The sequence below is a fragment of the Gossypium hirsutum genome, chromosome A05, assembly GCF_007990345.1.
Source record: "Gossypium hirsutum isolate 1008001.06 chromosome A05, Gossypium_hirsutum_v2.1, whole genome shotgun sequence".
Lineage (NCBI taxonomy): Eukaryota > Viridiplantae > Streptophyta > Magnoliopsida > Malvales > Malvaceae > Gossypium > Gossypium hirsutum.
In genome coordinates this window covers 17642567-17714206 of record NC_053428.1, presented here as the reverse complement: position 1 = coordinate 17714206, position 71640 = coordinate 17642567, and the positions used below count along the sequence as shown (strand labels likewise).

Here is a 71640-nt window from a genome sequence, read left to right as displayed (position 1 = left end):
CTTAGAAAGTCGGTGACTTTTCGTCAACTTCTTAATTTGTTTTTGTTTTGAGAGTATTTTAGAATAATAAATGATTTCACCTGTCGATTTAGATTCGTGTTGTCTAAAGTTTTATATTTTTTTTGCTTTTCCATGGTTTAATAAGTTTTCAGTTTTAGAAGTTTTTGTCTGCTCTTGTAGCATGTTTTTTAGTCTTGCTTATGCATGTAATAGTAGCTTTACAAGTGATTTTAGGGATGATTTTATTGCCGTCCTCTCTAGTTTGGTAAATGCTCAATTCTTTTGTCAATTTTTGCTCACCATTTTAGACCATTCGAGCCTAATTTCCTTATCGTATTAAGTGCTTGTAATCACATTAGATATGTCGTACTTAAGTTATGATAAAGCTATTTGTCAATGTGTCATAATGTTCTATTGATGCTGAGGCTAAAACCTTTGTTATGTTGATGGAGCTTGTCCTTCACCATCTACGATGAATGTTTGCTGTTTTTTTCTTTGAATTATATTGTTTTATTCATTAAATGAATTAATTTACCTTTCAAAAAAAAGTTACTTGTAAAATAATTATTATTTTATTTAAATAAATAATAAATATGTAATAATAATATTTGTAATTTGAGATAAGTCAAGTTGGAACCCTAAATGCTTTAATTATATAAATAATAATTAGCAAGTGATAAAGACTTTGACTTGCGAAGTTTATGTCACTTGTCACACGTATGAAAGGTCATCCCCAATGATCAGGATCTCCTGTATGCATGCATGTAACACCAACTCAACAAACAAAGCCAAAGGGTTTTGGGGCAAAGGGCTTCCATTACCGTTGATTTATTGCTTGATGGCACTGTTTTGGATTTTGAATCTTTTAATTTATTTCATTACTTTTTCAACCTTGCCACATGGCTTTTCTGACTCAGCATATCCTCGTCTTTTTCTTCTTTTCGTCTTTACCTTCTTTTTCTTCTTTTCGGCAATGCCATTTCAATCTTAACTTTTTTTTCTTTTAATCATTTACTACCATTTATATAAGTGCCCCCCATTCCCCCTCTACTTCCTCAAAAGCAAAAGTATATTAAAAAAATGCAGGTCCTGATTGATTTGAGGTATACATTCCCTCCACTGCTGAATCTGATATGGTTTTTTCTATTTGTAGCATCCGAAAATGAACCTTCATTTGATCTACTTGCTGGTGCCCTCATTGGCCATCAGGTTTCAACCATGATGCTTGGGTTCTTATCCTTGTTTGTTGCCATTATATTAATGGTAATCTTCCTCTTCTTCTCTGTTGAATTCCCTCTCACTCCCCATTCTATTAGCTTGAAAGCTCGAGGTTTCTCCATTGCCTTGTTCATTTCACTCCTTGCCTCCATCTTTTTCCCCCCTTTAAGCTTCTGGGTTACCTATTTATTCATCATTCTCACAGTTCCTTGGCACAACCGACTGTTCCATCAATTTATACGCTTTATACGATACTTTTCTCTCACAATTCAATCCATTCCCACCATTGTTATCAACACTACGCAGAATAACGTCCATGAAAACACTACAGGAAAATAGGGCTTTAGCGGCGTTTTTAGCGGCGTTTTATCAAAAAACACCGTAAAAATTGTAAAACACATAGCAATAGCGGCGTTTTACCAAAAACGCCACTAAAAATATAGCAATAGCAGCGTTTTTACCAAAAACGCCGTGAAAAATAGAGCATTAGCGATGCTTTTGGAAAAACGCCGCCAAAAACCAGAGCATTAGTGGCGCTTTTGGCAAAGCGCCGCTAAAAACCAGAGCATTAGCGGCGCTTTTCGTAAAGCGCCGCTAAAAACCAGAGCATTAGCGGCGCTTTTGGCAAAACGCCGCTAAAAACCAGAGCATTAGTGGCGCTTTTGGAAAAACGCCGCTAAAAGTCATATAACCCTTAAACCCAAAAAAATCATAAACACTAATCTATAACCCCTAAAACAATAATTATTAAAATTTATGGTTATACAATATATGAAATATTTTCTTATATAATCGTAAAAGAGATAGTATTGAATTTAAAATATCGAATTAATTATCATTATAGTTTATGGTTTATGGTTTAATATATATGGTTTAGGGTTTATGGTTTATGAGTTAACTATGGTTTAAGATATATGGTTTAGGGTTTAAGGTTTAGGAGTTAACTAGTATTTGAAGGTTTATGATGAATTGTGGGTTTAGGGATTATGATTTAAGGTTTAGGGGTTAGGGGTTAGGGTTGGAGTTTAAGGTGTAAGGGTTTGGGGTTAAGGGTTAAGGGTTTAGGGTTTAGTGTTTATGGGATAGGAGTTAAGAGGTTTAGGGTTTAGATTAATTAGTATTTTTTAATTTATATATTAAATGATTTCTTATATAATTGTAAAAGAGATAATCTTAATTTAAATATATTAAACAATTGAGAAGTGGACAAATGTACACATTCAAGTGAACATGAAACAATAAAGGAAAACAAAATTGAAGTGCAAAAAAAATGAATATATAGAAATACCATTGTAAGATTAATACAGTGAAACAAGGAATAAATTATGTGCAATATTTTTGTATATTTTAGTACCATCATTATTTTTGTATAAGATATATTTTTTTATTCTAATAATATCTTAAAAACACAAATCTTGTATTATGTATAATTTATTGCACCTATCCTTTACACTTATTAAATTTTAAAAATTTATACAACAATTCTAAAATTTTAGCTTTAGCGATTTAATATTCATAATATTGTAGCTCAAATTATGTATGTGCCCGTATATCAATTGTGAATCCTTCTATACTATTGTACTAATAATATATATTAATGTATTATGTGCCTGTATATTAATGTTAATGTATTACTGTAATATGTAGCTCAAATTGTCAATCCGTCTATATTATTGTACTAATAATATATATTAATGTAATATTGAAGAGTTAATTGATTAAAAATAATAAATGCAAGTACAAAAAAGAGCAAGGTACGGAGGGGTACAAAAAAGATTCAAAATTGCTAACAACGAGATTTGAACCCAGGTACTAAGGTAAAGAGCAAGCAAACTTAACCAACTAAGCTAAATTAACTCATTATTATATTATAGGAGTATTATTATTATCTTAATTATATTACGTTACGCTCTAATGATTTATCGGACCTATTCCATACACATGTCAAATTAAAAAAAATAATACAATAATTCTGTAAAAAAAATCCGATGTTTACTTCAAATAAGTAAGGAAAATAATGATTTGAATGTTTTAAAATTGAATTTTAAACCGAAAATATCAAAATTTAGAGGGGAAAAAAATCTTTTTTGACAAAAAGTGCGGCAAACCACCTTTGGCAGTTTGTCAGCGCGTAGATCTCGAAAAGTTATTCGAAATCAAGAAAAAAATCATCTCAATCGGACAATCGAGCGAAAAGTTATGGCCTTTCAAAGTTTTCGAAGCTAAAATACATAAACTGTTGATGAATTACTAATTCAAAACTCACCGTTTCAATTGTTCCTACCACGCACCGTTTCAATTGTTTCCACCACGCACCGTTTCAATTGATTTTACAGATCCCGCCTCTAATCCTCCCAAAATTTGACATCCCTCCAACTCTACACAACGATTCAAAATGTTTTCCTTTTTCTTTTATTTTTCATTCTTTTCTGTTTATCAATTTCCTTTGTAGGATTTTATGTTACCTTATTTCTGCTATTTCATTCCTTTAAGCTGTTTCTATATGAGATTTTCTTAAGATTCATAAGTGTTTCTATACGTAAAGTCAGTGGCTTGCCCTTTTCCCAAGTTTTCCCCCAAAATAAAACTCTTGCTCTCTTGCTCTTTCTCCACCGTCCGAAAGCGCTTAAGGTTAGTCTTTCTTCTTCTTTTTTAAATTTATTTGTTTGCTTCGTCAATGTTCTTGTTTCGGTCTGTAATGATGCTCGAATCTCTTTTGAAATTTAAGCAACCGTCCACTGAAAGAAGGTTTCACACTGTCGCTTCCGACTTGAAAATGGCGGTTGATTTATCTATATTTCTGCTCCATTACATGATCGGGAACTTAAGGGTTCCTGCTTTAGGGTTTTTCTATCGTTTAATTTTGGGATAATTGATGAGTATGTTTAAGGGATGAGAGAAAAGAATTTGAAAGAAACAAGGAAGATCAATATCTATTTAATATATTTAATTCTAAGCTGTCCGACTAAGAATGTTTTATGGTCTTTTTTCTTCTTAATTTTAGTTTCCCATGATCTCTGATTTTAATTTTTCAGGAAAGAAAGTAATGTTCTTTTTTTATTCCATTGTTCATAGATTTAGGGTTAATTTCCGTACAGCTGGAAAGATTTACAGTTTTAATTGAGAATTAGAAGTCTGGGCTTGTAAGTGATATTTCTTTACACCTTCATACTTTAGATCGTAGGTAGAAATAATGTGCTTGATGAAGATGAGTTAAATTTAAGGTCTATTGAGAACTGCTTTGATTTGGAATGGATAGATGCTACTCGGAACTGGCGGTCTGGTTAAATATATCTGCAGTATCTTACTAGATACTATCACTGCGTACTGTTCACTGTTATCGTACTGCGGAGGGTCTTATGACTCTTTTTCCTATTTTTTTCTGCAGAGCCGGTATTATAGATCTCCTGAAGTTCTTCTTGGATATCAGCATCCTTTTGACATGAATTTGTAGCCTTCTTTTTTATTTATTGGTTTTGCTTACTGCCTTTGTCTTTTGGTGGATCATGCTGGTATGGACTTGAACTTCAGTGGAATAACTTCAGCAGAACATTGTTTGATCAATTGAATCCTGAGGTTTAAAATGACCTTTGAAGTTTATTCCACAGAAGTTCTAGTCCAGCACTCTATATTAGTCACATCTTCTGTGGATTAAACCTTGAAAGGTTTATCTTTGTATTTCTATATGAAGATCTTTTTGGAGCAATGACGTAGAAGATTCATATTGCTTTTCTTTTTAGCATGCTGCTACTACCTAAATTAGTCATGTTTCAAGCCTTTGGCAGTAATAATTAGAAAATGCCTATTTAAAATATTCAGTTCTTGTGATTCATTATTGTCTTTGATGATTATATTCCCTAATTCTGATTTTTGTCTTTAGTCTTGATCGTTAGTTCTAGTTTGAACCTTGACCACTTGATTAGATATACAATAGCTATTGACATGTGGTCCTTTGGCTGCATAGTTGCTGAACTCTTTCTTGGGCTGCCATTATTCCCAGGTGCTTCAGAATTTGATCTTCTAAGGCGAATGGTTGAAATTCTTGGGTATGCCTCTTGCTTTGATGGTCATACATATCTCTGGCTAACAATTTGTCAATATTTCTAGGCATCATTTTCTTGCGACTGATTTTATGTATAGCTTTTCTTTGGTTGATCTTATAACCGAGCAGATCTTATTGTGTCCAAATAGGAGAATTTCACTTATCATTAAATAAGTGCATGCAATTATCAAATTTCATACTCACTCTGTCTCTTATTTTTTTGTCTATCTTAGAAATTCCAGGATTCAAGGCAGTGTGTATCTAATGCTTTGACAAGTTTGTAGGCATTCATACTAAAAATTTCCCTTATGCTAAACAAAAATGTATAAGGAAAGAGAAACAAAAATTTGCATTGATTTTTCAGATCACTAATGTTTTTTCAACATCACAAATTGAAAGTTCAGTCTACCTCTCTCTCTTCAGTTTCTTTTGTTCTACATAAAAGTATCATTATGACAAGTCAGATCCTCTAAGATGATTCCTCTATTGAATTGGCAAGATAGGCATTAATACTTATGAACGAGATCTGTGCCTTATAAGGGGTGAGTTAATGCTGCATTTTAGGATCAACGTGAATAATTTATTTCTTGTATATAAGAACCTTGAAGGATGTGCTAGAATTTTCAATGTCCTTAAGGCTCTGCTTGGTATGGAGGATGGAAAAGAGTGAGGAATGCTTAAGGTACAAAGTAAGAATATGGTTATGAATCTTAACCAATGAAATTTATGAAAACAAAATAAAATTTTGTCCAAAATAAAATTTTCATGCTTACGAAAACAAGTAAATAGAGAAAATTCCAATGAAATATGCTTTTTACTGAAATTGCATTAGAACTTCTACTAATATGTGCTCATCTAGCTGAGTTAATTCATAAAAGTTCAAAATATCTTTAAGACCCTTCCTACTTGATTTTCTTGAACTATGTTTGATCAGTTGCTGTTTCTTAGTTGTTCTGCTATTTTCTTGCATTCAATATAAATATTATGCTGCTTATTATTTTCTTATTCTTCATGCGTACTTCTTTTTGAAGGGTTTTGTACAAACTTTCATTTCCATCTTGTTTTAACTTATCCTAAACCAACCTGGTTACATTTAGATATAATTAAAATTTGTTTTTAGCACTCATTAGTCATTTCTCATTCAGTTAGTCATATCTTTGCACTTGTTACGAACAGCCTTTTATATGTGGTTTTCATGTAGAGAGCAGCCCCCTGATTATGTTCTAAAGGAGGCAAAGGCAAAAAACACAAGTAAGTTCTTCAAGTGCGTCGGGAGAATCCTATAGGGAATAGTGAAGTTTGTGGCAGAAGTGCTTACCAAGTATTAATAGAAGAAGAATATGAAGCCGTAAGAAATTTCTAGTGACTAGTTCTTGTTCATTTACATGTTGCATCTCTTGTCAAGTTTTTCATCTGATATAATTGTTGCTTGTTTCTGTTCAGAGGGAGTTAAAAAAACCGTTGATTGGAAAAGAGTATTTCAATCATAAGAATCTTGAAGCAGTAGTTACATGCTATCCTTACCTGAAAAACTTGCCTAAAGAAGATATCATTAAAGGTTAGCATCTAACTTCAACATTGAATGTACAGCTTGGAGTGGTGAGAAAATTTTTCTAGTGTGTAGTCTGTGGATAACTTACTAAAGCTGCTGCATAATAAATCTATCACAGAGAGTCAGATACGATTGGCTTTGATTGATTTCTTGAGGGGACTAGTTGAGTTTGATCCGGCAAAACGGTGGTCACCTTTCCAGGTAGTTGAAATTTCCCATGAGCACTTCTTATCATGCTATTCCAACTAAGTATGAAGAAACATAAGAGCTTTAACATCATTGTGCAGGCTTCCAAACACCCTTTTGTTACCGGGGAACCTTTCACACGCCCATATAGGCCTCCCCCTGAGACCCATCACTTGGTAAGGGACTTACGCATGCAGCTCTGCAATTGAAGAAGATTGAACCTTATGTCATAAATCATAGATTTCTATTTGTATTTTGTTAGATTTCTGGTGTAGTATGATAAGTGAGGTATTTGTTTGGCGGGATGTATTTATATCATAGATTATTCTTCTTCTCAATTTTTGATAATGAATTTTAATTTTTTATATTTTTCAGGACTTTTACAATAATTTATAATATATATTTTTAAATTTTTATGACCTTTAGCGGCGTTTGTGGGAAAAGCGCCGCTAAAGGTCCCGACCTTTAGCGGCGTTTTTTCAAATAAACGCCGCAAAATTTAGCGGCGCCATCTATAGAGGCGTTTTTTGCGGCGCTTGCAAAAACGCTGCGAATAGTTTTAATGGCGCTTAAAAGCGCCGCTAAAGGCCTAAAAAAACGCCGCTAAAAGTCAATTTTGCTGTAGTGAAACCCAGCACAAGCTCCTCCTTCTCAGGTCTTTGAGCTCGAAGTTTGAACTGTAGCATTGAAGGGAAATGTTAGCCCTTAAAGGGGGCACGTAAAGTTCTCAACTTCACTGCATGTAGTTGATAAAAGAATGACTATGAAATAATTTTGAAAACACTAGACATATATATACCAAGCAAAAGAAATCACGCTATTGTTTCTTTATCTGTTTTGGAAACTTTTTCATCCCTACATATGTATTATAGATACTTGTGGAATCTTTGGCAGCCACCAGGAATTCTTTTTCAAATATTATGACTTTATATTATATATGATGTCTAATAATAACTAATAATAATTGTGGGTCTTGGTCGAAATAATACAATTGGGATTATGAGAAGTTTGATTTTTCAAATTCGAGTTTCAATATGTGTAAATATAAAGAGGAATATAAATATTGTGCATGAGTTCTTCATTAAATTATTTTAATTTAGATCTGAATATATTTCGATTATTTGTCTAATTCTAATGGTACTGATTAATTCAAATCATAATTATTCTAATATATATTATTTGTGATAGTACATGTATCAAATATTTACCTAAATAGGCTTAAATTGAGCCTCAAACATTTTGATGAATCCAAATTTAGACATTGATTTCATAATTGGATCATATTGATTGGATCAAGAACTAATTGGAGTATCAGTCTAGAGAGAAGATTAAATCAATTGACCTATAAATCGATACGAATTGGTTGAATCAACAATTGAATTAATTTTCTTTATTTTAAAATTTTTTATGCATTTTAAATAATTTATTTGATCAAGAACTGGTTTAATCACCGATAACCTAACTGATTTAATCACCGATTTGATTCTGAAAACGAAAAACCCAATTCAAAATAATAAATATTCATCCACGTTAAAGCCGAGCTAAATTAATACCAAAATTAATTGGACTTGAGATCAAATAACGAACTTAAACCATAAGCCTAAGTTGATTGAGTATTCACATCCGATCTACTTATATATATTATTTTTGTAACACCCCTAACCCGTCTCCATCGTTGGATTAGGGTTACGAAGCATTACCGTACAAATTAGAACATTTATCTTCAAAATAGAAACAATTATGCAACTTAATATAATCATAGTAAAAATACTCTTATGGGGCCTTAAATTGAGCCTTCAGGGCCCTAAAAATAATTTGAGAACAATCAAGGATCAATTTGGAACAAAACAAAAAATTTTAGAAAAATCTTGAAGATAGAGAAATAAGGGTTACATGGTTGTGTGGCCAGGCCGTGTGACATAGCCCAGACTGTGTGTCCACCCGTGTGGGTATTCGAAATAGGCTCACACGGCCGTGTCACAAGTTGTATGTCAGATCGTGTGTGCATTTGATGTTGAGTTACTCGGCCGTGTCTCAGATCGTGTAGCATACTGACTTGAAACACATAACCATGTGGGGTAACCGTATGTGGCACACGGTCGTGTGACAGCCTGTATGACTAATCTGATACTTTGATTCTTTCTCGAATCAAATTCGATTGTTACATTTCTTGATCTAGATAATAATATTTTATTCAATTAATATAATTCTAGCACTTAAATAATCTGCTGAATTCAATTAAGTCCTTCCATAATCGATTAACGAAATGATATTTTAAATATTTAATATGAGATAATATATATATATAGTTTAAAAACCTAATTAAAGTATTAAGCGTTTTCTCTTGGGAATAAAAATCTGCTGCCTCGTGCCTTGTTTGCCATCTCATAAGCGGGCAATATGCAAAATTATTATTGTTTGTTTTTTACTTTTAATGATGGCTATTAACTAAAGATTATATTGTCCACTTAAGTGATGAAAGGAAAAGGAGGCATTCATTGCTTTACAACAAGGCGGTTTTTTATCATGCATGCGTGACAGCAAAATGCACAACATGACTGTGTTCAAAACCACGATTCCGTTTTCTTAATGGTATCCCAAAATATTTTATTAAATACTTTCAAACCATTGAACTAATTAAATAGGTTTTTTTTTTGCGGTTAGTGACAAATGATGTCAGTTTTTCTAATAAAAAATATTTAGGGAAACGGGGTTAAACTCTTTTATTCCCACCAATATGTTATTTTTCATTTTATATTTTCTAGTTAATTAAAGAAATGTATTTATTTCATAATTACTGAAAAATCTCATACTTTTTCATTTAATATTTTGAATTAACTAATTTCATGATTTTATATTTTGGAATAAATTACCCATGGAAAAGAAATATGCATTAACTTTAGTAATTAGAAAATGACAACATTTTCTTTATTTAATCAGCTTTTTTTAAAATTTCTATGTTGGGTGATGTGGTAACTGTTAACTGCCACGTTAGCATAATTGTTAGTCACCAAAGATCAAAACTTTGTCAGCTCTGGTTGATCCAAAAGACAAAAGCCATACATACACCCGATTGAAACCTGGTATAAATAATACAGAGCACAACAATTGAGCAAATAATAATCAAAACGCTTTTCATATATGAATTTGAGGTACATCATCCTTGTTCTATTGAACCTCTTCTCTCTGTTCTTCACATCTCCAGACACTCATGGGACATCGTAATTGTTTTAACACCAAAACAATGATATTCGGTACAATTATTTCAATTGTCACTTAAATTTTGGTTCGATTATTTCAGTTATCTTTTAAATTTTGATTTTTTCAATTATTTCAATAAAAAAATCGAACCAACAGAATGCACATTCCTATTATCCAGGGATGACCAATTTGTATTAAAAATAAGGGTCAATTATATACTCAAGGTCACTAAACTATTAATAACTTTACATATTGATCACTTTCAAAGTTACAAAGTGATCATTGAACTATTCAAATAGTTTGGTGACTATTTTGTAACTTTTTAAAGTTGAGCAGCCAAAGTAAATAATTTTTCATTATGTTTTGGTTATTTTTAACGTTTTTTAAATAATTATTTTATTAATTTTTTATGCTTTAAAATAATTTTTAATTTTTAAAGTTTTTAATTATTATTAATATACTTTTGTAGATCTTATTAAAATAATTGAACCGAATGACCGATTTCAACTTTATCCTGGTTCTTACAGATAAAAGAAAAACACAAAACTATGACAAAGATTCGAGTAAGAAGTTAACGTCTTAAGGATAAAACCCAATGCATTTAAATTGGGAAAATTCTATAAGAAGGCTACTTTAAAATGAGCTTGATGAGCTCTAGAAAATTTTGTAAGAGATTTAATATTACTTGGTTATAAGTAACTTTGTAAAAAAAACTCAATAATTTTAAAAAAATTGAGTAATTTATATAATAAAATATTTAATAATTGGATAAATTTTAAATTTACATGTGAATTTTAATTTAATATATAATTTTATATTGGTGTAATTATATACATTAAACTTTAATTATAATTAAGATGTATACATTAATCTTGTCCAACAACAATAAAACCACAAGTTTTGCCATTAAAAACCGCAGAATAAGAAGCCGAACATACACAACGCATAATTAGGCTCACGCACCAAGTCTGGTCACTATTTTCTTTATGAAATGTCTGCTCCTATGGAACTTTAAAGTGAATGAACTCCAGTTTGCTATACGTTTAGCACTTCATAAGCTACCCACATATCAATACAATTCCCGACAAAACCTTTAAACCTATTTACCCAGACGAACAAAACTAATTAAAAACGTTATATTTACTTACTTTAAGGGAAAAAAAAGGGAGTATAATAATTTTCCAACTTTTCAATTAAAAATGATACATTTTCTATTCGATAATATGAGCTTTTTGGTATTTTGTTTGAGTGCGAGAAGATTCATTGACATAAATTTTTTTCACAAACTTTGAAAAATATTTTGTAAAGAGTATATTTATCAAAAGTTTATATAAAAATTAAATATAATGTTTTGGTTAGAACTAGAAGTCAAAGTTAAATATTTAAATTTGTAATGTCTTAGGTTTAAATCTCACTATATATAACATGTTATTAATTTTATATAAAAATATTAAAATGACAAAAAAAATATCATCATAATAATTTAACATAATTATTTTTTAGATAATTTTTCAACTACTTTAGTACTTGATTGACTCATGATACAACTTATGTTGTAAGCTTGTATTGCTACATAACTGATAATGCAGAGTAAACAATGTTTCCTCTTGTAACATACATAAGATTTTAAATTAGGTGAGTGTAACACCCCTCGGCCGCATCCGACGCTGGGACGGGATTCGAGGTGCTACCTGATTTTTACTAACACTTTCATACTAAACAGGGCCATGAAATCTCAAATAATTAAAAACTTTTCTTTTCACATGCAATCTGTCCCTTATGCGAGCTTACGAGGCCCAATACATGCATTCGGGGCGGTTCGGGACCCAATCGAGAACTCATGAAAAACTTACAAAATCTCTTGCGTTAAGGCTTCACACGCCCATGTGCTCAGGCCGTGTGGCCAGAAATAGGCTAATTATCAAGCCTTTTGTCACTCTCACACCACATGCATAGATACATACTTATCCAATAACATACAACGTGGCATAAATGAGCTCTTAAACATCTACAAACATGTTATGCTCAAGTTATTTTCTTATGCAATAAATATTATAGAATTTGCCCATATCATTACCACATACTAGACATAACTATCATTACATCACAAACCATTCATGAAGCATTATTAACTATTTACCAATCACTTAATCCTGCATTAGTTACTAGCTCATCAATGAATCCCAATTCAATCTCTAGGCATACATGTTGTAAGCCACATCACAAGAGATAATAACATACATGCATAAGAATAATCATATGGGCCCATAGCGTCATTAGCCGACATAGGCCAATTTACATGACTAATACTACCTTAATAACAAGCCAATGCCTTTGGCTAAATCATAATATTACATACTCACATTAAACCCTATACATGCCATAGACTCGAATCACTTGAGTTTACTTATTCCGATAACGTTAACTCGATAGGGTGATAATATCTCTGACGGCCTCCAACCCGAGCTAACCTGGAAACTCTAGAAAACATGGGAAAGAAGGGGGGTAAGCTTTTGCTTAGTAAGTTCATATGAAAACAATAAGAAACTCATTAACTTGTTTTATCAATGTTTACAACATATTCTCAAGTTCACTACAAGCTGTCTTCCTGAGCAACAGTCACTAAATTATTTATATGAGCTAAGAAACTCCAAATTAAGTTCCGTTAATTTTACCTGAAACTAGACTCATTTATCTTTCTTTCATAAAATTTCCAGAATTTTTGACTTAGCCAATCAGTACAGTTTATTCCTCAAGTTTGCTTCTGATTCACTGCCTGACAGTTTCAACCCTTCTGCACTAAAGTTCAATTATCTCATAGTACAGGATTCGAATAATGTTCTCGTCTATTTTTCTTGAAACTAGACTCATATTTCTACTAACTGATTTTTTTCTAGAATTTTTGGTCAAGCCATTTAGTACATTTTATTAGTTAAAGTTTCCCCTGTTTCAGGGTATGACTACTCTGACCCCTGTGCACTACGAATCGAATTTCTCCATGTACAGAATTCCAATGACCATGCCGTTTGTTTCCCTTAAAAATAGACTCAATAAGGAATCTATGAAGGTAAGGTATGACTCTTAATAATTTTTTTACAATTTACGGTGAATTTATAAAATCAGAACAGGGGATCTCAAATTCATTTAGACCCTGTTTCACAAGAATTTAAATATCACACAATATAGAATTCTTTTTCTTCCTCTATTTCTTTCATGTGAAAATAGACTCATTAAGCTTTAATCCCATATTTTATTCTGCCTCTAACTCATTTTCCACTATTTTTAGTGTATTTTCAAAGTTACACTACTGCAGTAACTCAAATCTGTCAAGGCTAAGTTACTCATTCATGGTCATTGTTCATAATATTAATACAACACCATTTTATCCATCATGGTAAGAACACATATTATGGATCATAGATCATCACATATCAAGGCATTCTCATAGGATTAGTATACATACTTGCACAACTCGTAACATAACTCGAGTGCATACTCACCAATGACTTACCTCATTGGGACCATCATCAACTCTTTCCTTGGATTGCCCGTTGAACACTTGGAATACTAATTGGATACTTGGAAAAGCCTTTGCACATAAGTGCCTCAATTGTAGCTAAAGCTACCTCATATCTCATGACATTTCAATGCTCACTCTCGAGCTAGTCATCTAGACTCATAATTCCTAGTGACATGTCACTCGTATCCTATTCTATTCCTAAGGTTCAAATGGGATTTTTTCTCGTCTATTAAGGCTTTGTCTTATCATATTTCTATTAATCATATACACATTAATATCTGTACAATTCATGTAATGATAACATTTAAATACATGTATAGCATGGTATTGTTTACATACGAACTTACTTCGATACCACAAAGGTGAAAAGGACATACTCGTCCATAAATCGATTTCTTTTCGTTCTAGGTCCAAGTCTCAATTTTCATCATCTATAACATCACATTTAGCCTACCAATCAGTCACAATATTCATATGGGTCTAAAAATCATATTTTTACAAATTTTCATTTTGACCCCTAAACTTTTGCATATTTGCACTTTTGCCCCAATGCTCGTAAATTAATTTTTATCACATTTCTTTACTCCTTGAGTCTAGATGAACCATTTTCATAACTATAGCAACTCATAATTTCAACTATTTTACACATTTACAACTCATTTTACAACTTAGCAATTTATCCCTTTTTAAGGTATTTTCATGCAATTTCTTTCACAAAAGTTGTTTATTAGACAACTAGGACTCATAATCTTCCATAAAAACACAGAAAACAACACATTTACTCTCATGGTAAAACCCTAGATTCTTCATCATTTTGCAAAATAATCCCCTCTTATGAAAGCTTATGCTTTAGGGGTTCCAAAAATACAAAATCATCAAGTAAAGACATTAAAATCACTTACAAGCAAGGGAAATATGTTGCTGAAATTTTCCAGCTTCAAACCCTTTCTTTGCTGCATATTTCGGTGAAGGGGAAGAGAAAAATGATAGCTTTTTCTTTTTCCTTTTTTATTTATTTATTAATAATAAAACTATTTTGTCTAATTTTGACTTTTCAACTATTTTGTCTCCCATGGCCGGCCATCACACTTTCAATGGCCTAATTTCACTTTAAGGACCCCCAATTTAAGATACAAGGCAATTTAACACCTTTAGGTATTAAAATACAACTTTTACTTTTTACGCGATTTAGTCCTTTTTCGAAATTGGACTAGAAATCGCTAAAATTAATATACCAAAATTAACATGCACTTATAAAATCATATTATAACACATAAAATAATACTAAAATAATTTTCTCTGGCCTCGGAATAGTGGTCCCGAAACCACTGTTCCGACTAGGCCCAAAATCGGGTTGTTACAGGCGAGTGGTTCAAAACCATGTATTTGATTCTTTTCTTTCACGTACTATGGAGATTAATAGATGTATTATTTTCTTTCACGTACTATGGAGATTAATAGATGTATTATTTTCTTTCACGTACTATGGAGATTAATAGATTAAATAGGGCTTATTCGATTCACTTAAATTGATGTGATTCGTAGAATATGTGGAGAAGCCTGACTACTTTAAGCCTTGGTAGATCAGGGAAATACTTGACGTGCTTTGTTTTCTTGTGGCATTTTTTGTTCTTTTGTTACTTTTTTATTTTGAGTTGCTTTCACTTTAATTTTCGTTGTCTTAGAGAATTTTTATAAAAATTCTTATTTGTCGAGAATTAGGTTGGTATAGGCAGATTTGAAGAAAAGAAATCACCTCAAACCGTATGAATTGTGAGACAAAAGTTCTAACTCCGTGACAGTTGGTAATAGATTTAAAAATTAAAACCTTGGCTTTTATTGACCCTTTTATTTTCTTTGCCCAAAATTTTTCTCTTTCTACAATCTTTTCTCAAGAAAAAGACGTCATATCCTTCAACATCCTTGAGAATATAGAGATAGAAAAAATTAATCAACATAATTATAATTAATCATGAATTAACTAATTAAACAATAAACCAAATATTAAATATTAAATAAAAGAAATTTTCTTAAAAATTTTACATCTTACTATCTATTATCGTGAAGAATAAATTTGATATTCAATCCTCGGTTGAATAAATCTAATCAACTACGGATGAAAGCTTTTTATAAATTTCGTGGCACATATGTCTTTTAACACACGTTCAACTCTTGCTGTGAATAATTTTAAACTTCTTTTCTTCTCTCCTGCAGTTATCACTTGTATAAATTTCTTAACCAAATATGTATAAACTCTTTGTTTAGCTGAACAGATGAGGTAGAGAGTTGAAATCTAAGGATTTGGCTTTGATTCCTTTCAGTCACACAGGGATTTAATGGTGTGTTTTTTATTTTTTATTTTCATAATTTTATTTGAGTTACGAGAAATAATTTAAAAAAAAATTAGAAGAGAATCATATTAATAACATGTTATAAAATAATGATAAAAAAGAGTAAATAATAAAATGATTAGGAGAGCAAATAAGAATATATGAATTTTATCAATCAATGAAATATTTACAATCTTTTCTATATTTATGCACATAAAAAATATAATTAATATAAAATTTTATTTCTAATAAATATTACAATCTTAATATATATAAATGCATTTTAATTTTGATAAATATCTATTTAATGATGAAAATATAATTAATATAATTAATATAAAACTCTATTTTTAATAAATATTAAAATCTTAATGTATATAAATGTTTTTTAATTTTGATAAATATCTACTTAATGATGAAAATATTTTATTAAAAGTCTCAATTATGAGGATAGAGCGTTGTATGTGGCAACACCAGAACGTTGCCTGCACTGCCGCAATATATCAAACCCAGACTTGCATTTAGTTATCTTTCTTTGCCCATGACTTGTCATTCACTCACTTATTATAAACCATTATTTCATTACCGACCAAAAAGCTTAATTTTAACAACTTTTCTCCAAGAGTCAGTCTGAAAGGCCCCTGCAAAAGGTTCCCCCTTTACTCACTACTTTGTTTGCTTGTAATGGGACATGGCATCCCATAAATGAAAACCCTGGAAAAGTTGTACACGTAATACCAAAAATTAAGTTTTCAGAAATTCTGAAGAAAAATCAAGAAAAGTAGATGTGCACGAAAGAGGCATATATACTGGATCATACGCAGTTTTCTGCTATATGGATGGATATAAAACGACGGAGTATTTCATATATATCACATTATTAAGTCAAAGTGATGTTGTCATTATATTTAGACAAATATCAGTGGTTGCTAAAAACCAAAAAACCTCTTGTTATTGCTTTGCAACGACAAGACGTGATGAATGAAAATACTAATTATCTAAAATTATTGTACAATTTGGTGGAGTTAATGAATTAATATTTATTCCCTTGAATCCGATAGCGTTGGTTGTTAGGGTGGAGCCCCTTGCTGCTCAAGTTTGAAGCAGAGGAGGCTTCCCTACTATTGACGGATTGGCTCAGAAAGTTTGAAAATTATGTTCAGGATAAGACTTGTCATCTCTTATTAATTCCTTGAACTATAAATTCAACTTAGCAAACCCTTTTTTTCTCTTTGCAGAAAATGACAAGTACATGCATGCAGATGCAATTCCTTTTTCCAATGCTTTCTTTGTACAATATCAACACTGCTTCAACACTACCGAATCTTATCATGTTTCTCCCAGGCTGAATACTTAATTTGATTCATCAACTCTTTTCATGCTTTTCCAAACTCATTTATTACCTTCCAAAATTTTCAGAGTTGATCCGATCTAAGTAAGGAAGGAGGAAATTAGAATTAATAAATATTTTTTTTGAAAAAAAGAAGAAGCCAAAGAGTATCATAACTTGTAATTGTAGTGATTATATGTTGCTAAATCTATTATTGTTACATGGTATATATTCTATTTCATTATTTCTTTCTCTTCACTATAAATAAATAATCTTGAAAATTATTATTATCATCGTAGACAGTAGATGCATCCATTCTCATCACACTTCATTCCACCCGGCTCTATTTTAATTAATTTATTATTTATTATTATTTTTTAATTCAAGTAAATATTTAATAAAAAATTTAAACAAGAAATATATGAATTTTCTATAACATATTATTTTATTTTATTTTATTTTTAATAATTGTATATATATGAAATAATAAAATAATAATCTTCTATACATACCTACTTCATTCCCAAAAGGAAAAAAAAAATTCACGAATTCTGAATTGAAGCGTGCTGGAATTTTACCTTTAACCTAAGTTTGTCGGTTGTAAAGTTGGGAAAGGATAACCAAGAAAATCTTATCTTTGACACTTGTGGCAATCATATTCGATCGTAGTACGGAACTAGTTGACGCTCAAAAGTTGAAAGATGGGCTTCACGAGCATTAAAAATAGGCTTAGGTCAAATTTGAAAGATATAAACAAACGGGCCTCCTCCAATGTGCCAGCTACTCCCCTCATAGCGACCTGCCCTCCTATCTTTTTCGTGGACCCTTTGAGCCTAATCGTCCAATGCATGTTCTTCTCTCCAAGAAAATCTAGGCCTTAATTTTGCTTTTTTTTTCTTTCCAAGGTTGTTTTAGGTAGGTTTTCTTGCCTAGATTTTGTATGGAGTTATTCTAATTTGGGATAGATCTCAAAGTTTATTCTTACATTCCTAGTCGAAATTAAGGATGAAGAAAAGAAAAGGAACCAAATCTATAGGTCCCTACGCTATGACTTCATTATTATAGGCCGAAGAAGGAAAGACATAGGTATAGTTAATTTTGCGGGCTATAGTTTTGTGGATATGCATGCAGGCGTAGGGCTTCATTATGCAGCTAAGACGAAGACAAAAATAATACTAGGGGATGTCGATTTGTTGCTTAATAATGGCCATTGCCCACACAAGTGATCCAATCATTGGTTTTAATGACACGCTGTGCTGGGAACAGGGGAACTCTTACCAATGAAATTTAAATTGCAGTGTAATATTGCCATTTGGCAATGACGGGTAGCCTCAAGAATATACACAAGGACAATCAACTAAGTTTCCAAGGTTTCATTCAAAAATATGTATGGAAGTGTATTTTTAGGGGAATCATGGAATAAATACTGTAATATAACTTGTCATACACATGAACAAATTTCAAAATTGCAGTTAGACTGTCTTTCAATTACTTTGGTTATTGAATAGGTTTACGCTTAAATTTGATTTTTTTTCTCTTAAGTACGTATTTGGCATCATTCCAAATGCTCCAATTATTTAACTCGTCTTGCATGGAAAGAAAAAATGGCATCATGGTTTTGCAAATTTCTAGATTATATCCTCAGGAAACGGAGAGGAAAATGTCGTGCAACGTGGAATAAAATCAATGGACGAGAGTGTAAGAGCGGGGGAATAATAATACTACTAAGGAAAATCCTGTCGGCGAATTTGGTAAAGCAAAAAATTTCGGGTTTTGAGGCACCACATGATTCCACGTGTAACGAAATTATCAGCACTGCAATAGAAATAGGCGGGATCCTATATATAGTGTATTCCCACATTCCTCTTTGGGTATTGTGGCTCCTTCTATTGCCCGAAGAATCTGCCTGTCGTTGCTTTAGGTTAAATCAATCAAATAGAAAGAGCAGTAAAAAGAAAATAAACACACTCACCGAAAAGCAGAGAACAAAAAGAGAGATATGGATGAGAATAAAGCATTGAATTCCAGCAGGTTCAAAAGGGTTTGCGTCTTTTGCGGAAGCAGCTCCGGCAAGCGAAACTGCTACCGTGATGCTGCCCTAGAACTGGGAAAAGAACTGGTATTCTACTCCACTCTTCCCTCATATGCCTTCTTCGCTAACAACTTTTGACTAAGCTCTCAATATCCTCGTGGTTTTGATTTCATGTTCAAGGTGTCCCGGAAGTTGGATCTTGTTTATGGCGGAGGAAGCGTCGGGTTGATGGGTTTGGTCTCTCAGGAGGTCCACCGTGGTGGAGGACATGTTTTAGGGTACCAATACATACATATAATATATATATGTACCTGGTTGGGATTTGATTTTCTTCATCATTTACTTTCTACATATACACTGTTTGTTGATTCTCTTTTTTTTATCGCAGTATTATCCCCAAAACTCTGATGAACAAAGAGGTCTGTACAATCTGTGATACACCCCATTTGTTTTTTCGTCTTTCTTAGTGTAAAGTCCGTTTTCAAACCATGCTATTTGTTTTTGGTTAAGCAGATAACAGGGGAAACAGTAGGAGAGGTCAAAGCTGTTGCGGATATGCACCAAAGGAAAGCTGAGATGGCCCGCCATTCTGACTGTTTTATCGCCTTACCAGGTCTCTTTCAACTTTCAATTCTCTCTCTCTCATTAACCATTAATTATGCTAGTCATTATTCATGAAGTATGCCATTGTGAGTAATTTAATTACTGTTTATTTCATATTAAATTAATCAATCAGGTGGATATGGAACTCTTGAAGAGTTACTAGAAGTCATAACATGGGCTCAGCTGGGAATCCACGACAAGCCTGTAAAGCCATTTTAAGTCTCATCATCATCATGAATCAACCTAATGGTTGAAACTGGAAACTATTACCAATGTTAAAAAAAAATCTGGTTTTGTTTCATGTGGTGACAACAGGTTGGCTTGATTAACGTGGATGGCTACTATAATTATCTGCTCAGCTTCTTAGACAAAGCCGTGGATGATGGCTTCATTAAACCCACCCAACGTAGTATCATTGTCTCTGCTCCAACTGCAAGAGAACTTGTTCAAAAACTTGAGGTGGGTCTATTTTCAACGTTTCATATATCGTATATATATCACAAGTCAATTATTCAATTATTGGGTCCATTTTACTAGAAAGTGATAAATACTTTTTATTTATTTATTTAAGTATTGTGTGTATATATCTGTTCCTAAAAGTTAGGATAGTGTTTTGTTTGAATATATATATAGGAGTACGTGCCAATGCATGATGGAGTTGTTTCTAAGGCAAGGTGGGAGGCTGAACAATTGGAGCTCAACTCATCTTTGCAAACTGAAATTGCTCGTTAATTAAAGGACGACAAAGGTCTCTCTTTCATTTTTTTTAATTATTATTTACGATTTAGTGGATCTGCAAATGTAAGTAAGCATTTAGGTAGGGTTTATATCCTTTCAAATTTTGCTTCTACTGTATTACTCTCAGGGATAGAAAGGAGAAAAATCCATGGGATGAATAATAAATTAATCAAAATTCCTTGCACTGGTCCATGGCTATTGGTAATTTTCATTCATTGCCATATGCTGCTTCCTTTGTAAAAGTTGCCAGGAAATGAACACCAAGGAAAAACCAAAAAATAATTGAATTATTGAAAAACAGCTTTTTTATTCTCTTTTCCATGCCTGCTGCTTCTGTTCTACTGCTGTTGCAGATACCCCATCTCGTTTGGATGAAATGATTTCATCATGGAGCCTTTTTTTCTTAATTTAATTGTTTTATTGTGCACTGGTTCAAAAAATTAATGGACCCAGAAAGAAAATTTCAGCTCGTTGTAACAGTGAATAATAGAGCTAAGGAGTTGTAGATGTTCCAGTCTACCAGAAGACGGGGGAAACAAATGAAAAGCAGCTTGGCAAAACCACTGTTATATGCATTTATTTTTCCTTAAATTTTATATTATCTTACTTTCGTTCACTGTGATATTTCCTATCAAAGACAGATGGATATCTTTAATTTGATTGGAGACAGGCGGAATACTGACAGACAATGATGACTGGCCCCAAAATTATTATCTACCTAAATTAAGGCTTGGCGGCTTAACGAACCGCCAAACGGCAAGTTGAATAAACCCTATTGTGTTACGGCATCATGTGACTATATAACATAAAAATCTTTAAAATATATGAAACTGCATTATAATTTAATATTAATAAGATTTATTTAAATATTTTATAATACTAAGCGGGATGTTTTTAGTTGAAAATGCACAATGTTTTATCCTTAAGAAACACAAATTTATGTATCCTTGTATATTATTAGAAATGAAGGGTGGCGGCCACTTGCACAATCTTTCTTTTCTTTTTTCTCCTTAGAATTTCTATGGCTTTCAATCTAGTCTGTTATATTGAATTTTCTTTTGTTTTTCTCTTTACTTGGCAAACGGTGCCAAATATTAATTGGTAAAAGAAAAGAAAAGAAAATTTCTAAATCATGAAAAGTAAATAATTTATTATTATTTAAAATTTATAAGTAAAATTAAAATACATATAAGATATTCCATTAATCATGAAATACAGAATTAAAATAATTACTAGACATACAAATTAAGAATTTAAACAAAATATGGAATCAATATTACATAGAGTGCTTTCATTTATCTCATTTGGCAAGAAAGTAGCTAATAAGGCATCTTTTGGATGGCTAGGTGGATTCGGACACCTATAATTTATATATGATAAATCTTAATCTTAAAATTTCTATATTTATAATTCGTCAACATATATAATTTATTATTATATTTACATTGATAGTTGAAATTAGTTAACAATTTTTCATTTGGAGTAGGTATATGATTTCGTTTTAAATTTTAAAAAGATGATAATTTATATTACTTTAAATCCAGTAGAAAGTTTTCTTATAATCAATTTACAGTTCAAATATAAATTTGGGGAAAAGAATTTTTCAACTTCCTTTGATATTTTGTTATGCTCTCTTTTTTTTATTAAATATAATGTCAGAAAAGTATAACAATAAAATTAAGCCTTAAAATATTGATAAAAATAAATAAAAACAATAAATTTGTCATCTTTGAAACAAGGGAGCTACGCTCTACCGCTACGGCTTCAGGCCACGCGGCATTTAAGATAGCGAGACCTGCAATAGAATTCATTGATTTTTGTTTCCATCTCATCTCACTCACCACCAGTCCCCTTCTTTTACGCGTGAACTTTTTTGCATGTCAGTTATTTGTTTGGATCAGTCTTTTTCAACCCTCTTCCTGCTTTCTTCTTGCATCAGCCCCCCCCCCCCCCAAAAAAAAATTGCCTTACATTTTTGGATTTTCCGTATGATTAATCAATGATGTAATTTATCTTATATGTTGATTAACAAACAGTATTATGGCAATTTTAGCACATACAAAAGAAGAAGCACTTCCTACAAAAGCGCACGACAGAGATTCATTGTTCGCATAAAGGAATGTCTAGTGGGATGTGTTTGGGGGGATCCAGCTAATGATGGGGAATCCATGTTCAATAGGCTCAATGGATCCCCACCTGATAAGCCTGACTCATCATCATCAACCTTTAAATTTAATATACGGGGACCTCTCCACCCCATACTCCAGGTCAATAAATGTATGCACTAGGGAACTCCAGATTCAGTATGTCTTTTACATTGGGAAAAAAGTATAAATGGGATAAATGCCAAAGGAGTCGAGACAAAGGGAATGTTGCAAGAAAATACGTCTCCGTCAAACACCACACCATTTCTTGTCCTCCACACCACCCTTCTTCCCCCGGTCCCAATGAAAATAACCCAACTCATTTTTTTTTGCCCTTTGAAAGTGATATTTGCATTGCATGGTTAGGCTGTGTGGGGGCTGCTTTCGGAGTTGAGACTGGGGAGAGTTGAGCAAAGTTTTTGGGATTCTTTAATGAGGCGGTGGTCCATATGGACCCAGACCCAGTCCAGTTGCAAGTAGTAGTAGCTGCTTGAGCCCCTACCTATGTAATTAATGCCGTTTCGCTATTTATCTACACTCCGTCGTTACTCAACTGGTCGTAACTCGTAAGCCATAACGTACTGAAATAAAGGGAAAAAAAAAAGAAAGCCAAGGCTGGCGCCTGGTGTCCAGTACCCACCCTTCAATTCTACGCGATAATTATGCGTTGATGAAATGCTTCAAGCTTTCTCACAATCGTCTCTTTCCTTGTTACTTTTTCAAGTTTGAATAGGTAATATTGTTTAATCAAAGGTTTACTACATTATTTAGTATTTCGATTTGACTTTTTAATTTTTAAAGCCCTGCTTGATTATTTCTATGTTACTTATATTGATATTAATTTAATAAAAAATTATAATTAATTAATAATATTAATAATTAATTTTTCTTAAATATACCCTAAAACACGGATACAAAACCACAGTATTCTTATGTGGTAACAAATTAAACACAACATTAAATATTTTTTCAATTAACATTAAATTTATTTTATTAACAAAATATAAAAATATAATTAAATTTTATTAAATCAACCTTAAAATTCAAATTAAATATTAAAAAATTAACATCACTATTAAAATGAATAAATTTTATAAAATATTAATACTATTTAAAAAAAAGAATATCATATTAAAAAGGCCAAATTCGAATCTCCAACCAAAATTATAGATAAAGAGTTCATTAGTAATCTTTTAAATTTCAATTTAACTCTATTTTTTATCAAATATTTCATTGAAGTCCAAAATATTTTAATTTTACAAGTACAGCTTGTTATTGAAAAAGTGGGACCAAATAATTAGTTTATTTTTTGAATTAAATAAAATATGACATCATTATAACCGCACAATTACGTTTATTTCAATAAAAAAAATAAACTTGAAATGAAATCTATAAGTTCTAAAAGAAGTCAAAGAGATGAGGAACAATTATTCAAAGCAGAACTGCAGGATAAAAGTTAACCACTGGATTTCCCTCTATTAGGTGACGTGTCACTGTTAACAACTTTTTCAGTATTTGACCAATGTGTCATGGCCCATGGATGCGAATGTCAATTAAATTAAAACAAAAGCCATAATAATTTATTTGAGTCCACTTTTTTTATTAATATTTTAGCTTTTAATATTATTTTTTTATATTTTATATTTTTAAATTTTTATTTTTTTATTAAATCACCTAAAATGAATGAAAAATTAAATTTTTTTACTTTCTTGATATTGCATATGCTGGATTAACATGAGATGATACATTAATATTTAATTAATTTTTTAATATTTTTAAATTTTTTAAAAAATTAATTAATATGTATATATCACATCAGTAGAGTTAACAAATGTTAATTTTTTTTACCTATTTTGAGAGTGATTTGATCAAATGTGTAAATTCAAAGGTTAAAAGAGACGAAATATTAAATGAAGGATTAAAATGATATTTTTTATAAAATTAAAGGAAAAATGAAATCATTATGTAAAAAAAAAAAAGGTCAACTATTGGGCATGCTCCCTTCTTTCCTAGGAAATTTGGGGTTGGTCTCAAATCACAATCTCGTTACCGACTTTCAACAAGCTTTATCTGGAGCGTCCAATAGGGGCCCAATGTTACTTCATTAGGATTTCCACCAACCCACATGATAATAACGACTACTGCAATTTAAAAGGTTAAGACTTTAAGAGTCACAGCATAACCCAAGATGCCATTCAAAACTAGACTTAATAAAAATCACGTTTTTAGTTATCTGGCTCAATGATACGTGAGTAGCCAACTCTAGTTTCTGCCCAATAGCTAAATATGATATTGTACTTAACTTTTTTGTATGGTCGTTTTGACTTATGATAACTGAGAAGGAAAAAAGTTTGAAAGGGGGGTATTTTACAGTTTGATCAGTACATGACAAGCTCGTTATTTTATGCAAATTTTATTAGAGCTTTTTTAGGTTAATGAGAGAATATATTAGATCAATTATTATAGTTTATATTGTCAGTTGAAACTAAATTTGAGGAATGACTGCAGGTCACACAATGTCTACAATTTTGGACAAGTGGTTTAGGTAATATGGTGATTGTTGATAGGTAGACATATTTTGATGGAGTTCACATATAGAGAGGTTTGATGAAGTTATTTATAGTTTTTTGGTGAGTCCCTCATTGTATATCTATCTATTTAGTAGATATTTATTTTTTATGTCATAAATAAGGTTTAACATGTGTGCTTGCAATTAATTGAAGGATGTGTTGTTATACTATAAACTTCCTATATGAGTCTTAATGTGATTAGTGGAGGTTTGTGTGTTGTGTATGTAAAATTTCGTTTTCCAAAGGAGATTACTCATCAATGTTTGTTTTTTGTTTGATATGTTGGCTATAGTTTTTTTGGCAAAAAATAAATCCTTTTTAAGTGAAGGTATCGAGATCATCTTTTAATTGTAATAGAAGGATAAGTTTGGATCAATAAAACTCTCTTTGGATTAGTATTTTTCTTTAATATGTTGAAATTTTTAGTTTAATTTGCTTTTTATTTCACTATAGTCTTGTTAGGATTTGGGAACCGTCAGCCCAAGTGACTGATAGGATCTGGATTTCCGACCCAAAAGAAGAATGTTTGTAACAGACCAAATTTCAGTGATGTCGGAATAGTGATTTGAGATCACTAAATCTGAAAATTGAGTAGAAAATATTACTAATTTAATGAAAATAAGTTAGATGTGAAGTTAGGAAAATGATTGAAATAATGAATAGTATTTTATAATAAATACTAAACAATTTGGAAGTGAAAACGAGGTATCGAGACCTCAGAATATTAAATCGAGCCAAATATTTATGGAGTGTTAGTAAGTTATTATTAAAGTTTCGTCAATAAATTTTAAGGCTTCGGTAGTCAATTGGGAAAAAAGGACTAAATTGAATAAGTTGTAAAATTGTGGGAAATGATGAAATATCATAAGTAATAAATAAGAAGGATTTGAAAAAGAAATGCATGAGGCGGCATAGAAGAAGAAAAATCTGAAATTAGGAGTGAAGTAAGGGTAAATTGGTTAAAATTTAATAGTTAAAAATTTGACTAAATTAGAATATCTAGAGTTTTCTTCATTTTTCTTCATCCTCTCCAGAAAAAACACCATTGAAAGGTTCTTTTAAGCTGGTCTCTCATATTTTTATTACATGTAAGCTCAATTCTTGATTATTTCTAGTAATTTTTTGTGTTTTTGAGACTTTTACAACTAGGTCCACTTGTTTAATTCATTAGTTTTAGATTTCATGGATAATTTTGAAAGTTTCCATGAATAAGTGCTGAAATTTTATGATGATTTATCATGGAATTGAGGTTTTAATTTTATTATATGATGATTTTATGAAGAGCTTTTTATAGAAATCAATTTTTAGGATTTAATTGTGAAAGTTATTGGAATTAGGGTTTGTGATGAAAATTTGAGTGTTAAGGCTTTGAAGTAGTTTATAATATCTTGATAAAGTGTTATTTGAGAGGAATTAACTCAATCGATGAATAAATTAAGCAGGGACTAAATTGTAAAAATTGAAAATTTTGGGGTAATAGTGTAATTTTAAAAATTAAAGGGCATGAATTGTGAAGTAGAATAGAATTGAAATAGATGCTAATGAAGGAATGATTTTGTAATTATAGATCAAGAAAACGAATTGAATCGTGGAAAGGAGAAATTGTAAGAATAGTCCCTGAATTTCTACGACTTTTGGAAATTAGCCCAGGTAAGTTCATATGACAAAGTTCAATGTTTTATTATGAAAATTTTATGATTGCTAAGGTATCTTATTATAGATGAATACTATCAAATTGTATTACTTACTAAATAATGTTTAACTAAAAGTACAAATTAGTTGGAACAATGGTTTTGAGTGCTTTCCTTTTATAACCATGATGAATTGACATAAAAGATGTGATATGTGCGCCCGTATAAGACCATAGCTGGGCTATGGCATCGGTGCAATGTGATACGTGTTCGCATATAAGACCATAGCTGGGCTATGGCGTCGGTGTGATGTGATAATGTGATTTCGTATAAGATCATATCTGGGATATGACATCGGTATTATATGTGATCCGTGTAAGACCATGGCAGGGCTATGGCTTAGGTGTGTGATATATGACTATGTGCAAATCCATGGTTTTACCATGGCAATGTGATTGTGAAGCACTCAATTCAATTATTGTTCCCTAATTTGACAACGAAAGTGAATGAGAATCGAGCCCAAAGGAGTTAAATTTGAGAATAGCAGCATTGAACTTATTCAAATGAGCTTATTAAGGAATTTGTGATTTACAAGATGAATTAGTTAACTTAAAAGATATATGTTTGTGTACCATGTTTGGTAAGATTTATATTTTATGCCTATGAGCTTACTAAGCTTTTATAAGCTTACTTGTGTATGTTATTTGTTTTGTAGATTGACTTATATACAAACAGAGGATCGGATCTACATCAAGGATCACACTATCCAGATTCATTCTGGTAGATTTTGTTAAACAACTTTTTGATTTATATGGCATGTATAGGGGTTGATTTGTTGATGTAATTGCATGAATGATTAAGTATATAAGTAAGTTGAATGTAATGTTTGTGTTAGATAATGAAATATACATGTTTTGGCTTGAATTAGTGGATTGGTTGGACTTCATAAGTATATAATTGTGTTTTTATGTAGGAGGTTAGTGTGAAGGTGAGAAAAGTGGTTTTAAAGGGCCTATTTTCGTCTACATGGGTAGACACATGGGCATGTGTCTAGGCCATGTGTGACACACGATAAGCCAATGGACGTGTGATATGACCGTGTCCCCTGCAGCCTTAAATATGAAGTTAGGATAGTACACGGGCCAAAGACACGAACGTATGTCTTGGTCGTGTGAAGGACATGGGTTTTAAGCATGGGCGTGTATCAAAATTGTGTGAAAATGGCTTAAAATGGTGAAAAATCAGTTTACCACACGACCTAGCCACATGGGCGTGTGCCCAGGCTGTGTGCCCCTCTGATACTTAAGAAATTGTAAGTCAGAATTCCACACGGGCTAGCCACACGGCCATGTGATCCCTACGGGCTGGCCACATGGCGATGTCCCAGGCCATACGGGCGTGTGCCCTTTATATTCAAGGAAAAATTTTCAAAGTTGCTAGTTAGTTCCGAACCACTTCTAAAGCATGTATTGGTGTAATACCCCTACCCATATTCATTGCCGGAATAGGGTACGAGGCATTACCGGAGTTTACGAATTAATTATTTTTTTTTCAATTCAACATATTTTCATGATAGATTCATGCATTTATATAAGATAACGTCATCACATATCTATAACCAGGTTTGTTAACCATACTAATGGCTAACTTTACATTCATTTCACGTTAACATTTACTTTGTTAGCTTATACATGCCATTGATTTCCAAAATAAAGTTTCTTTATATACCGAAATCCTGAGGTTGACAGTGTGATGTGTCTCCGACCAAATCCGACCTCCGAGCTCTTAACACTACAAAACAGGGAAAAAGGAAACGGGGTAAGCACTTCGTGCTTAGTAAGCTCATGTAACAACAATTATACTTACCTAATATTTTCAATACAATACCATAAACATCCATATATCCATTCAATGCATTATTACCCTAATATGCACAAACTCAATATTCAAGTTAGTACAATAATTTTCATGTACCAATAATATATACTATGATTGATGAGCTCGTCAATACCATGATTTCCATTTCCTTGTTATTTTTCCATATTTATCCCGTTGAATTTCTTGGAATTTTCGATGGATTTTCAGAGGTACACATTTATTGTACAATTCCGGGTCCGTCAATTCATATTCATGTGCGCGCATATCCATTTCAGAGAGCACACTCCCGCGAACCTCAACCTTGCAGCGGGATTACCAGTCCAGGCTAAATCCCCTGCAATATAAACTCATAGAGTATTGTCGAGATTACCAGTCCAGGCTAAATCCCCTGCAACGACAATTACTCTAATGAGCTTGAATCTGAATTACCAGTCCAGGCTAAATTCAGACCCTAATTCGGATTACCCGTCCGGGCTAAATCCATTTTACACATATTCTTCGGGAGGGCTATATCAGGATAGGATCACCCGTCCGGGCTAGATCCTTTTTACCGTCAATTCCTTTTCAGAGATCCATCGAATTTTCCTTTCATTCAAACGGGATTTCTTTCCATTTTATCAAATATATCAATGTTTCATAAATTTCCATATAATGAACACTCAAATCATATTCACATCAATAACATACAATTTCAAGCATTTCAGAATATAATTCAAGTTACACGAACTTACCTTGATACTTGTTTGTAAACAGTAAAAATCTATTAATCCCGAACTTTTTCCTTTCCTCGATCTAGCTTCGTATTTGAATCTTCAGGATCTAAATAAATAAATTTAATTATCAATTTAATACATTTCATGTTCATATGCAACATTCTCTATAATTCAACTATTATTTATAGTTCATTCAAAGCTATCTACTTGAGTCATAGTCATTAAATTATTTATAACTTGAGCTAAGAAACTCAAAATTAAGATCCGTTAATTTTACCTGAAACTAGACTCATATATATTTTTACCATAAAATTTCAGAATTTTTGGTTTAGCCAATCAGTACAGTTTATTCTTCAAAGTCACCCCTGTTCTGTTGTCTAACAGTTCTGACCCTTCTTCACTAAAAATAAATTATCTCTTTATACAGAATTCAAATGATGTTATTGTTTGTTTCTATTAAAAATAGACTCATTCAGAATTCTAGAAATATAAATTTAAGTCTCTAATTATTTCTATTCAATTTTTTATAATTTTTCAAAGTCAGAACAGGGGAACCCGAATTCATTCTGACCTTGTCTCACAAAATTCATTATATCTCAAAATTTACAAATCCATTGCTTACAATATTTCTTCTATGAGAAACTAGACTCACTAAGCTTTAATTCCATATTTTTTTCATCTTCTAATTCGATTCCTACAATTTTTTGTGATTTTTCAAAGTTAGTCTACTGTTGCTGTCCAAACTGTTTTAGTGCAAGCTGTTTATTACCATTTTTCCCCTAAGCTTTTAATAAATGATAATTTCGTCCCTACTGAATTAGCCTCTCAGGTGAGCTGATTTTTCTCAATTAACATTTTATTCTATCACCTTAAACTAGTTTACAACCTTTAGGAATCAGAATATTTGGTTTAGCCAATAAGTACAGTTTATTCTTTAAAGTTGCTCCTGTTCTGCTGTCTGACAGTTCCGACCCTTCTTCACTTAGAATTAATTATCTCATCGTACGAGATTCGGATGATGTTCCCGCTTATTTCTATTGAAAATAGACTATTTAAGGATTTTAAACATATAAATTTAATCCCTTAATTATTTTTATCCAATTTTTGATGATTTTCCAAAGTCAGAACAGGGGAACCCGAAATCATTCTGCCATTGTCTCACAAAACTTATTATATCTCATGATTTACAATTTCATTACTTACATCGTTTCTTCTATAAGAAACTAGACTCAATAAGCTTTAATTTCATATTTTATTAATTCTCTAATTAGATTTTTACAATTTTTGGAGATTTTTCAAAGTTAGACTATTGCTGCTGTCCAAAACTGTTTTAGTGCAAAATGTTGATTTTCATTTTGCCCCAAATTTCACAGTTCATGCAATTCAGTCCTTACTTAATTAACTCCTCAATTAAACTAATTTTCTCAATTAATACTTTTCCTAGACATTATAAGTTATTTCATAACTATTGAAATTCAGAATTTCCACATAAAACTCTAACTTCAAACTCTTTTACAATTTAGGTCCCAAACATTCACTTTCTATTCAATTCTTTCAATAAAATCAGCATATAAACAATTTAAAGCTCTAATTCTATGTCAAATCATCATATACTTCCAGCACATATTCATAGAAACTTTCAATTTCTTTTATAGAATCAAGAACTAATGAATTCAACAAATGGACCTAGTTGTAAAAGTCATAAAAACACAAAAAATTCAAGAAATAATCAAGAATTGAACTTACTTGCAGTAAAAATATGAAAAATAAGCTTAAGGGAACTCTTCCATGGTGTTTTTGCTGATGAGAATGCAGAAAAATAAAGAGAAATATAGATAATTCCACTTTAGTCCTAGCTTTATTAAGTAAATTTTGCAATTTTCTAATTTTGCCCTTATTTTCTTGGTGATTTCATGCTCTTGCCATCCAGCCCAAATAGACCTTGGGTCTATTTGCCTTTTAAACCCTCTTTCTTTTATCATTTAAGCTATTTAATCATTTCCCACAATTTTGCATTTGATACAATTTAGTCCTTTTTGTTCAATTAGCTATCAGTACTTTAAAATTTCTTGACAAAACTTTAATACTAACTTATTAACACTCCATAAATATTTAAAAATATTTACGGCTCGATTTAAAATTCCCGAGGTCTCGATACCTCGTTTTCAATTCTAATTATTTTAATATATATTTGTACATTTCACTAATTCAAAATTTTTCCTAACTTCACATTTAACTTATACTCACTAAATTAATAATATTTCCTACTCATTTGTCAGATTTAGTGATCTCGAATCACTGTTCCGACACCACTGAAAATTAGGCTGTTACAGAAGGGATCGCGAGCCCTGCAAAGGATCCCTGTTCATAACTGGCAGGTACGAAGTTCGCTGGGGGAGTCAATCCCAGGATCAAAAAGGACCGCGTGCTCCACTGGCACGCGTCAGATAAGCCAAGGGATGCCCAGATAATGTCAGCACCAGGGACAAGGAATGCCAGTACCATCAGCCCAAAGGCCAAGACAAAACAGTGGGCCCTATTGGGAGCTGTAATAGTAGCAGTAGGAACATGTAGAAATAAATCTTATATTTCCCCTAATACGATACGAGAAAACATTACTCAACAAGCCTCAATGGCACTTTTCTTGAGTGGGAGAATGTGCCTCACCAGAACTTAAATTTTTATTGGGGCTTGAGGCTTCCAGTGGTATGATTGTTGGAATCGGATAGAATTAGTTGGACCAAGAATTAGTATACCAGTCTCAATAATTAAGCCAATTGTTTGGAATCGATTGAAATTGGCTAAAAACCAATTAAACTTGCTTTTTTTTAATAAATTCTATTTTTAATTATATGTATATAATTTATATAATTTTAATATAAATATATTATTTTTAGATCAAATATAAATATATTATTTAATACATGATTTTGATACCTTCTTTATATATTTACATTTTTTTGAAGTTTTATATACTCATTTTTAATATTATGTCCTTAATGATTTTTTTTTTTTTACTTTTTTGTACTTTTGCTCTTTTTTTCTTAATTCAAACGTAGATCTCATCACAAAATTTGATTTGACCTCTATAATATTCAATCTAATTACTAACTAATTTCACCACTATCAAAATTCAACTCTAAAACCATATATGAAGTGTTATCCAGGGCGTTCTTGATGTTGGGCCCAGCATTATTTGAAAAGTCATATGTCCTTCGTGATGCTTGAATTCCTCTTCAAATGTTGTAACCAAAAGCAAAAATTAGCAGTTAGCCTGAAGATACATTTTAACTGGAATGTTGTTTTCCCTCCAAAATTCAGATCCTAGAGTGGTATGCGCCACTGCCACACACAACATTTGAATGATTTCCCAACAGGGTACACAAGATTAAATGGCAATAGGGTCCCACTTTCCTTCCATAATACTGGAAACAAACAAGAATTTCATTCAATAAATAATTCAACAACAAGAATAGCTGCACATTGATGTGAGAAGGCAATTAAATGAGTCATTTCAATATTCCTATGAATGTCCACAACTATTTCAATCAATCCAAGGAAAAAACAAGACATGTCCACTACTCAACAGCATCTTCGTATTGCTTGAATTGATGGTGAGGTAACTAGTATTAGCCTTTGTCGCTTGCATTTAGGTTGGTTTAGCTGCTTTGATGCGTGATATCAGCAACTCCGCAACATTTGATAACCCTTTACCACCAACCAACTTCACCCCAAAGTCACGATGCAACGAATTCATCCTGTTCCCATCTCCATTCATTTCACTTAACTGAATGGCTTGCTTCTTCGTAATCAAGCCATAAAGACACAAGTGACTCGAGTTTAATTTATCCCCATGGAATTTGACCCTTATAAATGCATGCGATCCAACATCATTAGAATGGGGATCAAACAAAGCTGAGAAGCTCCCGAATGTCAGGTCAGGGTTCTCGAACAACTTATTCAAAGTATCACATTTCTCCAAGTCGTTATTAACTTTGTCAGATAGAATCAATGACCTCCTCCTGGCCACTCTAAGCATGTTAGCGGCCTCTCTCATGCCACTTAAAAAGGCTCCATGCATTGTGGCAGGATACTGCTTATTAGTTGCCTCACCTGCAAAGAAGACTCTCCCATCTCCAACACTCTCAGCTAGAATATCATAATCATCCCCGGATGAACCAATAGCAACATGAGAGTAGGATCCATAAGTGAAGCGATCCTTTCCCCACCGGGTACAAACAGCCTGGACAGGATCTGGTACAACAATCCCTTTTGGATGAAAAATGCCTCGCAATATGTTTAAAACCCTTTCCACAGACTCAACAGGAGACATCAGTTCAAACTTGATTGCTGCATCTCCGGCAACTAGAGCAACAAGGAGTGGACCACCTGACACAGAAGAATAGCTATAAAACAAAAAGAACTCGCCTCTCATACTTGGGTCTTCTGTCAGATGGCCAAAAGTATCAATCTCTCCGCCCCAAAAATTGTATGGAAACAACATAGCAACCTTATTCAGCAACCCAAATCCCAGTCTCTGAATGGCATCCTTCTTTCTTTGCGGAAGCTCAGGAACAAATTCTATCGATCCCTTCTTGAGAACTCCTAATGGAACAGTGCAAAGAGCCATATCCCCACAAAACTCCTGCCCACCGGCGTAAACCCTAACACCATCGATACCATACCTGATACTCTGCACAGTCCTCCCATAGAAAATGGGAAGGTCCTCCGCAAGTGCTCGAACAAACCTCTCATTGCCACCGGGTATGAAACAGTGATCGCCGCCCATCTCATATGGATCATCTTGATCCCAATAGGCCATAGACAAATTAGCCATCAAAGAAGCATTAGCATATTCAAGGTTAGCAAGATGCCAATTCAACAACATGCTCTCCTGTGAATCCTCAGCAAACTTGTAAACACTCCTAAAGGCTTCTAATGCTGTCCCTAATGGAACATCAACTGATTTAACTTCCTCAATCATAGAATGCCTAAGTTTACAAACCCTATCCAATAGCTTATTAAATGAAACCTCTATCCTAGAATCAACATCAGCATCTACGGCCTTTCCATCTGGCAAATACAAAGGACAAATATCTCGCACCTTATGAAGCGGTAATCCCATTTGCCTTGCAAGAACCCCAAGTGGATTTCCATTTATTCCCGTGAGAACACTCCCACCAAGATCCGCTGCAGCCACCACCCCATCACCTTTCATCTTCCTTGTCTTTACGCGCCCTCCAGGGCGCGTCCTACCTTCCAAGATGACAACTTTAAACCCCATGGAAACTAATTGCCTCGCCGCGACCAAACCGGAAAGACCCGCACCCACAATCACCACATTGGCTCTTTCTACACCATCAAAAGACTTCAATTTCGCTTCTTTAACAGCCGGGGCTAAACCGAAATTAATGTAACCGTGTTCGAGAAGGAAATTGTATGCTGCGTTCACTAGGTTCTTGTGCTCAGCTCGGATTGATTCGAGGGCGTGCTCGAGCGTCAGCCAGACGGATACATTGGATCTCCAGCGAGCCAGAATGTGATTTCTTACAACGATGTAGTTGGCTTGCTCTTGGCCTCCGATTCTGGACACCACGTTGGCTTCGATTTCTTCTTCGGTAAGAGAATCAACAGGGAAACCAACGGAGATCGCGATTAAAGCTTCGGTGTCCATTTCTCTAGCTAGGCCCGATATTCTAGGGCGCCGGTTCTTGGAGAAGGATGGATTGGCGATGAGTTCTGTAAAGAAACGCTTTCTGCGGCGGCGCTTGCGTGCAGGTGGACCAGGCTCGGCGGGGTTCGAATTAGTGTTTTCGGGTTGCTCGTCGGGGACGGGATCGGAGGATTCATCTTGGGTATCGGAAATGGGTGGGTCGAGTGTCGTACTGGGGATTTCTTGATCGTCGGGATTGGTGTTTTCCGGTGAAGAGTCGTCGTCGGAAAGGACATCGTTAGGGTTCTCGGAAGTATCTTGGGGAGGCTCCATATTCGGGGTTTTTCAAGTTATTGGGTTTATCACGAGATTACGGTGAAATTGTGAAATCCAAAAAAAAAAGGATTTTATTTTTAATTGTGCGTTTATTTTCTGCCCATGAAATGAGGTGACATTGGGCCAACTTAATTGATTTGTTAAGCCCACGAACACTTAAATTTCATTACTCATTTTGGACCAGAAATGGTTTTTATTAATTGGGCTATTTTTGTAAAGCCCATAGAATTAGAACTGTTTTGGGTGCTGGAGTACTTTAATTCTGTGGTTCTTCGTTTAGCACGAAGTCTTAATTTCTCCCTAAGATTTGAATTGGTTTTATGAGCTCCAAAATGAAGCATACACACACAGGGGCTAGAAGATATATTTGGTGGATAATAGGATGAACACGTGGCGCAAAACCTGCAACATCAAAATCAAAACCCCAATGAACCAACAACCTCGGCAACCATAGTACATATAACTCACAGTTCAGACTCAGTTCTCCATCCCTGCCCAAAGGTATCAATGGCTAACTCATTCCTTTCATCAAACTTTTTCGGAACCCAACTCTTACTCTCTCCTCCAACTCCAAAAACTACAAGAAAGTTGCAAGTAACTCAGTCCATCCTCAACAACAAACCCAACTCAAACCATACCTTTAGAGCCCTCCAATCTCATGCCACTTTAGCTGCCTTATACTTCTCTTCCGTTACGCCGCAGGCACTAGCGGTGGATAACGCTCCGCCCACTCCACCGCCTGTGATCGAAGCCCAGCCAACCAATCCAAGCCCTTTGAACCAGTCACCCTTCTCTCAAGACCTGCTCTTAACTGCTCCCAAGCCTCAATCTCAATCCTCTGACCTTCCCGAAGGCAGCCAATGGAGGTACAGTGAGTTCTTGAACGCAGTCAAGAAGGGGAAAGTGGAGAGAGTCAGGTTCAGCAAAGACGGTTCCGTCCTCCAACTCTCCGCCGTTGATGGTCGTCGAGCCTCTGTGATTGTCCCCAATGACCCCGATCTCATCGACATTTTAGCCATGAATGGTGTCGATATTTCGGTGTCCGAGGGTGAATCCGCTAATAGGCTTTTTAACTTTATTGGGAATTTGCTTTTCCCTTTCCTTGCATTTGCCGGATTGTTCTTTCTCTTCCGTCGGGCTCAAGGTGGGCCAGGTGGCCCCGGTGGGCTCGGCGGACCCATGGATTTTGGACGCTCCAAATCCAAGTTCCAAGAAGTGCCAGAGACTGGAGTTACCTTTGCTGACGTAGCTGGAGCTGACCAGGCAAAGTTGGAACTCCAAGAAGTTGTCGATTTCTTGAAGAACCCAGACAAGTACACAGCTTTAGGAGCTAAAATCCCGAAAGGTTGTTTATTAGTTGGCCCTCCTGGTACCGGCAAGACTCTATTGGCGAGAGCCGTGGCAGGGGAAGCCGGGGTGCCCTTTTTCTCATGCGCAGCTTCGGAGTTTGTGGAGTTGTTCGTTGGAGTAGGCGCGTCCAGGGTAAGGGATTTGTTCGAAAAGGCAAAATCCAAAGCGCCTTGCATTGTATTCATAGATGAGATCGATGCTGTTGGGAGACAGAGAGGAGCTGGGCTTGGAGGAGGAAATGATGAAAGAGAGCAGACAATCAACCAGTTGCTGACTGAGATGGATGGATTTTCGGGGAATTCCGGTGTCATTGTTTTGGCAGCAACTAACAGGCCCGATGTTCTTGATGCGGCTTTATTGAGGCCCGGTAGGTTTGACCGACAGGTTACAGTTGATAGGCCTGATGTTGCTGGGAGAGTGAAGATTCTTCAGGTGAGTCCTTTAGAAACTCATTTGCTTCCATATTTTCAGTGTAGATATGTAGTTGGCATAGCCAATTTGAGTGAATGAATGCGCTATTCTGTTTATCTTAATGGAGTCCCACTTCTGATTTTGTAAGAGTCTCCATGAATTGCTCATCATTCAAAATCTATGTTATCATGCATTAGAATTTTATAGTAAATATTTGTCGGTAGCTTGCAAATGCATTGAATCTATCCAAATCAAGCTGTTGTCCTTGACTTCTTTGTTGAGTTGCTCACCTTAGATCCTTTCGTTGACTCTTTTTGTAGGTGCATTCTAGAGGAAAGGCACTTGCAAAGGACGTGGATTTTGAAAAGATTGCAAGGAGAACCCCGGGTTTCACTGGAGCTGATTTGCAGAACCTGATGAATGAAGCGGCCATTCTTGCAGCCAGGCGTGACCTCAAGGAAATAAGCAAAGATGAAATATCAGATGCCCTAGAGAGGATCATTGCTGGACCAGAGAAGAAAAATGCTGTGGTCTCCGATGAGAAGAAGAAATTGGTTGCCTATCATGGTAGCATTTGCTCCCTGGGTTTTGCCTTGTCTATAGTCTGATCCTAGGTATTTGACTTTTTGTATGCACTCAAATTCACAGAGGCTGGCCATGCTTTAGTTGGTGCACTCATGCCTGAATATGATCCTGTGGCAAAGATTTCTATCATTCCTCGTGGTCAAGCTGGTGGCCTTACCTTTTTTGCTCCAAGTGAGGAGAGGCTTGAATCTGGTCTCTACAGCCGAAGTTACCTACAGAACCAGATGGCAGTTGCACTCGGTGGAAGGTTAGTTTCTCAAGTTTTATCTTAGTACTCATGAACAATTGGTGCGAGTATGCCCAACCATCTTAATCCTTGTTAGCTGCTGGATTGGAAATGATCATCAGATAAAATTCATTTGAATGTAAGGACAAGAATTTTAGTTTTAATGTCTGCCACCAAACCTTATTCAAGGAACTTTGGTCTCGTTAATTGCGCAGGATTGCGGAAGAAGTAATTTTTGGTGAGGAAAATGTGACAACAGGAGCATCAAATGACTTTATGCAAGTCTCACGAGTGGCAAGGCAGATGGTTGAAAGATTTGGGTTCAGCAAAAAGATTGGACAAGTTGCCATTGGTGGACCTGGTGGAAATCCTTTCTTAGGACAACAGGTGATGGATGCTCTTTCAGTACTAGCAATATTGTTTTGATACCTGGAACAACCTCCTGTTATCGCTGCTTCTTTTTCTGTTCTTAATACATAATCTGACTTTCAAAATCCCATTGTAGATGTCTTCTCAAAAAGACTACTCAATGGCAACTGCTGACGTGGTGGATGCTGAGGTAAGGGATCTAGTAGAGACAGCGTATTCAAGGGCAAAGCAGATAATCACAACCCACATTGACATTCTCCACAAGCTTGCTCAACTTCTAATGGAGAAGGAAACTGTTGATGGAGAAGAGTTTATGAGCCTCTTCATTGATGGAAAAGCTGAGCTATATGTTTCTTAGATTAAAGATTGCACATTTTTGGCTTTAGTCTCTATTGAGTCTTTTGTGCTAGTACTAGTATCAATTCAAATCCCATACCTTTTTCTTCTGTAATTAAACAAAATCGATGAGGCTGGCTGCAGTAGTTGCACACAATGTATCTATTATTGAATTTAGTGAACAATAAGAAAGGAAAAGACAATGACAGGGTTCATATTAATAACAATGACCCTTGACAGGAATCAGAATGGAATAATTGCACCCTTGAGAGGGTTAATTTGCACTTCAGTTCGCTTGTTTTTAATTTGTTTTTCTAGGCAACATTTCTATGGGATGAAAATGAGACTTTCATGAGCAAGCAAAATCAATTATTTCATTAAGATAACAGCAAAGGAAAAAAAGAAGAGGTGATATCGGTGCCTAACAAAAGTTCCAGTGCCAAAAACAATTGCCTCCCCTACCTACCTCCGTGGATAAATAGAACATGCCATATTTGGACGAAAACCACAATTCCAACTCTCCACTATACATGAATCTCACATGTTTGATTACAACCACCACCATAATAGTTGATCTCAGCACCACCAAATAGAATATTACAGAGCCACAAACTTGAACTCTCAAGATCCTTTCCCACCCCGTTGCTTTTTCTCTTCTAGAGCAGCAGCTTCATTCAACATATCAGCAGCATCCTTGTGCATGTCTAGCTTGGCAAGGGCAACAGCCTGCATATAAAATGCTGTCGACCAGTCTGGGTAGACACATTGTGCTTGCATTGCATCTCGGAGTGCAGCATCTGGTTGATCACACAGAAGATGACATAGACTTCTCCGTGCATACACAGTTGGAGAAACCATGGTTCCAACATCTATGAACTGCAAACAAAATGGGATCAAGTTAACCAGCCATTATTGCATAAAAACGCTTGTTTACTCCTTTGGTTAATTATCTATATGCAGAATGCTATCCATATAGCTTATCCATGAAGCATAAGAAGCAATAAGGGTCTCAAAATTTCCAATTTGCTTACTATATTTCATTGCTTGGCTCAGTATCAAAACCCTCATTCATCTATTGAGCCAAAATCCCCAGGGTACAACTGATACGATACCAGAATCAACATTAAGTTAATGAATTAGATCGGTAAGGTCTAAAGTTCTTTTGGGACCATATAATTGCTGTGCATAAATTTCATCTATTCATTCCAAGCGCGAGATGGAAGGTGTACCTGAGAATAACACTCTATAGCGGTTTTAAAATCTTTGTCACGAAATGCTACATCTCCACGCTTTCTTGCCTCCAACATATCTCTCATTTGTTGGGTCCACTCTTGGAAGGATAGCTGAAACCAGTCCATATCAAATGGGATTTAGCACCACATGATAGATAGGCATCCACAAATCAATATTTCACAACCCAATTACCTCATTTGTTCCTTCATCATCTTTATAATGTGTCATTATCAAAATTTGATGAATAGCAGTCAGATCCATCCTCGAACAGGCATCACCCATTGGAGACAGAGGGTGCTGAGGAGTAGGAGGCCCTTCCTCATGTTTGGGAATTCCCAACATCACATAAGATGGAACCTGCAAATGAAGACTCAAGATCTTCAGAGTCTGGAAAAATCCAAATTCTCTCTTTCATAAGAACATAACTGCAAATGCAAACAAGATTTCCTTGCATGGGCACATCCCATGAAGGAAAATGAGGCACTTTAGAGAAAGGGTGAAAAGAGTATGAAAGACAGTTCACATCAGATTTATTTTGCAGTGGGGCAAGTGTAGCCACAAGATCTTTCGTATTTGGCCGCTCCCTTGGTTCATATTGCAAACATCGTGAGGCAAGATCAAAGACCACTGTCGCCTCTTCAGTTGAAAAGTTTCCCTCTAGATGAGAATCCATCAAAAGAAGAATGTTTTTTCCCCGAATCATATCAAGGGCCTGCATGCATACAAACAAAATATGAAAAATTAAAATTTTATAAAGTATACTCCTAAAATTACAACTTTGGATCAATAAGGAGGTAGAAGTAACGACGGGAAAAAATCAGGTGGCAACAGAACTAATATTTTCACCCTTATTTTTCCTGAAGAATCTTCATATATAAATCAGGTGAAAGACATTAAGTCTAAGAGTTGAATGATTTATTATCTCAAAACAAAGCCAAATGTGCCTATAGCTTTAATCTTAACATCCATGAGAATCAAAGTTCGTTCGGACCCAAACATCCAACACTTTCAAATAAGAACCATGTTCTAGATGACTATTCAATTTTTCTCTTGGCTATTCCGCCCTAGGTTTAGCCACCACAACAGTATGCAGCTGTGATGATGGAATCACTTCATTATGCATGTCCATTGTAATATTGTATCTCTCCAAGCTAAGAAGGAATACTAAAAGGACAATTACTTACATGACTTGGGGGAATGTGCTTTCCACTGAGAAGATCCAAAAGGACGGTTCCGAAGCTGAATATTACACTTTCAGGAGTGACCCTTCCTACAACATAGACATTAGTTAGTCAATCAAATCAGAATCAATCATTCGAACCAGGAATGACTCCCAGACAACTAATCATGGTAAAATTATCAGTACTAGAAACTTCAGACTTTAAATATTCAATTTTTATGAGAGACTTGGTTCAGTTTCTCTTTCAAAAATTCTACTAATTTCACAGCTCAGAATTACAGATGCTCAATGCAATATGATTATCTATATATATTGGAGATGGAGAGAACTTTTACTGTCCATTAGTGGTCTAACAACTCCAGCATCACACTCTCCCCACCTATCCCCCATATTTGCTAAAAAGGAAGTGATAGCAAGAATTATGACAGAGAGCACTCAATTACAACAGGTATTTGCAGAAAGTCTATTTCTGTAATGAATGATGACACAAATCTAAACATTTTAGAACATTGACTAAACGACTAAAGTTTAGACTTATACAATGCAATGGAAGAATGTTTTCATTTTTTACACTGAGAGCAGAAAAAATAAATAATAACAAAAGAGTTAAAGCAGTTACCATTTCTTAGATACTCAGGAGGTGTATATGCAAGATTGGTACTATAGCTTTTTCCATCCCTACTGTTTTTCATCAAGCCAAAACACGAAAGTCGAGGATCACCATTCTGCCAAAACCAATATCAAGATTACTGATTCACTCTATTAAAGATCATAAAAATACCCATACCTAAAAAAAGAAGAAAAAAACAAAGATATTTGTTGCAACACCTCATCAAAGAGAACCCTATATGCATTCAAATCATGGTACAATGGACGACCTTCACTACTACAATAATCTAATGCTTCAGCTATAAATAAAGCAACTCGCAACCGCATGGCCCACTCGATAGTCTGGTTCTCCCCTGTCAAACAATTAAATAACTGAAATTATCCCCAAGCCAAAAAATGAAAGCATCAAAAAAAGGAAAGAGTAGACCAAGAATTATGTCTACATTGGACAATAATATATGGCCAAAAATATGACGTCATTTGCTTTACTTGAAAAAAAAAAAGAGTTACGATAATATTATGCAGGATCTAACTGATTGAGATTTAATTAGGTGGAAACAAATTTAATGAGAACAATCAATAAACACCCAACAACAGATCAGAAGAGGAATGATGGGCACTTAAATTGAATAAACTTTAATTTGTTCTCTTCTTTTTTCAGGAAAAAAATGGTAACTACAGTTGCAACATACAATGAAATAAATGCTTTGCGAGGGTATCATTGGGCATGTATTCAGCAACAAGCAATCTCTCGTCACCGTCACAGCAATAGCCAATCAAATTGGCCAATCTCTTATGTCTCAGCTTTCCAACACCCCAAGCTTCATCCTTTAAGGAAAACCCCAGAAACAAAAAATGAAGAAATGAATCCCCACAAATTCGAAATAATTCAATAAGTTGGTGAAAAAGAAGGTGCAGGGGGAACGTACGGCGAATTGTTTGGGATCGGGCCAGGCTAATTTAGCGAACTTTTTTATGGCGATCCAACGGCGATTAGTATCGTTTTGTAGGCGGCCTTTGTAGACCACATTGGGAGCCTTTTCGCCACTTTCGGAAACAATGAAATCAGAGCTAAAGTTGTTGGTGGCAGCCTTAAGCTCAGCTAGAGAGAACTCCGAGAAATGAGGAACGCCACCGGCGGCAGCGCCAAGTGAATCTGTTCCGTAGGAGGGTTGAGCAGGACCGTTACTTGCCTGAGGTAGACGGCTGCTGCTGTTGTTGTTGTTGCCGTTGTGATTGATTTTGTGGTCCGAGTCGTGTCCTCTAAGAAAGGAAGACCCGCAGCAGCCCATAACTCGGGGTGGGTGAGAGCTGAGTTGACTCGAACTATTAATAAAGAACCATAAGGATTCCTCTTCTTCTCCTTCTTCTTCTTCGTTCTTTAAGAAATATAATGAAGAGGGGAGAGAGAAGTAGAAGCTCAGGGTTTTTGGGAGATATGAAGGAAAAGGAGGGTGTGACCTGAGTTAAAACAGAGATCTAAATACAGAGAAGCTGCCGCAGCTTTCTCATTTCCTTTCTTTCTTAGTTTCTACTGCCCCTTTCTGCACTGAAAAAAAAAAAACACCTTTGTCCCTCTCTCCGTGTTTTGTTTTTTCTACTACTACTATTCGAATTGTCCTTTTTACGTGCTTGAAGGGGTGGGGAGGTGTCTGTTTGTCCTTAACGTCTCTTTTTTAAAATTCTAATTATATATTTCTTTTAATCCTGAATCTATCGACAATGCTAAATCATCCCACATCTCCCTTTATGTTGTTCCATCAAAAATCCATGTTTAATGGCTACTTTCATTTTCACTAACCAACACTTTCGATTATGTCACGTTTATAATAATAAATACTCTCCTAATATTTTTAAAACTATTTTTATGCTAAATTATTAATTTTTTATTTAGCCTTTTAAAGATTTTTTTAAATTTAAGAAAATATGACATTTTTAGAGTGCATATGAAAGTACGTTTAGATAAATATGTATAAAACTAAAATGGCCTATTTGAAAAGCACACTAAATTCTCTAAAAACAGCCTATTTTTTTAAATTAAAAAAAAAACAAACAAGGTCGAATAAAAAAATAACATGTAAGACTAATTTAACACTATTTTTAATGTGAATTAGCGTTTTTCCGATTCCAATTAGTAGATGCATAATCACAAACCGCGTGCGTGGCTTGGAAACGCCTGCCCCCCAATTCTCAAGCGTTTTCCTTTCCCTCTCAAAGCTCTCCAATTATAGCCAGGGCTACCCAACTGAGGAATTATTTATATAATAAATTGTTATATCATATATAATTCAATTCAGTGGTCTGAAAACTTGTTGAAGCCTTACCAGTTCCGGACATAATGGAAATTTTCTCGGTGCTATGAGTGGAATTTTGACTCCGATTAACTGTACCAACGACCAACAACCACACGACAGTCCAACATCTACTCATCTAATTACTAAACAGGCTTCGGCTTATTTAAACAAATATTTATATGTGAGGCCTCAAATCCAGTAAAGATCAACAAATCAATATCAATAAAATACTGAGAAAAAATAATTAGGTAAAAAATCACTACAAAAGACAAAAAAGAAGAATACAAGGAAGTAGCACCCTATTATATACATACATACACACTTAAAAGCTTTTTTCAGCAGCTTTCATTTAACGGATAAACATGAAGCTTGTAACGATAAGGATGCCTTTTTTTTTTTTTTCTATCAAATCTTGCACGCTCAACCCAAAATTTCAGTACCTTATCTTAATCAAAACGGCAAAGACAAAATGAGGGGAGGATGCCTACTGACCATGACTTTACAGTCCAGTATGTTGACTTTCAGCAATGGGAAGGCAATCAATCAGCCAACAATCAGAAATCAACTGTGCAAAACATGTTTCAAACAAACCATTCTTAATTAGACATATGAGATGTTATCATATGGGGGTTTATTGGATAAATATCCCCCCTAGCAAAACCACAAATGAAATGAATTCTTCTTTCAACTAATAATAATTAAAGCTGCAGAGCTAAGTAAATTAGAAGCCGTCCCTGTACCTAACCATGGAATTGGATCGATAAGGACATTAGGGGTTATCTTGAGTGGCCTTGCACTTTTCAGTGCATTGGTGGAGGCCCCCATAAGCTTGCCTGAAATGGATAGCAAGCTTTTCCATTGCCATGAAAATCTGCTTTAACCCATGCTGTAAACTAGCAGCCTCCCTAATGTTACTGCCATCCGTGGTACTGGTATCTCTTGGTTCAAGAACGGCACTTTCTTCCCTTGCCCACTCCGTCATCTTTTTCACTCGAGCTTGCATCATTTTCTGCATCTTTTGCTCCTCTTTTTCCAAGAGTTTTACTTTCCTTTCCATGTCCTTATCAGCAATAATCCTTTGCCGCAGAGTTGAATTATGCTGCTGTTCCAGAACTTGGTTGATGCTAATGAAAAACGTATTCACTGCTTCAACTACTTCTTTCTCCAAAAGTCTATCCATGACTTCAGACCACTGGTTAAGGATCACAAACGCTGGGGGTACTCCGCATCCACTGGAAGAGAGAGATGAAACACCATCTGCTGCTATTTCCTCGGGTTCATATAGGAGACATCTATGTAACCAACCATTCAAAGCTTTGACATAGCCCCTCTGGGTTTCAATCCAACTAGATAAGCTAAGAACGAAGTTTTGAAGTTCAAGCTTTAGTTTCACTGCCACTTCAAGATGAGTGTCATTAAGGTTTTCATTCAGAGTAATGACATCCAAACATTTGGCTTCCATAACCTTTTGGCACGGACAGCTATGGCAATCTAGCATTACCTTCCACATTCCTCAAACAATCTAAAAACAAGTAAATTGCAATCAGCCACATTTTATCAACCAACTTCAGAAAATCGTGCAATTCATTGTCACTTTAGAAATGAAAAAGGAAAAGAAAATGAATGACTGAATGAATGAGAATCATCTAATCACCATAATGTGCTTGATTTTCACCCATCCCAGTTTAGATCCCTCAGATATTGAATTCCCTAATCCTGACTATCAACAGTAACTGAGGACCATGTGAAGCTCCAGAGAATCTAAGGCTTCTCTTCAAACTCTACAGTCTATTTTCTTTTGGTTACAATTGATTGCACGGTTATTCCTGAGATACTAACCAGAATCTGCACTCTGCAGTCTTGACAGTGAATATCTAAATCTAGCACGTACCTAGGAACTACTGAGAGCTCAAATCATTTTATTAGTTTAGAATTCAATTATTATGATAAATGAATCAGTTAAAAGTATATCTGGAGAAAATATGGCTAGTTGCAAAAGTCTCCTAGTAAATTCAACTCAATCCAAACCTAGTTATTTTCTCTTTCCTATATAAATTTAGTGTATTGACAAGTTGAGTACTGATGTACTCTAAGTCTTCTTGTTATGTTCTTGATAGTTGCACAATGTGACACGGATTAATTTCACTAGAGCTACAATTTACCTGTGAATTAGTTCATTGATCTGTGGCCACAACTCTTCATCCATCACCTTATTTATAGTAATCGCTATGTTGTCAATAACTTGAACTGCAACTCTCATTTTAGTAGATAAGGCCCTAATCGAAGTTCGTGTGGAGTCAACACGGTGAGCATCAGCACCCCTCTGATCCAAAATCCTCATCTGGCTACGCCTCTTTGAATGAATCATGCGCAGCTTTTCCTCAGCCTTCAAAAAATAAGTACACAAGGCTTACCATCTTTAAATTCATAACATTGTTAAGAAAATTTAAATATATCGAACAATAATCCTATATGCACATCGCAATATCATGTTTCTATCCAGCCTTAATTTTAGTGAAGAATTCCAAAACTGGGTTTAAAAGAACTGCATGACAAAAAGATAATGCTTTAAATTTATATTCTTGACCATACTATAGGCGCTGCTTAAATCATTGTGAAACACTGTACTTGGAGGAACCATATCTATTAAATCAAAGTAAGTGATGTTCGTACCCTTGAGTTCTAAAATTTCCACAACCCCCATACTGAGTTGATCTCAAACAATTCAAACATATGGCTATGGTTTTTTTCCAATAGACATGTTCTTGTCCAAATAAATAACACCTGATTTGGTTGAAAACATATCAATTTCATAGATTACATGACAAGAAAGCAGTTTAGATATCACTCTCATCTAACCATGCTTGTAATCATTTGAGAAATATATAAGCCATAAAACACTTTAATGCTGCCTAAAAAACTACGGTTAAAGTTTTTCAAAGAAAATAAACTCTGATAAAGTAATTCAAAATTTACCGAGTCATTCATCTCTCAGACACAAAAACATGAACTAAAAGAAAAAGGTGAAAAAGTAAAGTAAAATCTAAAAGCATATTGATTCTTGAACCATACCTTGACTTCATCATAGAGCTTCTTTTCCCACATACACAGTTTCCTCAGAGTAGAAGACAGGTTCTGTGAACTCACAATCTCATCATTATCCATAGAACTAAACTTACCTTTCGACAGTAAGGACTCTGTTTCCCATGAATTTGAAGTAATCATATGAAATACCTTCGTAGTACCTGAAAGAATTGCGGAAACCATAAAAAAAATGTAATCGAAATTTCAAACCCATGGTCAGCTAAGGGAATGTTTAAAACTATACCTTGATAAACAGATTTTTTGTGATGATAGCGAAATTTTCCAGTGTCAAGCATATTTAAAACTCCATTTCCGGACTCCGAAACTTTCTCAAATAGGACCTGCAATTCTTTGATTACCTCAGAAGCACTTTGTTTACCGCTTCGATTTTTGGGTTCATTTATGTCAGTCTTCTTTTGAACCTTGTCAATATGCGATGAATCTGCTTTCTTCTCATTCTGTGCATCACCGTTCTTAACTGGAACAGCTATTCCGCTCGGATTTTCTCTTTTTTCTTTAGTACAATTTGCACTAGATTTCTCATCTCCATGAACTTGCTTTACTGCTTGTGCTTCAAGATGTTCATGAACTCCTCCTTTGTCCTTCACTTCTTTGCTCGAAAAATAAGGCAACTCGTATCTCTCGTAAATTTCATCAAAAAAGTTCAAGTAATCCCAAGCCGCACTCCTCGGAGCCGGAGGTGGAGGTGTTTTCCAGCCTGAGCCACTGATTTCTCTGCTTTGATTCGTATTAGAATGGTAATCATCATTAGGCAAAGGATACGATGTTAGGATCCCCTGATTAAGATAATTTAGATGGATTTCGTTAATATATTTACTAAAATCTTCGCCCGTCTCTTCGTCTTCCAAATCAGTATCGAATTGAATGTGCGAATCTGAGTTTGAACTCGAAAAAGAATGACCGGGCGAGGACAGAGGCGAACGTCGCTTCGGCGGTTTCTCGTCAGATACGGCGGGTTCATCGCCAGACGAAGATTTAAGACGTTGATCGAAGAAACGGTGGAGAGCGGGGCCGAGAGTGGAGAGCGGGGCCGAGAGTCGTGAGCGACTGCATGTACGCCACGTGTGCATCGGCGAAGGCGTAGCTTTGCAGGAGAGCGTCCTGGAGGAAATTGCAGCGGTCGCCGCACAAAGTGACCGCCGGCAACTGGTCGAGTTTTGAAGTTACGCAGCCCATGAAAAAAACGCAAAAGAACGCTGAAAATCATCAACTAAAGCAATATTTTGAAGGGTTCTGAATTTTATTTTCCCTAATAAAGACTATGTTTTAAGTAACGGCAACGGCTCTTGGAAAACAGAATTGAAAAGGAGGATTAATGGAGGGTGAGGGTGCCGTTACCAAATGAGCTATAATTTTGTGGCGCATTTAATAGGAAGCAAAAGAAGGGGTGAATTCGAAAGAAGAAAACAAAAGGCAGTAAAGAGTGGTAAGCAGAGTGGCATTTATACAAATGGGAAAGAGTGGCGGGATACGCATAACGTCTCTTTGATATTTTCCTATTCTTGCCCTGGTGGTCCTCCTTTTAATTTTTGCATTTTTACACTCTCTTTTCTTTTCTTCTTCTTATCATATACTACTACTATAGCAGTATATATATATTTTTAAATTTTGCCTATATATAGATAAAAGAATTGCCTATATAATATATTCTTATTTTTATGGAATAAGAAAAATGCATTTCTGGGCTTAATGTTAAAAACAAATAAATATTAGATGCAATAACGACATACATTATATTTTTAAATAAATAGTGCAGTTTTATACTTTAGAAATGACTTTATGAAGAAGAACAATTGCAAATTTCATATATAGACCATAAATCAAATATGAATCAAGCGATAATTTTGATACCATTTTTCTTTAAATAAAATGACATTTCGTGATAAATTTGATACCACCCAAAGTTAGGTGCCATTTTTAGACAATTTTGGGGAAAATCTTGCTTGCTAAGGCCTATGTTCATCTACTCTAAAAGCCAGGGATGAATAATGTTTAATTTTAATGAAAAGTTTATGGGCAATTATGAGGCTGTGATAGGTAATATTGTTTTAGTAAAAATAGAAGGTTAGTAATGATAATATATTGTAAAGAAAAGAGAAATAAAAATAAAGAATATATATATGTGTAAATTTTTTTAGGAAAAATTATAGGGAGAGGAGAAAAAAATTCACTATGTCAAATTCAAATGATTACAAGAGGAGTTACGACTACATTTATTTATAGGTTGAAAAAAATTAATTTTAATCAAATTCAAATATATTATACTAATAAATGCTAAATATATTATACTTATAAATATTAAATCTTCTAGAAAGAAAATATATTTTGTTTAACTCGAATAACTTTTTCAGTATCAACGATCCATACCAGTGAATAGAATGGGGTTCGTCCGTTCACTATCTAAAAAAGATAGATCTATCATATCCTTCTATTGTGTATGAAATTTATGGTTTCCGGCGCAAATCCAATTTATGAAATTTATGGTTTCCGGCGCAAATCCAATTTTGGAATTTAAGATGAGAAAAAATTCCCCATTGGTAGCAAATGCTTATCCATTAAGTGGGAAAAATCTTATTTAAAAAGCAAAAAGATTATGCTTCGACTCTTGCAAAGAACGAATTAATAGGGTCAGCTGCCCAATTAATCCTCATCCTTACATACTGTTAAGCAATCTCTTAAAATTTGGGTCACACAACTCCAACAATTTAGATTGTTATTGATCATCTTTGGGTTAATACAACTACTACCGATTCTTTTGTTGTTTCACCTGCTCAAAATCTCCTCCTTTTGCTAATTATGTTTGGGAAATTTCTTCAACCCTAAACCCATGCTACTTGTTTGAATTAGCAGGGCGAATCTTGGCGTCACCTTAACTTTTTCTAGTTTTTCATTGCTACACATCAAATCTTGCCAAACTTGTCAAATATTTTGCTTTACTTCCTAAACACAATTTTGCTATCTACTTTTATCATTGGTTGAACCAAAAGTGAATATACCTCTGCACATTGCACAATTACAAGATCTTATAAAGCAAAAGTCATCGTGAACAACCTTTTGCTAAGGATAAAATTACAATGCCTGTTTTCAAACTTGTAAAACAAACAATATCTTTCCATGGACTTAATCCAATAATCCTTACATCAATATGGAACTTACATCTTTGAACTCCAATGGATAGTGTGGAGGAATTCCAACTCAACAAAATCTTTGTCTTATTATCTGGTCTCTTTCTTTTGTTCTTAAGGTGGGGAAATGTGTGGATGAGGAGAAGGCATGGCCCTCATTTTCATCCCAAGCTTTTTACATGATCCCAATTCCTATGAAAGCCTAGCTTTTATTAGTGCCCTTATAAAATATATATATTTTGATGTGTCATTGCATGCCATCACATGTCCGTAGCTGTAGCGCTACTTCTACCTCTGCCCAAATCCTTGCGCTACTTTGACTATTATTTACTAAGCAACAATTGCAGGTGCCATTCATTTTCAAAACCTAAGTGCACGAATCAGGGGGAGGGAAAGTGCTTTTGTCCCTCATAATATATAACAAAGATGTTTTAGCCTTTTCATGCTTTCTGTTTTTTGAGTTTACTTTAATGGAAGATTTAAAATAAAAGATTAACTAATCAACAAGACATCTTTTTAACACACCCCTAACTTGAACCACCAGGTTAATTTCTTGTACTGCTGTAAGGGGTCATTGGCCACCATTTCCGTTGGTATCATAGTTTGTCTCGTTTGGGAAATTATTTACAAAAGTAGACATTGTAATCATGGAACTAATGAAATGCTCAAGTGGAAATATGCCAATCCATGATGTTTTTTAAGCTTGGAAAATGGAAATAAGGGCAATGTCACTGTACATGGGAGCTGCCTGTCCTTCTCTGAACGATGGTAGGTGCATTATGGAGGGGTCCTTTCCACCCCACCCCCAATTTTTAATACATGTTCCGTCTTTATACTTTATATGGTCTAAAAAGAATTAAAGCACTTCAATTATTTTCACTTTATTTCGATTCAACTTAGAAATCATTTATGCCACAAAAGGGCTTTAAATCCCATTAAAGGAAATTAGGTGTTGTGAGAGTGAAAAGCTTCTGAAAAAAGATGCTTAAAATAAGTTAAGAGGCTACCTGCTCGGCAAAAGGACAGATATGTAGCCCAAAGCTTGGTTTATTTGGGTGGGAAAGGTCCACCTTTGATCACCAATTGAAGTTTATATAGGTTCAACTACGGTCCTTCCTTGTCACTATTGCCTATTGCTAGTCTAATAGGGCCATACCCTGATCCTAGCCTTAGGACTAAAAATGTATAACAATTGCATTAAAAAAGTCAAAATAAGGATCCAAACATAGATTCAATTACTGATTTTTATTCAATATATATTTATTTTAATTTTTATGATATAAAAATAAATATTTTATATTTAAAATCATAAAAATAATTAAAAAAATTATTTAGAATTTTTTTATTAAAATAGATTAAAATTTTAGTTAAATGATATTGAAAATCATTAAATAAAATTCATTTTTTAAATAAGTCTAAAAATCTAAAAAATCGACGTAATTAAACTAATATCACCTTTTATTAATTTCTATTGAATCAAGTGTAGAGAATTTAATAAACCTTAGATAAGGTTTTAGTTTAAATCTTACTAATGAAAAAAATAATGTGAGAAAGGTCCGATCAAAATCAACTTTTAATTTAGTTTGAGCATAATATAGTTACCCAACATTAAAAGATTTTAAACCAAAAAGAATAAATTCAAAGGACTTCATGGGAAATTACTGCATTTTTCAACCCTTGAATGATGAATATTACAACTTTATTCCTGGAAAACATGAAATGATGGGGTCCCTTAAAACATCATTTATTTATGGCCATAGAACACAAGACAAATCAAAATTCCCAATTATTCAGAAGGATAGAATAGACGAATGAGATAACATTTTCTTTTCTTTGTCAAATAATTTCACATTTTCTTGCATTATCCACGAGATCAGCATATATATATATATAATTGAGACCAACTAACTAAAGGGCCCACCCTATTAGGTCTTGGCTATCTTGATGCTTCGCTTTTACCGGGAATGCTAACTTCTCTCCACAAACAATCATCTGCCATTGCCAGTGCAGAATCCATAATTTCTGATCGCAAGTTGAAGGGAATTGAAGCAGTCCCAATTATTTGCACTACTTATCACTTATAATTTCCTTTACGATTCAACATTTTCTTCAGCATAACTAACGATGAAGGAATGATTGGCACGACAACTCTTTTCTTTTGTTTTCCTTGAAATAAAACCACCTGATCAAATTCAAACATTATCTGACAAAACCATGTGCTGTTTTCTTTAATTCCTTGCCCTACCTATTTTATTTTCATAATATTCAGCTTTTCTCTTGCCGATTGGTTGCTTTTCTTTGTATTCTTTTAATTGCCGTTAAGGCATATAAGAGCTGTAGTTGTCACGTAGTATATATGTTTCTACTGCCGGCAACGTGCAACGGAAAAAGCTTTTTGTTTCTTATTAAGCTAATGAGCAACACAAGAGGGTAATTAATATAGCTTTTGATGCTTTTGGCCATTTATTTGAATATAAAAGGGAAATTTATTTATGGGGAATTAATGCTATTCCATCCCAACAGGATGATGTATATTTAATACATTTGTTAAAAATTTTATATATTTTTAAATTTTTACATAATATTAAATTTAGCTTTTTAACCTTACATATTTTATTCGTTTTGTTCCTTTTTTTTAGTTAAATTCGATATTAATCTTTTAAATAAAGTCTAATTTGACAATCTATTCTTTGAAAAAGTGTCTAATTAGTTTTTTTAATAGAAATGCTATTTAAAATGTTAAATTTTCATACACGTGCTAGTTATTTTGAACTTTTTATAGTTTTTAAATTTTAAATATTTTTAAATTTTTAAATTACTTGTTGACGTGATAATATAAAACAAATAGTGTTATCTCAACATGAAGTGCATATGATCTGAAATACTAATATTGTTAAAAAAATTAATATTTTAACCAGCATTTTGTTAAAGAAAAATAATTTAACTATTTTTAGAATATTAATGATTAAATTTAATTTTAAAAAATAAAGGTTAAATTCACATAAAGTGTAAAAGTGTTACACTTTAAAATTTAATCAGTTAATAATTATTTCAAGTTTATTGGCACATATTTTCTAGATCTGATCCATTAACAAAACAATTAAAGTGAAATACCCCACAGTTGCAGTCGGTTTTTTGGATAAGCACTGCCGTCGAATTTGGTATATGGAGCAAATGTCGGGCAGATCTAAGAACCATATGAATGAAGCTAACTCAGATTATAAAGATAACGCCTTTGGATTTTTTTTTTAATGCCTCTCAAAATTGTACATATTGTTGCCAAAATGCAATGTTTTGAAGAACAAAATGTTTAAGAATATGACGACTATACACCATTGAAAACCTCTCGACTTGGATGCACTTTCGGACACTAATTTTTCACTTCTTTCTACTAGGGAAAAGAACACAAGAATAGATAAAAATAAAAAGAGAGAGTTCACAGAGATAAAAAGGGTAAATTACGTCGCTATTTTGTTTGTGAGACGATAATTACGTGAAATAACTTTTTCAAATTTCCTTCCTACGGCTACATGGTGAGAGTATTGAGCAGCGAAACCCTAGTGTTTATCAGACTCCTAAAGGCTTTGTCGCTTCCACTTTCGATATCAGCAATGCACATTTCCAAGTTTTGCATTCTCTCCAAAACCATTCTCACTTCCTCGTCTCCCTTCCTTCTCAGGCTCCACACGTTGGCTTCACCCATTTCTTCAAATTCTTTGATGCTTCCCTCAATCTTAACCTTTTTGGATTTCTTGGTCAACGCCAACCTAATCCATGACGATTTGCTTGAAGTAAAGGCCATGGAAATCCCGTTGAAAAGCGCCACCGATACTGAAACGGTCACTTCGATAATGTCGCTGATAACACCGGTCAGCTCCGTGTCTAAAATGGAAACGAAAGCCGATGCAGGAAATGAGTATCGCCCAATGCATCGGATAGACGATACGAGTTTTGCTATCTCTTTAGCCATCTTCTTGCGACCTTTCAGGTACACGGCAATCCTGGAGTCGTCTTTTCTCCTTAGAGCCACCCGCGCAGCGAGTTGCTCTTCTTTGAGAGAAAGAAACGAGGTTTGGAAGATGCCGTAAACATCGACGAAACGGAGGAAATCTTCGAGGAGCTTCTCCACCCATTCACGCTTATGGCTTAACAACTGCTGGGTCTGGGGGAGCTGAAGAATGTCGTGGAGGGAATCTTGAAGGTCCTTTAGACGGAGCAAACCGTCACAAAGCCAAGCTGAGGTTGGCTTCTCGGGACTGCGGGACCAGGTTTTGAGGTCGGTGATTTCATCTTTGATTTGAGTAATCAAGGGATGTGATCTGCAGGGGAGAGAGATGGACCTGATGTGGTGAGAAATTTGTGGTTTAGGTGGACGGGTAAGGGTTTTGTTTGGAAAAGAGAGGGAGCGCCTGAAAACGCCTACCATTTTTTTGGATTTGGTGTTTTAATTGGGTCTCCTCCGAGTTGTGTGCTTTTGATAAGAGAAATTGAGAAAAAAATGGAGATGGATAGGTAGTATATAAAGGGAGGACAACTAAGGCGCACGCACGAGGGGCAGGGTGAGGATCGGGGCCGAGGGCACTGGATCCGCGAATAATTATATTAGCTGTTATTGTTAGATTAGAGCCGCTAAAGTAAATAATCAGTCATATCATGTGGGTTTCGAGTTGCAAACCAAGGTGATTATAGCTGAGTTGAGACGAGACACCACGTGGTTTTGACACTCTGGCAACTCTGCTCAATACTCAATATGGTAAGTTCCTAAAATAATCTATCAAATCTAAATCATTTTATCATCCCTGTATTTAATTTAACTCAAATTTCATCTTAAAACCTAAAATCATTTAAATTTTAATATGAATTTTTTTTGAAATTACTTAAAACCCAAATAATTTCTCTTATAAATAACAACAAAACTCAAACTTGTAATAACTTAATTTTTTTAAAATTCGGTGGTTTGACCCAAAACCAATCTCCTGTCAATCCAATGACTGATACGACAGGAGAGGCTTGTTTGTTATTCAAAGTTCCTGGTCTTCATTATATAGCTAGCCAGCTCATTGTCTCATAGTGGCTCTAAATCATGAAGCCATACATTAGTACTGTTATATAAAACTTCACCTACTACCCAATTCTTCCTCCAATCAATCCAACAAGCTCATTTAACCTGATATAATGCAAGAAGATGAAGCTTAGTTGTTCCTTCAAGTGTTTTATGCAAAACAGCCATCATTAAGATGAACTGAACTCTTGGACTTTATCATAGGTACTTGGAAATTTAATTAAAGTAGACCAGCAATTACATCACTACTAAATGAAATTACAGCTGAATTTCTCACTGAAGAAAAAATAAAATAAAGGATAAAAGGTACGGACAGGGCATGAGGGCTAAGCCATCCCTAGGCATATGCCAGAGCTGCTCTCAGTTCCCTTGTTCCCAACTAACTAAATTATACAAAAAACAAAGTTAGAAGGGCTTTAGCTGTCACCATTAAATATAACAGGACCACGCCCCTCTACTTGCATCTCCAATCAGAGATGCAAATCTGCCCTTGGAAACGCGTGAGGGTTGTAATCGCTGGAAAACGAAGAAGATTATGCAGCGCTAAGCAATCAATGTTTCACGCGGTACAAGAAGATTATATGGATGATGGAGGCTTAAGAATCTTCCAATAATATTAATTATTATAAACACTAACGAAAAAATATTTTTTGTTTTTCTTTTTTAGGTTCTCAACTTCTCAGCAGATTAATAGTTCGATTACCCTTTATTCACGGATGAAATGCATAATTGCATATCTTCTACCAATAATACGCTTTCTTATCAAAACCAATAATGCGTGGAAAATTATTTTTGTCTATTTTAATTGGCCATACCGCCATTCACGAGATTATGCCGGACATGCTCTGTGGCTGTATCTCTGTTCTTCTGCCACGAGAGGTCTTGGATGTTGCAAAGTTTATTGACTATGGATGCTCTACAACATGATTGATTATCACACTACAGCGACTCTTAAATAATAATACCGTTAAACATCGGCATTCATATGTATATTTTCTAGCGTTTTTGAAAGCCATGTTTGCATGTTGTATTTGGATTTAGACTGGTAAAAAGTAAACCTTCATTTTTGAAGAAAAGAAAAATTAACCAATTTATTTTTATGAAACGAGGCAGATGATTGAATATTGCGTCCGTCGCAATGTATACTCTTTTTCATGTCTATTTTTATCAATAAATACAGCAGAAGCTGTAAATGCCATTTCTGTTACCATAAAACTAAAATCATTTTAAAGCTGAAAGTTTTGGAGCCATATAACTGAATTATTTTCTTACAGTCCAATTATGTAACATTTGTCATTTTAGCTAACAAAATCCTTTTGTACTCCATTTTTTCATATTTATTTTACTGTATTTAATCAATGTGATCATGTTAGTATCCTCTTAATTACCAAAAAACATGTCTTTCTTTTCAAGTTTTCTCATTGCGGTTTACAACTAAAAAAAATGAAAATCTTGCCTCGCGGATTCTTGTGAAAAACCATTCCTTGGAGTAGTGAAAGTCAGCGAAAGCTGTATGTTTGACCATCTAGAACTCCATAACATTTTCAATTTGTCACCATGTCTTTCTCCTTTGTTTTATTTATATTCAAGTTTGAAAGCTTAGACAAAACTATTTAGATTGAAAAGTAATGATTTCAAATAAATAAAATTGATTATAAACAAGTAAATTAATCTTGAATTTTTAACCCAAGTTTACAAGTAAATATTTTTAACTTTTTTACCCTATTTAATGAAATTATTCTTTTCCATTAAATATTTTATTTTACAATATTATATTTAAAATAGATATTTTATATTCACAAAAACACTTTTTTACGACAACAATAAATAGTGCCAAACTTTGGAAAACACTTTTTAAAATAAATTTTTATCACACTTTTCAACTTTAATGATAAACTAACCATTACTTAAGAATGACAACGAGCCCACTAGAGATGTTCATAAGTCGAACCATACTGAATTTACATTGGCTTAAGCATAATATCAACACACCTCATGTCAGGATCCAATGCTATATTCGTCAATTTATATTTGTAGTATTTCGAACAATTTAATTTAAATAAAATTTTATTATACATTAATATCATTTGTATATGTCCTGAAAGGTTTCTACATGCAAAACAAAATGCAACGAAATATTGGCTCATTGATTATCTAATTTTTAACTAATATTAAGTTGCATTATGTGATTGGACCATAATGCTAGAAGACAACTTATATTAGTAGATAATCTAAAGAATCAGTAGTCCAATTAAAATTGAGTAAATCGATTGAAAAACTATTATCTCTCTATCAAGTCCAATTAGCAAATATTTTGTCTTAAACATCGGAACGAATAACTCCTAGAAAATAAAGACATAAATTTCAATGTCTGAACTAACAATACATCGAACAAGACCAAAGTTGAATTTATCCTATATCTGTTTATGAATTTAGTCACTTGTGACGTTCATAGTGTGACATACTTACATGGATTATGGGCTATGTATGTGCTACTCGTATATTTTGATGTAAATGAAAACTTGAGCTCAAATAGTTAAGGAGCTGAAAGTGGGTGTGTTGAGTATAAGACTTTTGTATTATGTAACATCATTCCATCATAATAATATTCATAACCCAATAAAAGATAAATGATGTCATCTCATTGGTATTGCATGATTCATGACAAAGGAACATGGTCACATGTCATTTGTCATAAAACAAATGATTTAATCACTATGTATTAATAATTGACTTTTTCATATTGAAAGATGTAAAATGAAAATCATGAAATAAAATAAGAGCATATCGAGAGAACAAATTTTATCTCAAAAAGATTAAGAATATCCCGTGAAGGTAACACATTTATGACAAGGTCATTGAACGAGCAATTAATAAGATATGTTTCGTAATAACAAATAATAAGGAAGAGTTCAGTCATGGTATTGTAGTGGAATGACTCCACGATTAAATAAGTTGTAATTAATACGTACAGAGCCTGAACTTAATTACAATTTATTTAAGTCCTAATTATATATGTCAAACCGGTCCCTCCTCTAGCTTGAGATAACCCAAAACGAATTGCATGTAGAACTGATAGATTGTGGAATGAATGAATGAAAACAACAAGTAAAAGAAATGGATCGCATGCATCACTATCCGTAGTGAATGTGTTTTCTTTCTAAGTACCAAAGATGACTTAGAAATGAATTTAAATTCTTTGAATTATTATCTAATTTATTGTAATTAAATAATTGAAGTTCAAAGTGAATTAAAATAATTAGTTATCATAGATTTGTTGAATAAGGTAATTAAATTAATTTACTCATGTATACTAATATGGTAAAATTGTCATTACTTTAACAGAATTAGAATTGAGTTGAGAAAAATAATTTATTTGAGAAATTAATTTAGTTAAGTTAAATAAATAAATAATATTTTAAATGATAAAAATAGTTATTGGGTTGGATAAATTATAAGTGCAAGATAAAAGTTTAGATAATATATATAATCGTGCTCAATACATGAAATGCCAATAGGGTATTGTTACTTGATAGGGGGCAGCAAACCCCAATATTTACTAAGGATGTCAACAGGGGCAAAACCAAAAAAATTTCTTAGAGGGGATGAAATTAAATTGTAATTTTTACGATAGAAAAAATGCAATTTCACCATTTTAATAGACTAAATATTTATAGTTTTTAAATGATTAGATCAAAATTTTATATTTTTAAGGGGGCTAAAGTATAATTTTATCATTACTAATTTAAAATTTTAAAAATTTTAAAAAGGCCATATGAAAAAAATTCATTTTAGAGGGGCCGGGCCCCTGCCAACCCTTATTTCACCACTTGATGTCAATGTCCCTTGCATTCCAGCTCTACTGGAACATTGTATTTTTTAATTAAAATATTATTATTTAATTAAACTTTATTCAAATAGAACTTTTATATCGTTTCTCTATAGATAAAAACTATGAGTTAACCTATTCATATACAATATACACTTTTGAGCGGTGATATTTTGTTGAAAAACAATGGCAATTTATTTTAAGAATAAAATTTATTTTCGCATGAATGCTCATAGTTTTCGGTTCATAAAGAGAATTAACTTTCTTAAGAAAGGTTAATCAAAGTTTTCATTTTGTGCATTGATTCAATTTATTTGAGGCTTTGAGTCGACATTCAAAGCAATTCGAGATTTGAGGATGACGAAAAAAGATCGATTGATTGAAAATGAGAAAAGACCTAGACCGCCTTCACACAAATCACAGGTGTAATTTCGATTAAATTTTATTACTATAAATATCGCAATGGTTCGGTTCTAAGAAAAAAAATTAAATTCTCGCTATACCTAAAAACACTATTTTTCTAAAACGATTTTTCCAACACTTCATGCTTACCTAAGCTCAGTCTGACCTGAAATATAAGCCTAAAATTTTACTAAAAAATTCTCATATTTATAAATAGGTAACCCTACTCGATTTTAGTCGCACCCATAATATTTTCAAATTTTTAAAAAAATTATATTATATTTAATTTAATATTTAATATTTTTTTCATTCATTAAAATTTTATTTATAGACAACTAAACATCTTTTAGTATGTTTATATTATAGTGTTATTTATTACTATAAATTTATTTTTTATGGATTAAAAATTACTTAATATATATACAGAACATAATATGATATAATATAAACTTAGAAAACGGTCGAACTGGGTTCAAGCTTTGAATGCATGAATTCAAGCTTGATATATATTTGAAATGGATCTAATTTTTTGTCTAAACTCATTCTTCATACTTGATATTTTTTGCTCAAACTCTTCTAAATTATAAGCAAACATTCAAGCATAGACGAAAAGTTGGTCCCATAAATAGATTTACAACCCACTAGTAATTGATATTTTTAAACAAAAAAATCAAATATTTTGAATATTAAAAGTCAATTTAAATAGACATTTATCTTTAATATGGTGTATTTAATATTTTTTATCTTTCATTACAGTATCATTATACTAATTAATTTTATTATCACCACTATTTTTGCATTCAAAGGACTAAGAGTATAAGTATCCCATTTTTCGTCCTTCGATTTATGCAGAAATCTAGGCCAGCAAATTACACTGACACGAGCGGTTGCACATATTATGCCATCATTTGAAGATCATAAACCTGGTGAATGATTTCTTGATATTTGAATAATAGTTAAGCCAATAAAATTTTAACAGCAACCGGTCACGTGCCATTAGGTGAGAATAAGTATGTCGTTAAGGGCGAGCCAATTTCCAGACCTGACAAGCCACGTGATGGATGATGTGGCGTGCCAAATGTGCCCTTCTTAATTCAACAGACCATCTGATGATACAAAGTATAAAATGCCACGTCATGTGAAGGTGTCTGAAACATAAAAAGGAAACCCAGTTTGCACGTGTCCTTCACGTGTTTGGTTAGGGAAGGGGTTAAGATGGATTTTGTGAAGAAATTATAACAGAAGCATTGTTGGCAAAAGAAATGGCAAGCGCTCCAGACATGACAGGTAGGCTTGGGAGAACTTCTGGAGTATATATAATTGAGATATGATTTCAAATTAAGCAACCGGATTCTTTCGAATTAACTCAAGTTGCAACCTTGGAATTTGGATTATTGGAGTATTCCAAAATGAAATTAATTCATTTCCCGACCACCTTTAAATCGCATTATTTTCTTTTTTGAAGATTTAAATGGCATTATTATCTAGGTGGTTAGCTGGAAAACGAGATGCTAAATTAATATGGGTGATTGTTTTAGTGCTATAAAAAATTTATAAGCCACTTCAAATTGTTATTATATTTTTCTATAAAATGAGTAAATGATTTGAATGCAATAATGATTAAAGTTTTTTTCAGATATCATCATTTGATATGTGTTTAAATTGTGTGGCTTTTATATTCTATCTTCGAAAATATCTTTTTTATACAATGTTAGAATTATTTATAATCTAATTTCAACCCTTAAATAATAGAATAAGCACACTCTAACGCTTTTGAACCCACGTCCTCCTATATAGACAATAATGTCGATGTCAACTCAATTGGTTCAAAAAAAAATACATTTAATAGCATAGTTAGGGTCTAGAGGTGTTCATGGGCCGGTCGAGTTGACCCTAAGCATGACATTAATGTACTTTGTGCTTGGCCAAGCATGCATGACTCGACTTGAAATATGAGTCTAAAATTTTACCAAGCTTGTCCATATTTGCAAAAGACTAGAACAAGCCCATTTTTGCACTGTCCATATTATTTTTAAATATTTAAAAAATATTTAAATTATTTTAAGTTAATATTTTTTATTGATTTTTTTATATAGTCAACTTAATATTATTTTGATGTTAACATTAAAGTAGTATTATGTATTTAGTATATATTTATTCTTTTATGTGTTGTAAATTACAAAATATAAAAAATAACATAATATAAAGTACTATAAATTAAAAACTTGTCAGGTTAAGCTTTAAATGTTTAAGTTCGAGTCTAGCCTATTTTTAAACGAGCCTAATTTTCTGTCCAAACTCATTTTTCAGACTTAATAATTTTACTCAAATCTTCTCAATTTTCGAGTAGATCTAGACAAATAACTCAATTTATGAATTGCCCAAACGATTTTCAACTTAAAATAAAGCCCACAAGACTTGAAACTTCACAGAGAGTCTAAACATTAGTGTTAGCCATTAACACGTAGCCCACAAATGCTCCCTTCAAAAAGCTTACATGAGAATGAGATATTAACACCACCTCAATTAAGAGTCATTAAAATAGTGACAACATTTGGGCAAACCACAAATCAATTATAAATATAAAGTTTTATTCTTACCACAGTATGATCTCTCCTACACATACTTTTACTCTATTATCTTCTCTACCAAAATACTAAGCATCAGTGAGTGTCAATGAGATATTAACACTACACACGATTGGAGCATTTTAACCCACAATGATCAAGTGATCATTCCACGCATATTTCAAACTAGGTTAAAATGTGTAATTGTATAAAAATTGAGATTTCATCCTTGTACTTCAAAAGTTAAAAATTTATCTTCTTATTTTTTTAATTTAAAAATTTTAATCTAGTTATTATTATTTTTAACTGTTTCTGTTAAAATTTGTCTATTTAACATGTTTATTTTCTATTAATCATATGTCCATAATATGAGGATAACCTAAATTTTTTTTCAAGAGAGTATAACGAGAACTTAAAAGAAAAGGTATAATGAGAATTTTCAAAAATTTGAGGAGACTTAATTGAAATATTTTAAAAAATTAAAGAGAGAAATGAAAATTTCCAAAAATAAAAATAAAAATAAAATTGAGAGCCTAATTGAAATTTTTAAAAATTTTCAAGAAATAAATTAAAATTTCCCAAACATTTTTTAGGGGCGGCATAACAAATGGGTTTTGTATTTTTATTTTTCACTAATTAAAATAATTCGCTTACTTTTAATCAAGAATTTAAATAAAAAATTGTAAATAAAATTATAATATTTCCAATCATTAAATTTTTATATCAAAATATAAACAAAGTTTTATCTCTTTGAATTTATTTGCTTATAATCTATCGAATTTTTTCAATATATTACTAATTAAAAATAATTGAATAATATATGCGATTAATCCGTGTATCTCATGGAAAAGTAAGATATGATAAAAATAATAGTAAAAACTAAAATAATATATTAAATATTCCAATGAAATAAAATAATGAAAACCATAATTTAATTATAGTTTTAGGAGACAAGATGTTGAGAGCATTGCCGATGCCAATGCATGCATGGGTGAGTGAAGAGACCTCAACAGAGGAGAGGACAGGACACCGCCCTGGGGCTGTGCCCACTCTATAAATGCATGCAATCAGCAGATATCCAATCCAAATCAACAGCACATTATCCCTCCTCCACTAACATCTAACTTTAACAACTAAACCGCTACTCCGTACGAAAACTTAGGCATGTATGATACTCGGGCCTACAGTACCCGATTCATTTCATTGTTTGTAATGTAATTACGGGGCCCAAACATCAGAATTCTTATTGCTACCCTTTGTACTGTATTTCTGTGCAATCAATGGATAAGGTGGCGGCCAGCCCTCTACTCCACACGCCATGCATTTCACTTATTATACAAAAATCAATGCAAGCTCAAAGGAAATGGAATATTGGATCGTACAGTGAGATTCAAAACTGATGTAGGGAACCGGAAAAGCCGCCTCACCGGCCAGTGAGACTCAAAACTGATGTTAGGCCGGACGAGGCTAAGGAAAACCGTCGTCCGGTGACGGAGACATTGCTATCACTGCTGTTTTAATTTATGATTACTGCTCTGTTAGTATTTTTTCCTTTACGCTTTGGTATGGTAGGAAGGAATCATGCTTTCTTTTACTGCTTGCCTATGCGCATTAGTGAAGCAATAAAAGAAAAGACAAGTGGTAATTTGGTGTGTAGTTGAACTGAAAGGACCACGCAAGCACTAACCAATCACATTTGATGTGTATATCAAGCATTGAAGAGGAAACAAAAAATGACTTATTGTTTACCAGTTGGTAGTAGTCACTAGCACAATAATTAATTGGGAATAAGAAAGTGAAATTTCCTAGTAAATATTAAAAGCTGAAGTCAAAAGTAGGAATAATATAAATGAAGTAAAACAGGGTGAGGGAAGCTGGTTCATATTTTAATGTGTGATTCCTAAAAATAAACAACAAAAGCAAAAACAGGAAATATAAAATGGATGAAAGAAAGGTATAGTGACGAAGAAATGACAAGTGAACTACCAAGAAATAGATGAGTATGGGTGGCCCATGCGGATGGTGTTACTGAGACATCACCATACATATACTGCCCAATTGCCTATTTAGTATATCCACATTGATAGTTTGGTTTTGACAGTTTGGTTACTCGACCTGCAACCTTTTGCTGACCCTTTGGTTTGCAACCACCCTTCCTACCTCATTCTCACATTCGATTGTTTAAGATGAAGTTTCAAGCTTTCTTCCCATGCGTCGCGTTTACAATGCCCTTCTTGTTTTTGCCACTTGTTATTTAAAGCAAATCAATAATCTAGTACAGGGGATAGAGGTTAGCTGAAGTATCTGCAGCCTCGCAATGCCAATCCCTGAAAATTTAAGACAATGTCAAGAATATTACATTACAAAATATAATTCTGTGCCTTGAAATAATATTTGTTATGCTACTAACTATTATCAACTCACTGACCTGTTTGTCTGTCGAGTTTTAATCTGTATTTTGTATAAATTTGCACATGTGTAGTACTCGCACATTTGTAGTATGGGTGAGCCCAATATGAGTAAACATAATGTGTAATATGAGTTTGCCTGCATATGATGCGAACTTTATGTATGCAAACTCACTTTGAGTATATGAGTGTTAATCTTAAGTAAGGTACGTGTCATTATGCATGAAAATTTATTTAGCATGTCACATTTATAAATAGTAATCGTATCATATAATTACACAAAATTAACCATGCATGATGACATATATATATCATAGTTACTATGACTATTTAAATTAAATTAAATTAAATTAAATTAACCATATTATATAAATACTCAAAAAAAACTCAACAAAATTAAATTAAAAATATGAAAACTACAATTTAATCTTATTATTTTGTTTTACATGGTTAAACCGTCAATAAGAAACCTTAACCATTTTGGATATGATCTGACTTATTTTCTTATCTTTATATTGTTTTCATATTAATGAAATTTCTAAATTGGAAAATTAATTAGAGAAAAATTTACAATTCCGAAAGAACGTACTTGCTGGCTACACTAAATAAGCTTTGATTCTAAAGAATAAGAATCAATTTTGTGAGACGCCCAACCCCAGTCGACAGATTTCCTCCGGCGTAGGTGCCTCCCACTTGAAGGCCTTTTTCTTCATTTCTCTAAAATCACCAATACATTCCTCCAGCTTCAAACTTTTAACTCGCTTCCTCTCTTGAGCGAGTTTTTGACCCGCAACCCTATCGAAAATCTTCTCCCATCCCTTCTCCCACTCGCCTTGAGCGTTGCATAGCTCAAGAGTCCCGTTACCCCAGTCGGTCCAGCTCCATCCCTTGTCAAGCGACGACATCACGTCCGCCACACAACCGTCTTTACATACAGGGCTGCACGGCCTGCATTTGGCCCCACTCAGTGGACCCAGGCTCGACATCGCCGCCACTGGCACACCCAAACGGGCAGGCGGGAACTCGTACGTCCGATCCGTCACCACGCAGAACGGTAATCTATTCTCCGCATAGGATATGTTTAGGGTGGTGAGTTGGGCTTTGAACGCAGATTCCGAGTTGAGTTGCCTGTACCCTGCCTTGTCGATTTCGGGGATGAGAGCAAGGCGGGAGAGAGCAATCTTGGAAGTGAAGAAATCGCCGATGCCGAGGCGGTCATTAAGGCCACCGTAAACTGACCCAGATGGGACGGTATATCGGCCAGCCACAAAATTTCGGGGATGTAACGGCGCACTCCAGTAACCGTCTACTCTGGTCCGAACGATCCAGTCATAGGTGAAGCCGTGTTGCTTTTGGTGTGACTCGATCATCGTGATGCATCCCTCCACCAAATTGAAATACTGCAGAAGACCCTATATACCAGAAACGTGAATTTTAAGATTACAATATATTCTTGGAACCATAAACGTAAAAAATGGATCTACAAAAACTGCTTTTCCCCCCTTCTTTTTGCTTTCGGGAGTTGAAAAGAGTCTGTCAGCAGGATCATTCAATACTAATTTACTGGCACTAGCAGTTTCCTTCAACAATAACATATGGATACCAAACATGAATTTGTTATGACTTTGCCAATAAGGTTTGGTCAGATGCTAAGGAACGGGTGGATGTATCAAACAACGCAAAATGTGTAAATTTGAAGAAAATTGGAGAACAAGTAAACACCTCCCAAAGGAGTGGGCTACCAACTCTAGCTCCAAACTACCTACCAACTCAATAATTAAAAAAAAATACAAATTAAGCTTAACCAAGCATGTTAAAAAAGTGAACAGTTTCTACCTGGATGCCATTAGGGGAGTTGGCCGCCGTGAGGACACGGACTTGCTCCCCCGTCTCCGGCACTAGTTTCTGCTCGAAAATTCGAACAGAGGCGAGCCTCGGGGCAGTCCTTAGAAGCGATAGTTTGAAGGCATCTTTGTCCATGGGACAATGCAAAAAAAGGTCTGCATTGGGGTACCGGTTAAGAACCTTCTCCACGATGGAAGGTCCCGTCAGCTCGAACCTCCTGGCTCCACCAACCAAGCAAACCGCAATCGTCGACCTGTCCAACGACCGAACAGCGTTGGCCGAGTGGGGATGTAAACTTATAAAATCCGACAAGTTGCTGAAGATAAAGGAGCGGAGCGAGACGACAGAATTGAGATGCGTAGAAGTTAAGGAAGAAACAAAAAACAGAAACGAAAGGGGAACGACGACTAAGAAGAGAAGACGCCAATCAAGCTCAGACCATTTTTTAATAAACATGTTGACCTTTTGTGGCTTCTTTATCATCTCTCCTTTAATTCACTTCCCTCTTAGCAGCTTTTAAGAGTTTCACTTTCACCCATAAAGAGAAACTGCAAAAAGATGGTGATGAAATGAAAGGTTTAAGAGGTATGACGGGTACAGATTAGGATTAGGAAGATGATAGATAAAACTTGGTTGGCGAGAGTTGATGATGGTTAGTTGGCGGCAGTTATACAAAGTTGAAGGGTAATTTCAGAATTTCAATTCACTGCATGCTTTAACGTGAAGGCAAAAAGCACGAGAGAATGTCGTTTGGAAGATCCGTCGTTTCGTAGATACTGTGGCCGAGGCTTTCGTTCCTTTACTCATAAATTGTTACGTACTTAACGTCCCACTTTTCGCTGTTAGCTTTGCCCAATTTCAGCTTAAAGCAATTTTTTTCTTTCTACTCAAAGCAATTAATGGTTGACGAAAACAAGGAAAAAATAAAGAATTATGATTTTTTCTCAAATTTCTTATTATATATCACTAATAGTTTTAATTTTATATTTAATTTAGATATATATTAACATTCAGATGAATTCATTAAATTTATATTTATAATTTGATTTAATAATAATTAAAATATTTTAAATTAATTATATATTTTAATATTTTAATCGAAAGCTATTTAATATAAGGATTAATACATAATTTGATATATAATAGTTTCACATTTTTTTCTAATGTAGTATCTGTATTTGATAAAAGTTATACATCTTGGTGCTTGAAAGTAACGATGTTGATTTTTTAGTGTTTAACTTATGTTTTAGGGTTAATGAGAGTTAAACTGCATCTGTCGGGCTGTATTTGACAAATTAAATACAAAACTAACAAATTTACAAATAATACTAAATTTATTCTATTAATAAAATAAAAAAATCGAACTTAATATTATTATAAATTAACTTTCATCAAATCAATTTTGAAATTCAAATTAAACACTAAAAAAATCAACATTAATACATTTAAATACTAAAATATATAACTCTTTTCGAATACATATACCAAATTAAAAAGTATCAAATTTGAGTATTAAATGATATATTAAACCTAAATATAAATAAGAAATATAAAAAATTTTAATAATTAATAAAGATTAAAGTTAATTTTTTATTTACCATAGATAAACCTTAAAGAAATTATTGCATTTTTTTAAGATAGATTTTTTTTTCCTTAAGAAAGTGATAGCATCTTTTTTTAAACTATACAAGGGTACATGATAACATGAATCTTTATCAAATCTCGGAAAATATTTCTTCTTTTCTTTTAAGTTGACTTCAAAATATATAAATATATGTCTTATTTTATTTTCTTTTAGTAGTTTTTTATTCAATACATATACACGTCACCTTACCGATAATTCACTTTTTTATGTTCAATTTTTTACTTGACTTTAAGAAGTGCATGTGATCACCCCCATTAATAATGCGTTTAAAAAAATGGTTTAATGACAAATTTTGTCATTAACATTTATCTGTTTTATCAAAAATAATCTTAATTATATTTTTAAGTTTTTTTTTATCATTAACTTTTGTTATTTTTTTCAATCTACTTTTTCTAATAGATTTAATAAAAGTACAGTTAAATAAATTAATGGAGATGATGTAGAATATTTTTAATGAAATGTAATCTATTATTTAAATAACCCAATAAGATAATTATATGTAGAAAATAATAAAATAAATAATATATTAAATTAAAAAAATAATTCTTAATCTAAATAAAATAAAAATAATTATCTAAAAAAATTAACTCTGTAGAAAAACTTTTCAATAAACAAATATACGAAAGATTGAAACTTTTTGAAAGAAAAGAAAGAATGAAACATTGAGTTTATTCGTTAAATCTGTTAAAAAATACAGTTTAAAAAAAATTAAAAGTTAATGGCTAAAAAAGACTAAAAATATAATTAGAACCAATTTAGCAAAAAATTACAAGCACTAGTAGTTAAAATTATCATTAAACAAAAAATAATAATAAAAAATAAATCCTTTGGTGTATAAATCCCGCCCCATTCTCCGCACGATACGTGCTTTGTCCAAGTTTAAAATCACAATTTAGCCTCAACAAAATTTTAAATAATTCATCTTTTATTAAGAATAAAATAATATTTATAGTTTCTCAATTTCTTAACTTTTCAACTTTACTTTAAGTTGAATTTGATTTTTGAATTTAAATTTCGAGTTTCTTTTTTTAATATAATGTTGTTAAGAGAGGATGTCATAACATTTTCAAATTGTGTCACTTATCATATAAACTTTTTATTAATAATTTTAAGAAATAGAAAGATATAATATATTTATATAAAAAATCTAAAAAGTTCGAAATTTAATTAGAAAATTGTAAAAAGAATCTATGTTTATCGCAATTATATTTTATCTGGAACAAGTATTAATTTTAAATGTAAAATTAATAAAATTTATTCTAATTCAAATTTTATTTATTTATCATTAATTATAATTATATTTTTATATTTATTTTAAAATTTATATTTAAATTTTATAATTATTTTTAATTATATTTTTTATATTTATTTTAAAATTTATATTTAAATTTTATAATTTTTTTTCTTAATAATATTATTTTCAAAATTTAAACTTAATCCAAAGTGTACATTACTTCCAACTTTCCATCATTGAAAGAGAACGTGATTTTCAAATTTCCACTATTTCACGCAATTCACTCAACGAATCATGATACAAATGTTGTACCATGCATAGCATATACTATATTTCCCACCATACTTATATTAAATTGATTTTTATATATACAAAGACAACAAAGTAAATTCCTGGAATTCATGTGCAAATTGCATTTCTCTCGCTCTCACTCTCTCCAATCTCCACGTGCTGCGATGCCCATTTTTGTTTTTTTTTCTTTTAGCTTAAAAGAAGGTTAAATTCTGCTATTAGTCACCTTAATTTACGAAAGTTGTTGATATAGTCCTTATATTTTAATTTAATTAATTTTAATCTCTTTACTTTTCAAATTTTAAAATTATAGTCCTAACCCAAATGAAAATACTTAATTCTATTAGGTTAAATTCAATTGTTGATTTTGTACTATGAGTACAAGTGTAGATTTAATTTGTATTCTCCAATTGGATCATTTTAATTCCCAATACTTTTTTGAATCTTAAATTTTCATTAATTCAGTTTTGACATGACATTATACATATGATATTATATCTGCCCCATCAGATTTTAAAAATAGTAAAACTTAATAAAATTAACAATTATTATTTTGTGAGGATTTAGAGGTGATCATGGGCCGGGTCGGGCCGGGCCCATACAAATTTTTAGGTCCGTATACTAGGCTCGGGCCCGACCCGGCCCGAAATATGGGCCTAAAATTTTGCCCAAGCCCGGCCCGAAATAAAATTACTAAGCCCGAGCCCGGCCCGACCCGACCCATATTAATTTTTTTTATTTCATTAAATAAAAAAAATTTAAAAATATAATAAATCAAATATATTTAAAAACATAAAAACAAATATTAAAACAAATAAAAATAATACTAAAACAATTCTTAAAACAATACACAAATTAATAATATAATAAAAAATGGTTATATTAAAAATTTAAAATAATTAAAAATAAAATAAAAATATATATATTAATATATAATTCGGGCCGGGCTGGGCCGGGCCAGGCCCGGGCCAAAAAACTCTTACCCGAGACCCGGCCCGTTTTCTAAACGGGCCTCGTTTTTTTGCCCAAGCCCATTTTTTGGGCCTATATTTTTACTCAAACCCTCCCATTTTTCGGGCGGGACTTCGGGCCGGGCCGGGCCGGGCCGCCCAACCCATGATCAGCTCTAGTGAGGATTGAATTCTAAAATTAAAATATAGAAACTAAATCCGTAACTTTTAAAAAAATACATACACTGATAGTAGAATTTAACCTATATTAAACACCAACCATGAATATTTTAAAATTCAGCCTACTGTTTATCCTTTGAATGAGGTTTTTTGAAATAAACAAAATTGCAGTTCCCTTAGTTTGAAAATATTGTATGCATATAGAGACAATTCAACTGCCCAAAGGTCTTAAAAGAATTGCAGACACCCAATCCATTTGGGTTTAGAATAGTTTTAAAGGCTATGAATACAATTGCTCTCCAATTATGCACACTGGCATAGCTGTTGCAATCTTTTTTTAACATTAAATGGACTTTTATTAAGTTAACAAGTACAACACCAACAACCTCATCCATGGGCTGTACAGCATCGATGATTAATTATTTAAAGGAATTCAGATTCAGAAATTATTTTAAACAAAAAAAATCAAATGGACAAACATCATTAAATTGTTCAAAAAAATTAAAATATAGAGACTTTTAATAAATGAAAAATATAAAAGAATTTACGTTAAAAGAAATTAAAAAGGGAGAAAAATACAAGGAGAAGCACAAGAGAATAAAAAAGAAAAAAGAAAAAAATTAATTTGCTTAAAACGACAAAATATGCGAACCGATTGTATAAATTATCTAAATTTTTTATTTAAAATAATTATTTAACGTGTCACATCAATTTACTGTTATACTGT

At 33.3% G+C, this 71640-nt stretch overlaps 6 protein-coding genes, 2 long non-coding RNA genes and 1 pseudogene across 12 annotated transcripts; 3 read left to right on the top strand and 6 right to left on the bottom strand.

Annotated features, from left to right (window-relative positions):
• The first annotated feature begins 5147 nt into the window (after positions 1-5147).
• On the top strand, positions 5148-7365 carry LOC107937565 (uncharacterized). 2 transcript variants are annotated; one of them, XR_005927168.1, is made up of 5 exons: positions 5148-5264; positions 6469-6608; positions 6704-6818; positions 6931-7013; positions 7100-7365. It is a non-coding gene; the product is annotated as an uncharacterized lncRNA (long non-coding RNA). The 2 variants fall into 2 exon arrangements; XR_001694709.2 differs by having other exon boundaries at positions 6462-6608.
• Positions 7366-12332: 4967 nt separating this feature from the next.
• LOC107937559 (uncharacterized) lies at positions 12333-14752 on the bottom strand. 2 transcript variants are annotated; one of them, XR_005927167.1, is made up of 3 exons: positions 14622-14714; positions 14067-14150; positions 12333-12679 (listed from the first exon to the last, which is right to left on the bottom strand). It is a non-coding gene; the product is annotated as an uncharacterized lncRNA (long non-coding RNA). The 2 variants fall into 2 exon arrangements; XR_001694708.2 differs by lacking the exon at positions 14067-14150 and having other exon boundaries at positions 14622-14752.
• A 4237-nt stretch (positions 14753-18989) lies between these two features.
• LOC107937558 (cytokinin riboside 5'-monophosphate phosphoribohydrolase LOG5) lies at positions 18990-21061 on the top strand. 2 transcript variants are annotated; one of them, XM_016870458.2, is made up of 7 exons: positions 18990-19498; positions 19592-19689; positions 19800-19830; positions 19925-20024; positions 20148-20218; positions 20330-20473; positions 20648-21061. In XM_016870458.2, exons 1-7 carry the CDS (start codon positions 19379-19381, stop codon positions 20744-20746), a joined length of 663 nt encoding a protein of 220 aa, XP_016725947.1. In that variant the 5' UTR covers positions 18990-19378; the 3' UTR covers positions 20747-21061. The 2 variants fall into 2 exon arrangements, with proteins under 2 accessions (XP_016725947.1, XP_040969668.1); XM_041113734.1 differs by having other exon boundaries at positions 19001-19498; positions 20624-21061.
• Positions 21062-33111: 12050 nt separating this feature from the next.
• LOC107905660 (lysine-specific histone demethylase 1 homolog 1) lies at positions 33112-35674 on the bottom strand. Its single transcript, XM_016832359.2, has one exon. It carries the CDS (start codon positions 35672-35674, stop codon positions 33338-33340), a length of 2337 nt encoding a protein of 778 aa, XP_016687848.2. The 3' UTR covers positions 33112-33337.
• A 510-nt stretch (positions 35675-36184) lies between these two features.
• Positions 36185-39243, top strand: LOC107905659 (ATP-dependent zinc metalloprotease FTSH, chloroplastic). The gene is made up of 5 exons (XM_041113733.1): positions 36185-37459; positions 37759-38005; positions 38087-38270; positions 38465-38636; positions 38755-39243. Exons 1-5 carry the CDS (start codon positions 36185-36187, stop codon positions 38974-38976), a joined length of 2100 nt encoding a protein of 699 aa, XP_040969667.1. The 3' UTR covers positions 38977-39243.
• A 65-nt stretch (positions 39244-39308) lies between these two features.
• On the bottom strand, positions 39309-43644 carry LOC107905658 (serine/threonine-protein kinase BSK1). 2 transcript variants are annotated; one of them, XM_016832358.2, is made up of 10 exons: positions 42906-43644; positions 42669-42804; positions 42196-42329; positions 41987-42092; positions 41372-41457; positions 40711-40899; positions 40380-40544; positions 40184-40297; positions 39986-40054; positions 39705-39830 (listed from the first exon to the last, which is right to left on the bottom strand). In XM_016832358.2, exons 1-9 carry the CDS (start codon positions 43266-43268, stop codon positions 40019-40021), a joined length of 1329 nt encoding a protein of 442 aa, XP_016687847.2. In that variant the 5' UTR covers positions 43269-43644; the 3' UTR covers positions 39705-39830; positions 39986-40018. The 2 variants fall into 2 exon arrangements, with proteins under 2 accessions (XP_016687846.2, XP_016687847.2); XM_016832357.2 differs by lacking the exon at positions 39986-40054 and having other exon boundaries at positions 39309-39830; positions 42906-43635.
• An 845-nt stretch (positions 43645-44489) lies between these two features.
• On the bottom strand, positions 44490-48800 carry LOC121229427 (protein ROLLING AND ERECT LEAF 2-like; annotated as a pseudogene).
• A 5226-nt stretch (positions 48801-54026) lies between these two features.
• Positions 54027-54926, bottom strand: LOC121228874 (uncharacterized). The gene has a single exon (XM_041111883.1). It carries the CDS (start codon positions 54924-54926, stop codon positions 54027-54029), a length of 900 nt encoding a protein of 299 aa, XP_040967817.1.
• A 10256-nt stretch (positions 54927-65182) lies between these two features.
• LOC121203645 (uncharacterized) lies at positions 65183-67479 on the bottom strand. Its single transcript, XM_041113732.1, has 2 exons — positions 66605-67479; positions 65183-66180 (listed from the first exon to the last, which is right to left on the bottom strand). The coding sequence occupies exons 1-2, from the start codon at positions 67094-67096 to the stop codon at positions 65401-65403; spliced, it is 1272 nt and encodes a 423-aa protein (XP_040969666.1). The 5' UTR covers positions 67097-67479; the 3' UTR covers positions 65183-65400.
• Positions 67480-71640: the final 4161 nt, after the last annotated feature.

What these genes read in the sequence shown, in the direction of transcription:
- LOC107905658 (XM_016832357.2), bottom strand. Translation starts at nt 43,268, where the DNA reads ATGGGCTGCTGCGGGTCTTCCTTTCTTAGAGGACACGACTCGGACCAC. An exon ending in CGCAAAGCATTTATTTCATT is followed by an intron (nt 42,330 to 42,668) that starts GTATGTTGCAAC and finishes ATTGTTTGACAG; the next exon opens with GGGAGAACCAGACTATCGAG. An exon ending in ATAGGGTTCTCTTTGATGAG is followed by an intron (nt 42,093 to 42,195) that starts GTGTTGCAACAA and finishes TGGTTTTGGCAG; the next exon opens with AATGGTGATCCTCGACTTTC.
- LOC107905659 (XM_041113733.1), top strand. Translation starts at nt 36,185, where the DNA reads ATGGCTAACTCATTCCTTTCATCAAACTTTTTCGGAACCCAACTCTTA. An exon ending in GGAGAGTGAAGATTCTTCAG is followed by an intron (nt 37,460 to 37,758) that starts GTGAGTCCTTTA and finishes CTCTTTTTGTAG; the next exon opens with GTGCATTCTAGAGGAAAGGC. An exon ending in GAAATTGGTTGCCTATCATG is followed by an intron (nt 38,006 to 38,086) that starts GTAGCATTTGCT and finishes TCAAATTCACAG; the next exon opens with AGGCTGGCCATGCTTTAGTT.
- LOC107937558 (XM_016870458.2), top strand. Translation starts at nt 19,379, where the DNA reads ATGGATGAGAATAAAGCATTGAATTCCAGCAGGTTCAAAAGGGTTTGC. An exon ending in AAACTCTGATGAACAAAGAG is followed by an intron (nt 19,831 to 19,924) that starts GTCTGTACAATC and finishes TTGGTTAAGCAG; the next exon opens with ATAACAGGGGAAACAGTAGG. An exon ending in CTGTTTTATCGCCTTACCAG is followed by an intron (nt 20,025 to 20,147) that starts GTCTCTTTCAAC and finishes TTAATCAATCAG; the next exon opens with GTGGATATGGAACTCTTGAA.
- LOC121203645 (XM_041113732.1), bottom strand. Translation starts at nt 67,096, where the DNA reads ATGATAAAGAAGCCACAAAAGGTCAACATGTTTATTAAAAAATGGTCT. An exon ending in ACTCCCCTAATGGCATCCAG is followed by an intron (nt 66,181 to 66,604) that starts GTAGAAACTGTT and finishes TCTGGTATATAG; the next exon opens with GGTCTTCTGCAGTATTTCAA.
- LOC107905660 (XM_016832359.2), bottom strand. Translation starts at nt 35,674, where the DNA reads ATGGAGCCTCCCCAAGATACTTCCGAGAACCCTAACGATGTCCTTTCC.
- LOC121228874 (XM_041111883.1), bottom strand. Translation starts at nt 54,926, where the DNA reads ATGGTAGGCGTTTTCAGGCGCTCCCTCTCTTTTCCAAACAAAACCCTT.